General features: G+C 39.5%; 2 protein-coding genes across 2 annotated transcripts; both read right to left on the minus strand.

The window, feature by feature from the left end:
- Positions 1–803: 803 nt before the first annotated feature.
- Positions 804–21,276, minus strand: LOC131988807 (NACHT, LRR and PYD domains-containing protein 12-like). Its single transcript, XM_059354068.1, has 13 exons — positions 21,205–21,276; positions 17,149–17,583; positions 13,356–13,641; positions 9,759–11,499; positions 9,513–9,677; positions 8,186–8,305; positions 6,671–6,844; positions 6,320–6,493; positions 4,927–5,100; positions 4,658–4,831; positions 4,322–4,495; positions 3,450–3,496; positions 804–2,901 (listed from the first exon to the last, which is right to left on the minus strand). The coding sequence occupies exons 3-13, from the start codon at positions 13,627–13,629 to the stop codon at positions 2,312–2,314; spliced, it is 3,807 nt and encodes a 1,268-aa protein (XP_059210051.1). The 5' UTR covers positions 13,630–13,641; positions 17,149–17,583; positions 21,205–21,276; the 3' UTR covers positions 804–2,311.
- Positions 21,277–25,701: 4,425 nt separating this feature from the next.
- LOC131987762 (uncharacterized) lies at positions 25,702–29,627 on the minus strand. The gene is made up of 2 exons (XM_059352624.1): positions 29,605–29,627; positions 25,702–28,833 (listed from the first exon to the last, which is right to left on the minus strand). Exon 2 carries the CDS (start codon positions 28,717–28,719, stop codon positions 25,702–25,704), a length of 3,018 nt encoding a protein of 1,005 aa, XP_059208607.1. The 5' UTR covers positions 28,720–28,833; positions 29,605–29,627.
- Positions 29,628–55,420: the final 25,793 nt, after the last annotated feature.

The following is a 55,420-nucleotide window of genomic DNA, read 5'->3' on the forward strand; positions in this document are numbered from 1 at the left end:
GTCCCAAAATGTATTGTAGTTTAAGTAGTAATTTAAAAAAAGAGAGAGAGCAGGTTGTTTAAAAGTTGGGATGCTGTGAATATTTGCAAACAAAACAAAAGCTTATTAATGTGCACATAAACCTGTATCTTTGTGCAGTTTTCAATAGAATACACATTGAAAATGATTGGCAAATGATTGCTTTTGGTTTTATTTATGTTTAAGCCTACGCCCAACTTTTTTGAACGACCAGCATGCTACTGCCAAATGTAACTCACTCCTCCCCAGCACTGTATTTACAGAGTGCTACAAATGATCTCATCTAGTTATCCACAATAAAATAAATAAGCATATTGCCCTAAACTTTTACCATTCCTTGATGTGTACATTGCGTCCACTTCAGCTTTTCACTGTCTAATTGGGCTTCCCATATGCATTGATCATAAAGATACACATGCATATGTTTCAATCTCCATGATGTAGTATTATGTAAATTGTATCTAGCTTTCTTATCATTAAAAATACAAATATTGCCACTAAATTAACTGTAAGTCCTCACCTTTTACCCAAAGTGGTTGATTTTTATTAGACTATGTTTATACTCAGTGTCTTTTTTATGATTTCTAAGCCAATTTATCATTTTTATCTCAATGGACATTAGGAATTTGGATTTAAATGTAAGACCATACAGATTTCACTGAAAAGTCATGGAATACTTAATTCTGGCAAATTTCATGGATCTTTCAGAGAAAATGCTGCTATGTTGAATCAGGATGTGATCCACTGCTTTAGATGATTACACAACACCAATGTACTCAGGCAAAGCAATACTTTTATTATTTAACAGCAAAATCAAATCACAAACAAAGAGGAAACCTTCTTTAGGCCCAACAACTAAAACACAAGACAGGAAGAGAACAATAGAAGAGGGCAGCGGGTGGCGCCAAATCATAAAACAAACACAATCAAAACCTCTTTCTACTTCAGTGTTACCCACTCACTAACTATCAAAGACAACAATAAAAGAAAATATTGTGGCTGGCTACTCTAAACTTGCATAACAAAACAGAAATACAGCAAAGCAGCCACCCAGAAACTAGTGAGAACTAACAAAGTAAATAAACTAAGTGTGATGTGAATGTGTCAAAGAAACTAAACCTATAGCCCTGTTCCCCAAAATAACACAAATATAGAGCGTCATTTCTAGTTTAAATCATAAATCAAATCAAAAATCAATCAAAAACAGAGTTATTTTTACATAGACGAGGAGAGAAACACAAACAAGACACTAAGTCCAAGGACCGTAACACCCCTCTTTTAATTTCTTTGCAGAATGAGAACTATATTTTGCAATTTAATTTATATCTCACCTATGAAAGAGGAGGCCTGAAACTCCCAAACCTCCTGTGGTGTTATTGGGCAGCCTAACTCTCTACTGCCTCCTGCTGGTTCTCACTAGAGACACCAAAGATCTGGCTGAGCATTGAAAGAAGTAATACATCTCATCTTTCACTCCATTCGTATCTGTACTCAGCTAAATTACATGAACTAAAGAAATCATTTTGTTAAAAATACAATAAAAGTATGATATGAGGCACATAAACATAGAGGTGAAACACCAGTTTTATCCCAGTTTACTCTGATCTGGGTTACAGCGATTTCACACCTGGTAAGAGAGATATGGGCTTCAAAATCTGGGCTGAGGCCTTTATTCTGGGCCTTGTTAAAGCACTCAATGTATAGTCCTGTTTAAACAAAAAAAATTGAGATGATGTCTTGCTGTGAATGTTCTGCACTGTACCTTACTTTTCTTTTGTCTTTGTCTTATTGTTATACTCAAATTATATAAAAATGTAAACACATGTTTAGGTGTTAATTTAGGCGGTGACTTTTCTTTTTGGCTGGGCAACAAACGGGTAACAAACTGTTTAAAAAAAAAAAAAAAAAGTCTCCCTAACAGCCACATACCTTCATCATACATTAGCTAACAAATTCGCTAACAAATAATCAGCTCTTCTGACTGTTCAACAGCAAATTTCCGCTCCCTGAAGAACAAACTGAACTACCTTTTACACAATTTGTTTCCTCTGTGTACTTTACTGCACAGATAAAAGTTTAGAGGATTTATACCAGAGGAACATGCACACATTTCAGGATTAGTAGACTAGCCAATAGGAACACTCGATCTGAAATGGCTGAGGAATTTTTTGCCCCAAAAACTGTCAACGCTCCATTAAAGGACACTTTGGATCGGGAATTTTAAATCTTATTTTCCTCATTTTAGGAGATGAACTCAGTGAAGAGTCATGTTGCTATGATGTTCCCTCATCTATCAAACACAGAGTGATGGAGTTATCATGATTTGATGGGGCTGTTGAGAGGGAAATTCAAAGCCAAACCCAGGAAAGAGTGGTTCTGTAAATCTGTGGAAGAAGGTGTAGACGTGAAATAGTGTGTTTGAGCAGACTGCGTAGAAGGAAAGAGTGCCAGCAGGCCAGTCCAGATACATTGCTAGTCTGGTTCTTGTTGCATGGAAGACGTCAAGATTTCTATCAATGGCTGTTCTTATTGAAGTTAAGGAGAAAGACTTATTTGATGTGGTATTGTGCCAAAATTCAAGATTTCCATCACAGGTCAGCGTCCAGGACTTGTCATTCCTTCCAAACAGGCAGTATTCAGCACTTCCTCTCCTGCTGATTCCTCGGTAAGCCACTGCTATGCAACAGCGTCCCTTATGCTCAACCTCCCAGTAACAGCGACCAGTCAAACCATTTCTGCACAGCAGCTGTCTGGGGTGCTGAAATCTGTCTTGATGATACTCATAAGGTTGTCCCTCATTCACAAATGCCACCTGTGTGTTATTCTTAGACAGTCTGAGCTGTCTGTGTGCTGTGTTCGGGTCCAGTGTGAGTTCACAGGCATCTAATAAAAAAGACAACGACTCAATAAATCATTACAACATAAACAATATGTATACAACATATATACAACATATTACCATTTTATCCACAGTATACATACAGTATGTCTTTGTTGTACAGGCTAATGTAAAATCCTCAGGCACCAAGCGGTCACTTCCAAAGGACTCTGACCCCAAATAGGATTTTTCAGTCTTTTATTCTTTAGGTGTGCCATGATTGAATGTGTGCCTGGAGTTGCCTTGGGCTGCCCCAGGACTAGCTTGAAAACATTGCTGGGAAGTAAGTTGTCTGGTATTCCAGATGTCCCTGTTGCCCTGCGACCCGGCCCGGGATAAACAAATAAAATGGATGGATGGAGACAAAGAACCCTAATGGGCTTACACAAGGTCTCTTTGCTAAAAATTACACTGTTTACAACAAGTTAAATCATGACTTTTTATAAAACAAATTGTGTCATTCCATATGCAGAACATGTTACGTAAGTATAATCAAATCAAAACAAAAAAGGGAGAAAGCAGCTTTGTTCTCAGTAATAAAAGAAATACTTACACTTCTGCAGACCGGTTTTTAACCTCTGCACTCCGCCATGGTCCACTCTGCAAGAGTAAACAACAAGAAAAGTTTGTTTTTACACCACTGATGGACTCTGGGTTCTTATTTGTTCTTGTGATTTCTTAAATATTCTATTCTATATTCTGTGTTATTGTGTTGGCCACCATAAGGGCCAAATGTTTCCTAACTGTTAGTGTAAGGAATTTCTGTGGAAAATGTACATAAAACATTAGAAACAGTTAATGCATGATTTTTAGCAAGTAACACCTTAGTTTTCATGGGAAAGGAAAACTCATTAGTCAAGTCAGCTCAGTATATCCTGATTGGATGGTCTGGTTGTTATGATAAAATGAGAACAGAAATTTGAACTCTCCCCGGAGTTCTCTCATATCAAAGTTGTAACAAAACAGGATATCAGAGGACATGAGTCAGAGTTACACAGCAATGACGCAGGAACATACAAGGTAAAAAGAGTGACACAAAGTGATTTCTCTTTAGAGTTGTTTTGATCATTGGATTTGTCTGTCACCTTTGACATTTGTATCTATTTTGATACTTTCATTAAAATCCCACACAAGGCTGTAATTCGAATTTACATTGAGGTCAAGTGTTTTTCTTCAAAGATTTTCTACAACATTAGCATGGATATTTTCATAGTCACTTCTATCATATTCTGTTTATTATAAGACTGTACGTCAAAAGTGACAGTTTGGCCAATAATTTTACTTTGTGCCTGTTTTTCCGTAAATTTTGTCAAGTAGTTTCTGATCTAACGTTTAAAGATCAAGATCAAGTTTTTATCAATATAATTTTCCTTTAATTTCTCATCAAGAAATGAGTGTAAGCGCTCAGCCCTCTATGAGCCATACTTTAGAGTTTCCAGTCTCCATTGTGGATTCTCAAGCCCAGCAGAGAGGAATGCCACTCCTGAGTCTCCTGGATGGTTGTAGCTCAGGTCCAGCTCTTTCAGATGGGAGGGATTGGAGCTCAGAGCTGAGGCCAGGGAAGCACAGCCTTCCTCTGTGACCTGACAGCCTGACAGCCTGTATGAACATCAATGATCGTTAATTTATTGTTGTTTTGACAGTGAAGTTTTATGAGGCAGTGAGAATAATCATGACTGTAGTTGTGAGGTCACACACAGGTTAAGAATCTAGTCATCTGAGAGAAATTGTATGTGTGAATGCCTTAAAATATGTTCTAACCTGAGGGTTTCCAGTCTACATTGAGGACTCTTAAGTCCGTCAGAAACAAACTTCACTCCTGAATCCAGCAGGTCGTTGCTATTCAGGTCCAGCTCTTTCAAACGAGCAGTCTGGGAGCTGAGAGCTGGGGCCAGAGCTTCACAGCTTCTCTCTGACAGCCCACACTCTCCCAGCCTGGATAAAGATTAATAATGACAAAGACAAAGGTTTGCAAACACAAACTCATGCATGGCCAATAAATCTACAGTTAGACATTTCACTCTGCTGACCTGAGAGCTTCCAGGTTACAGTGTGGACTCTCCAGTCCAGTCGAAAGAAAGTTCACTCCAGAATCCTTAAGGTTGTTTTTACTCATGTCCAGCACTCTCAAGCTGGAGGTCTGGGAGCTGAGAACTGGGGCCAGAGTTTCACAGCTTTTTCCTGACAGGTAACAGGCACTTAGCCTGAGGAAGAACAGAGAATTTAAAAGAAAACATAAAGATAAAGCTGTCTGTTATCCATGAACTCACACTGCACTCACTTGGTGCATGAAGGTTTGACATCCAAAACACACCCTATCCTCCCCACTCTGTCTCCTGTCTTCAATATCCCTGTTGTTATTACAAATGGTCCTCATAAACACCACCTGTCTATTCCCAATGGAAATCTCAGGACAAAAAAATAGCAATAAAACCTAGTTCTAAAATTAAAATAAATTGAGAATCTACAACAAATTCTTCTGATGGCTCCAGGGAAGAGTTATTTAACCCTTGTTTTTTTAAATGGTTTAAATGGACATGGTTTGGGGTTGATCCATTCGAAGATGAGAAGTCTGTGCAATCAATTTTAAATTAGATCAACTGGCAGAATTCCTTTTTTGGTTGGCTGATTGCCCAATGACCAATAAAACAAGTAGAGGGAGGGCTGAGAGCTGAGGCCCCCCTCCTCCTTGGGCCCATTGGCTGTGATTCAATCAATCAGTTACGGCACAGCGAGAAAATAAAAATGTAGAAGAAACGCATGGAAGTCGTGGAGAAATTACGAGAAAAACAAACGACAAGCCATTCAGTGAGACGCTGTCAAATGCAATAAACTAACTGATATGATTAGTGCTGCAGCAGCTTGACCTTACGTTATTTTTCCAAAAAGTATTTATTCTAAATAAACAAAGTAAAGCAAACAAGGGTTGCACACACAATCTATAGAGTATAGAGCCACTACACAGTCTAATCTAAGATTAATTACAGAGTAAGGGTGTGAGAGAAGAAGAGTGTGTGTGTGTCTGTCTGTCTGTCTGTCTGTCTGTGTCTTTGTCTGTGTCCGTGTTAAGACGGCCGAGCGGCACCTGTCTTCAGAGGAATAGTCGTAAAACCATAAAGATGGTGTTGGGGGAAGAATGGCCTCCGACTGCCTTGAAAGACAAGGAGGATGTATAGGCCTTGAATTCTTCAACAAGTAATCATCCATCTGTAGGTTGATGGTTGAGGTTGATGATGCAATTACACATGTCAGGATACTGCAGGTCTGCACTGTTGTCTGTTTTGTGTGTTTCACGACTCATTTTGCTCACATTTTTTGCCAAAATGGCAGCGTAAACAAAACTAGTCTTATGACTTACGTAGGATCCCAGGATCTGGTATTTGAGGCTAAGTATTTATTAAAATAGTACAGAAACAAGCTCACCTGAGTGTTTCCAGTTTACAGTGTGGATTCTTCAGTCCAGAAATGAATACCAGCACTCCTGAATCCCCCAAATGGTTCATACTCAGGTCCAGCTGTCTCAGACTAGAGGACTGGGAGCTAAGGAAAAAGGCCACAGCATCACAGCTTCTCCACGTCAGCCGACAGTCAACCAACCTAAAAGAAATTAAGTAATAAAGAAAAACATCAACTTTAAAATCTCTATTAAACCAAAGACTGTGGCATAATGTGTCTGTGTCAGCAGAGAAAAACAGTTTCAACTTGTGCTAAGATCCTTTTTAAAAGGACAGGCTTCAAGGTGATTTGTGTGTGGTTGATCATAAAGCTGCTGACCTGAGAGTTTTAAGTCTACAGTGTGGACTCTGCAATCCCACAGAGAGATGCTCCACTCCTTCATCACCCAAGTGGTTGAAAGTCAGGTCCAGCTCTCTGAGACTCGACGATGGGTAACTGAGAACTGAAGACAGATCTGTACCACACATGGATGCCAGATCACATCCACACAGCCTAAAGAAGCATACATTACGAAGATGAACAAATATATACTACCTTAAATCTTTATTATTAAGAGGTTTAACAAGTGCATATTGTGAGAAAATGGAAGAGAGAAGGTGAAATAGCATCACTTGCCCTTTCTATCATTATCGTCACAGGGGTCCTATTAAAGGAAAATTATTGGGAGCCAGAATGATGCTTTGTATGTAGCAAGCTAACTTGGTTATTATGTTTTAAGACAGTATTAAGCTCCCAAAATGTTGAGTTAAACTTCATGAACTGAAAGCACACTGTGAAAGGGTTAAAGTTTTAAGATAAAAACACACTCAATCACATGATAGTGCTTATTAAATTACATCATGCTGTATTGAAGATAATTTAAAACCAGTAATTGAGATCATAATCTCATTTGAGAGTGTTTAATGAGTTAATAAATTAAGTGAGAATAAAGCTGCCTTTTTGTCTTGGCTTACCGCAAGCTAGGGTGCAACACAGGTGTACGTCTTCAAATGAAGCATAGCCCTTACAGTGTTAGCTTGTCAACACACATAAACAGCTAAGCTAACATTAGCATTGGATTTATCACTTTAGCAGAAGTTTGTGAACTATCTGCCCATAAAGCCCCGACTGCTAACATTTTGCCATGCACTATGTGTTGCCCCCTACTGGCCATCAGAGAGAATACAGGGTTAAGGCACTGTCAATTTGAGTTCATTCTTCAGGTCCAGGGGGTTGCTGCCTGTGTAAAAAGAATAAATATTTGGAAAGCTGATGGAGGCTCACACTGGTTTCCTAAGGGTATGTTTCGCCAAAATCTGTACAACTGAGGTGGCAAGTTCAAAGTTAGCACAAAGACACAATGACCACATTTATGAGAAATATGCCACGTTAATAGAAACCTGAATGTTAATGTGTATGTGAATTGCAATTATTTTTTTCAGGATTGCAGCCATATTTTAATGGCAATTGATCGATTTGTTTTTGACAGTTGAATCTGAATATAAAAGTAAAAACAAAAACAACACCGTGTGGCACTAGAGGAAACATTATTTCATCCAGAAACCATGAATGTCTGTTCCAAACAAGACATTTCAGTCATTTATATACAGACCAAACTGGTGGACTGACCCCTAACAACTGACCTTTCTAACCCTAGAGCCACACTATCAAGACTGAAAATGAGACATTATGTAACAATATGAGTGGTAGCATGCAACATAAAAAAACTCATAATGTCATTATGCATATAAGAAGGGATTATATTGCTTCAGCAGTTACAATGGTAGCCCATAGTTATACAAGCAATCAGGATGTGATGTGAAGTGAAAAAATCCTAGAACAAAGAAAGCAGACCTGAGAGTCTCCAGTTTACATTGTGGATCCTTCAAGCCAACTGTGAGCTCATGGAGTCCATTCCCCAGCTTATCGGTGTCCAGCTCTCTCATATTACTGGTCAGTTTACGGCTTTTTAACCTAACCCAAAAAGCAATGAAAAAGGACATTAAAATACAACATTTACAGTTTTACATATGTATAGTATGTGTTGTGCACCCACAGGCATAGACTGGAGGCTTATATGTCAGGCTGGGGAACTGTATTTCTGGGACATTAATGAGCAGCACAGGGGCTCCACCATGGACTATTCTGGCTCCACTCCTGTTCACACTGTACAGAGGGGACTTCAAATACAACTCTGAGTCCTGCCACATCCAGAAATACTCGGACGACACTTCTTTTGTGGCGTGTATCAGGAATGGACCGGAATCTGAATATTGGAATCTGATAAAAGCATTCAGTGACTGGAGTCACAAGAACTATCTCCTACTGAACACCACAAAGACTAAGGAAATTATCATAGATTTCTGCAGGTTCAAGCCCCCCCTTCAGTCAGTGAATACTAGGGATGGGTACCGAATTCGGTACTTTTATAGGTACCGACCGAATTCCGTCAGTACTACCGAGTACCGATTCATTAACTTTAAACTGATCATTGATTTCAACCTGTTTTCATTTGACGTCTTTGATTAACAAGCGTGCTGACGATCGCACTATTTTTTATTTTTTTATTTACCTCCTCCTCTAGTCCTGTCTGCTCACTGCGGCCACTAGCTGCTGCCCTCTTCCACCCCGGTGCAGAGACGAACAGCCCGGCTCTAGGCCTGCTAGCCGCCAGCTGCTATCTCTCCAATGTCTCTACCCGGGCTTGGCCTTCGTCAGCCTCGAGATTGGACCTTCCTTACTCCGTTTGCTCTCTCCATTCTTCTGTAGACCAGTCATTAACAGCTAGCAGCTAGCTGCTGCATCTCTGGTCCTCCGCTAATACTCCGCTCTTCAACTCAGGAATATTACCTGCCACTTTACTGCAAACTGCCTCGATGAAATTAAATCCCTCGGACTCAATGTCTATTCCAAACAAGACATTTCAGGCATTTATATACAGACCAAACTGGTGGACTGACCTCTAACAACTGACCTTTCTAACCCTAGAGCCACACTATCAAGACTGAAAATTAGACATTATGTAACAATTTGAGTGGTAGCATGCAACATAAAAAACTCATAATGTCATTATGCATATAAGAAGGGATTATATTGCTTCAGCAATTGCAATGGTAGCCCATGGTTATAGAAATCAAGGTGTAATGTGAAGTGAAAAAATCTTAGAACAAAGAAAGCAGACCTGCGAGTCTCCAGTTTAGATTGTGGATACTTCAAGCCAACTGTAAATCCACGCCCCAGCTCATTGTTGGAACTCAGGTCCAGCTCTCTCACATTACAGGTCAGGGAGCAAAGACCTGAGGCCAAAGCTTTGTAGCTTATCTCAGACAGCTTACAGCCTCTCAACCTAACCCAAAAGGAATGAAAAAGGACATTAAAATATAACATTTACAGTTTTGAATATGTAAAGTATAAGTTGTGCACCCACAGGCATAGACTGGAGGCTTGAAGCACTGGCATCATCCTCAGAAGACCTTCCTCTGAAGCAGAGTATTTCTTTAGGTCAAACACATCCAACCCGCTCTGTGAGGACAATAACATGAAGACCAGAGCTGACCACTGAGCATGAGACAGATTGTTAGTGGACAGACTTCCTGAACTCAGGTACTGTTGGATCTCCTCCGCTACAGAATGATCATTCAGCTCATTCAGACAGTGAAACAGGTTGATGTTTTTCTCTATATTCGGATTTTCCCTGATCTTCTTCTTGATGTACTGGGCTGTGTCTTGACTGCTCTGTAAGCTACCTCCTGTTTGCGTCAATAAGACTTGAAGAAGTGCTTGATTGGTCTGCAGTGAGAGGCCAACGAGGAAGCGGAGGAATGAGTCCAGGTGTCCATTCCGACTCTGTAAAGCCTTATCCACTGCATTCTGGAAGAGGTGTTTGACTTCAGATTGCTCTGACTGTTGGGAAGCTGATTCTTCTTCTGACAGTAGGTCGACACCAGAGTTGATGAATGACACAATGACATGAACAGCAGCCAGAAACTCCTGGAGGCTTGAATGGACAAAACAGAAACGTTTGTCCTGGTTCAGCCCATGGTCTTCCTTAAGGATCTGCGTGAACACGCCTGAGGACACAGAGGCAGCTCTGATATCAACGCCACACTCTATTAGATCTGCTTCATAGAAGATGAGGTTGCCTTTCTGCAGCTGCTCAAAAGCCAGTTTTCCCAGAGAAATAATTATCTTGCTGGTCTCGGTGTTCCAGAGTGAATTTGTTTCTTCATTCATCAGTTTGAACTGATCTAATAGAAAATAGATATAAAGCTCAGTAAAGGTATTGGGTGGCTCTCCTCTGTCATTGGTTTTCAACACATCCTCCAGAATTGCTGCAGTGATCCAACAGAGGAATGGAATTTGGCACATGACATGGAGGCTTCGTGATGTCTTGATGTGGGTGATGATTCTGCTGGCCAGCGCCTTATTCCTGAATCTCTTCCTGAAGTACTCGTCCTTCTTTGGATCAGTGAATCCTTCCACCTTTGTCACCATACGAATGTACTCTGGAGGGATTTGACCGGCTGCCTCAGGTGTTGTGGTTATCCAGATGGAGGAAGAAGGGAACAGTTTTCCCATGATGAGGTTTGTCAGCAGCACGTCCACTGAAGCTGAGGCTGTAATATCAGTCAGGATCTCGTTGTTGTGAAAGTCCAAAGGAAGTTGACACTCATTCAGACCATCAAGGACGAACACAATCTGGAGTTTATCAAAACAGCTTATTCCCTTGGTATCAGCAAAGAAGTGATGTAGAAGTTGCACCCAGCTGTATTTTTTCTCCTTGAGCAAATTCAATTCTCGGAAAGTGAACGGAAATATGAAGTCTGCATCGATGTCGATTTTCTCTTCAGCCCAATCCAGGGTAAACTTCCGCGTCAAGACAGTCTTCCCTATCCCTGCTACTCCTTTTGTCAATAATGTTCTAACTGATCCATCTTGACCCACTGAGGTTTGAAAGAAGTTGATAAGCTGTTCAGAATTAACTGTGTTGCTGGATGCTTTTGCATTTTGTCCAAATGTCTTTTCAGACCTTTCCTCTGTGATGAGGAGCTCAGTGTAGATCTCATTCATCAACATCTGCTTTCCAGATTTTGTGTTTTGCTCAAACAAATGCTTAAACTTTTTCTGCAGGTTGGATTTCAGTTTACGCTGGGAATCAGTGAGAGCCTCTGAAGTGATAGACAAGAGAGACATTAATTAGAAGCCATAGTAAGTTGAGATATACAAACTTTTTCAAAATACATGAACACATTTTCTAGTGGTGTCAACAATAATCGATTGGGCGATGCATCGCAATGCGGGGCATGCACGATTCAGCATCGATGCGACAAAGTGCCATAATCGATTATGTTTATTTCCTGGCCTCCAGTGGAAAGTTGTGGGGGCCAGGGTGGGAATTTGCCCCACACTCTGGCCTTGATGCCCTGTGAAAAAATGTTAAATTTACGGCCAAGGTGGCCTTTGCGCCCCTGTCAAAGTTCCAGTAAACACAACGCTAACCCGACCCACTCCCTGTCCTTCGAGACGTGTGCGCATCAACACATGGCTCATTTGAATATTCAAATGAGCCATGTGTTGATGCGCAGCACAGGTAAGCTAGCGGGACAAGTTGTTTTGATATATTGTGACTGAAGTATGTGGTAGTATTTGACAGAACTTAACATTCACGTTTTTATAGAAAGTACTATTGATAGGTAATTACCATTGTATTTGCCTATTTAAAGTCGACTCGTTAACTTTACATTTTTGCGTCATGAAAACTAGCCACAGCTAGCTAGTTGGGATATCGCTAATGTCTTCCCTACCTCAGGGACCAGGGCTCGACATTTAGCTGATGTAAATTTCACCTCAGCAGGTTCCTTTTTTATGGCAGGGAGGAGGCATTTCTCTTTCCTTACTCTTAGATGAACTCAGGCAGGATCATGAATTTTGCCATCTTTTTAAAATATATGCATTTGCCGTCTTTTCAAAACAGGTTGATTTGTCATTTTCCAAAACGGTCCTTTCTAATATATCTAATATATTGTGCATTAATGTTTCTTGGTGAATGAGAATGTTAAGGTATTAATCTGAAAGGTAAAACCAGCGTAATTTAACCAAACGGCCTTTATGCCCTGTCATGTGGCCTTTGTGCCCTTAAAATAAGTGTGGGGGAAATTGCTCTGTCGCTAGTTTGGAGTTTAACACTGTTTTAAACTCTAACTCCCAACTACAACTCCAGTTTAAAACTGTGTTCAACTCCAAACTAGTGACAGAGCAGAGTGGATGATACACACATAGCAGCCAATAAAATCTATTGTTATTAGGCCTATCTGCTTGTATTGCCTCATGACTGACGAAAAATGTCCCTTGTTGTGTGCAGTATAATTGTGATGCATCGCAATGCATCGTAGAATCGAATTGAATCGAATCGTTACCTCGTGAATCGTAATCGAATCGAATTGTGAGGGCAGTGCCAATGCACACCCCTAACATTTTCTATCTCCATGTTACTTGTACCACCTACTTATGTTGGCTGAAGTATCATCCTGACTAACGATTATAAGACTCATTTGTAATGTCTTATGACTTTCCTGCAACAAATGTAATCCTTTAACCCATTGAAGCCTGGAAAGAGGATACGTCATTTTGTAGTATTTGTATAAGCTTTCAAATACTTTTGGAATTTCATTTCTACCTGCTACAGAGGCTAAAAATCTATTATTTAGTAGAAGCGTTGACATTTCTGTTGAATTTCCAGAAAAACGTAAAGGTTTTAGGGGCTTATTTTAAAATCGGCCAGAGGTTTTACAGGCGTTTTAGGCGTCAATGGGTTAACCCTGAATCAAGATATTTCTTTGGCCACTTTGGAAAGTAGAAACTGCAAACAAAACTATGGCATATGACACTATATTGACATTTGATGCTTATAAAGATCTTTAACAAGTGCTTATTTACACATCCAGCAGTTAAGGAACAACATTAGCTTTCACTTGTATTCTCTGTTCTACCATGTAATGTACCTATTGAGTTTCCCTCTACTTACGTTTGGATGTTGAGTTGATGTTTAATAAATGCTGCGCCAAGTCATTCCTTTTGATCAACTTCAAAACCTTAATGGTCACCTCCACTGCATTTTTGTCATAGGTCTCTATGATCTCATCCACGGTGTCCATCCTGTCTGCTTTCCCCAACTGGCTCTTGGGGATCGCTGGAAAGCCTTCCAAGACATCAGCCTGCTGCAGGAACCATTTGAACTTCTTGAACTCTTCATCTGAAAAATTCTCCAATGTTTCAAGTAGATTTGTGGATGTCGCCATGGTTTCTTCTTGCTGAAATAGCAATAAAGTTTTTAACAATTAATGATAAGGCTTGATTTATTAACATTAACTGATAGACTGAAATAGGTAATGTAGAATTAAATGGTTTGGGAACACTAACTTACCTTTATTATTGTAATCAACATTAAATATACAATTTGTCATCCCAATTTAATGTTGTAAATCCATAAAGTTAATTTCTATTTTATCCTTCCTGATTGCCAGAGGAGGTGTATATGCACTGAATGACTTCTTCTGGCGATTGCGCAGGTCGAGTAGTTAAACCCAACCAAGTCACCTGTGACCCCCTGATAAACCCTAAGTACCTAGCTAGCCCACTGTAGTTAAAGCTAGAGTGTAGCCTTGTGACTGCATGCTTCGATGTGCAGCTGTGCCAGTATTCCTCAGATTCTTCCCCCCTGAGCTGTGGGGTGCCCCAGGGTTCCATCTTGGGCCCCCTCCTCTTTTCTATTTACATGTTGCCATTGGGATTTATTCATTGCTATGCGGACGATGTACAAATATATTTACCGCTAAAAATGAATAACCCATCCTCTGTGCAGGTCTTATTAGACTGCCTGAAAGACACCCAGTCATGGATGGCAGCAAACTTTCTGTCAATAAATAAAAACAAAACTGAGATAATCTTATTTGGCCAACAAAATATTTTAGATGGCTATGACAGCGCCATTGGTAGCCTTAAATCTCTGTGTCTGACTTCAAGTTTACCAAACAGATAAGCTCCACTGTTAAAACTAACTTCTTCCAGCTACGGCTACAGTCAAAAGTTAAGACTTATCTCCCCACAACTGATTTTGAGCGAGTCATCCACACATTCATCACATCACGCCTAGACTATTGTAATTCTTTGTTTGTTGGTCTTGACCAGTCAGCAGTGCGCCACTTACAGGTTGTTCAAAATGCAGCCGCCCGCCTGCTGACTGGGAAGAAACGGCGTGACCACATTACCCCCATCCTTGTATCTTTGCATTGGCTACCTGTAAATTTTAGGATCCAGTTTAAGGTTTTTATTAATTGTTTTAAGTGCTTAAATGGTCTGGCACCGTCTTATTTATCAGAGCTTTTAAAACCCCACAGTACTTCCAGAGCACTTAGGTAGTCTAACCAGCTGCTTCTGGTCGTACCGCGGTCCAGACTCTGTACTCGTGGGGACAGAGCCTTCTCTGTGGCGGCCCCAAAGCTGTGGAACAGCCTACCTCTCCAGGTCAGAGCTGCACAGTCTGTTCAGCACTTTAAAACATTATTAAAAACCTATTTATTCTCCTTGGCGTTCAGTCCCAACTAGGCAAGAATCCTTGGCTTTCTTTTTTACTTTTTTACCCTTTTATTTGTCTTTTTATATCTAACACTGTTTTGGATTTAGTTTTTATTACTATTTTATTTTATTGTTTTTACTGTTTTTAGTGTTCTATTGTTTTCATTGTTTTTATTGTTTTTATTTATACCTATTTGTGTATGATTTATTCTATTTTAATAACTGTACAGCACTTTGGTCAACTGAGGTTGTTTTTAAATGTGCTCTATAAATAAACTTTGACTTGACTTGACTTGACTTGACTTCGATCGGAGCTGCGAGGTGCTCGCCCTCCAAGGCTCATGTTGGTTGGCTGGTTCAATGTCATCGTGTGCCATCCTTTGGATAACCATAGGATCCAAGAAACGAAGGTGCACTGTTCTGTGCCTGTCATTCTGGAGCTCCTGCACTCTCTCCTGGATGGCGGCTGACTCACCTCTACCACGAGGGTGAACATGGCTGCCATTTCGACAAAACATGTAAGAGTCGATAACAGCATGGTGGGGTGCCACAGGCTGGCGTCACTCTTTCTGAAGGGGGCTCTGAGACTATGCCCCCCACAGGTATGGGACCTGCCCTTGGTTCTGGGTGCTCTATGCTTGCCTCCCCTTGAGCCACTGGTACAGGCAGGCTCTAATGGCTCTGGGGTCACCTTAAGGCCGAATACTGCATTCCTTCTTTAAGGTTCTGTCAAGCTCGCATCTTAATTTAGCTATCCAGCTGGCGCAGTTTGACCCACCTGAGCAGGAAGGGGATAATACATTTGGGCGGTTATGTCCTTTGCGGGCTCTGAGGGCGTATCTGGGTGGTACCGCAAGTATACGCTTTTTGTGTGGTCCGAAGTAGGGTCATGCACTTTAGAAACAGCGCCTGTCTCACTGGATCATAGATGTAATCACCCACGCATATGAGGTGCCACTCTGTAAGGAGCATCTCCACATCGAGGACGACTCTGAGGGAGCACATTCACCAGGTTTTACCACATAAATATTGCCACACCTCAACCACAAGGCATGGTCCTCGTACCAAGTTCCACAGCATTCCACTCAATGAGGTATGTACTTGGGAATCCTCGTGACTCTTTTGGTATAGGTCATCCAATGCTTATGCACTGCCTCTGGCGGTCAGGAAGGACGAAATAGAACAAATGTTAAGAATTTAACTATGGTTCTATGAATCCCTGAAGACCGCCAGTGCATTTAGTCACTCAGAATCCCCCGTGGCTTCAAGAAGACTCTTCAGGTACAGATCCTCTGATGACAATGGAGGATATAACTTATCCAGGGTCATCCTCGTTGGTATAACTACTCGACCTGCGCAAGCGTGAAACGAAGTTAATCGTTGCTTATGCTATGGCGGTCATCCAGGATTCATAGAACCGTAGTTGTATACGTAACCTTCTATTTATTATTGTGCCACTTTATCATTGTATTAACAAAAGAATGTTAAAAACCAGAGCACATAACTCTTTGTATTGGTGGAAGACTAAAAAAACTAGCTGGTAATTTCCCATAATACAATTCAAAATTGTATTTCATTATACCACAGAGACACAGAAGACTACAAATATTTGAGTAACTATTACTTGTCATGCTATGGATAACACTTTGAAACAAGAGCTTGTAATTTCTGAAGAAATTGCGCTGGGAATGCTGGATGTCAAATAGCTGACAGTACACTGCCATTCTGGCAGGAATGTGTCAGAAGAAGTCGTAATAGTAATAGTTTGAAAAGTGGGTCATTAACATGAATGTAAAGATTAGTTGAATATTACAATAATGTATAGAAAATGTGGAATATTTTTATGATCATTGTAGAGCTGACGCAAGTCATTGTTGAGTCATGGTTGAGTAAACCAAGATAGCAGTATGTGGAGACAGAGGTCCCAAAAACAGCTGAAGAGCAATGTACCAATCAGAAACAGAGAGATGCTAATGTGAATGTCAGCGGTTGTCTAGAAGTGGTGAGTCATGGTTGAGGAGAACTTGTGATAAAACACAATGAAATATGTCGAAGAAGACAGTAGTCAAGAAATGTGGCAGAAAAGAAAAATCAGAATAACATGTCTCCAGCATTCCCACCAATTATGTATATGGTTGGTTAATTGATGATTTATATGTTAGTTATCAGTTGACCTACCCAATAAAGAGAAACAAATTATATTTCTAGAAATAATTACCCTTAGTCATAATACCACCACCTACCTACCACCTGGAGGCTTGAATGGTTTCTCCGAAGAGTTTGTATCTTCCTCCTTTATGGTGGATGGCTGCTGAAGTCATCTTGGAATGAAAGCAGAGTGGATTAAACGTCAAATACAACCAACATAAAACAACTGAAGTATTCAAATTTAAATCAGTGTCTGATATTAATGATCAATCTAATAAATTCCAAGCTCATCAGAGTAATTTTAAGTCTACACAATGACTGGAACCACATTAACTACTGTATTTAAACCTGATTTAAGTATGATTCAAGAAATAAACCCACAGTAGGTGTTAATTAGTTAATCAATATACTATTAACTTTAAAATGTTGTGTACAGTACGTTGTCATGAAGATAATCTGCCTCTTTGACATTGGACTCTCGCAGTACCTCTGGCTCCAAGCACCAGCAGTAACACCATGAGCGCTCTCTGCTGCAGTCACACAGAGATTTATTTCAATAGGGTTTATTTAATCTAAACATCAGGTAAATTATCTAAAATGTTAAGCTAGTAAACATCAACACTTTATGGGGAAATTACTCCTTCGCAATTTTCTTTTATTGGTAACCTCACAGTAACAAAAATGACGGCGTAATGTGTTAATTATTGAGCTTTAGCAACAAAGTTCAAATCTGTAAAATACAGACAATCTTCAGCAGCAATTAAGACACACAGCACATGGTCCGTCAATTCAAGTTCACAAAAAAATACTCATACAAGAATTACAAATCTATAAAAGCTATAAAAAAGTGATTTAATCCTCAGTGATCCAGTGAGGAGTTTCTCATTTCTAAACGATTGTATAACTGCCAGTGATGTAAAAAGTATTCAGTTTCCTTACTTCAGTGAAAATACTAATACCACACTGTGGAATTACTCCACTACAAGCAAAAGTCCTGCATTCAAAACATACTGAAGTAAAACTACAAAGTATCAGCATCAAAATGTCGAGGGTGTCTGCTGGGGGACGGGTTGGTGGGTCGCATCATTAACACAGTCTTGGTATTAAGGATTTAAATTATTAAAATCTTGTGTTTATGATTCATTCATTACTCATCACTCTGGGGAACTATTCAATGCCACTGATATTGTTGTATAAACAATGGGGGGAAACCAATGTAATTTTACACATTGTTCATGACAAGCAGATAAAAACTTATGTATCTGAAAAAAGACACATACATTTATTGGAATAAAACAAACTATTTATTGAATATAAATGCAGGGGTAATTATCTACCCTCCCTGTGTGTGTGTGTGTGTGTGTGTGTGTGTGTTTGTATTTGTTTTTGTTTCTTTACCTTAACAGTTTTGACTACCCTCTCATTTTCTCTTTTCCTAGCTCTCATTATTTTTGTGAAACAAGCGATTCCTTTCAATAAATAGCCTTCGAAATCCAATGATGAGATGACTTACTGTACACATATGATGTATGTACATACAATGTAATGTTGTCGCAGAGGGATTGCCTAAAACTGGCTGTTGGATAGCTATATTTCTTTTCTTTTCTTGATTAGCTGGTGTGTGGCAAGCTCCTTCTGAACTCTACAGGAAACCCACTTGATTCCTTCCTGTTCCTCAACTAAAACATAGCAGCACAACTTGGTGGGCGTTGTCCTAGTAATCTCCCTGCATGAGAAATATGACGGTGGCAGCGGATCACAGCTGGATCAGCTCAGTCAGGCTTTAAAACAGCTGTTAAAACCCAGATACAGACATGCCCTAATAATAGCTTCAATAATTAATTAATTAATTATCCTTAACTGCTTAACCAGTTAAGGATAACTCAGGTCGTGGGGGACTGGAGCCGATCCCAGCTGACATTGGGTGAGAGGCGGGGTCACCCTGGACAGGTCTCCAGACTGTCACAGGGGTGAAACATAGAGACAGACAATCACGCTCTCATTCACTCCTACAGGTAGGCCTGGGACGATAACAAATTTTGCTGGACGATATATTGTCCCACAAATTATTGCCGATAAACGATATTATTGTCAACATGATAATATATCATAATAATGCACACCCTTTCAAATACAATACACTTTTATTTCTCAGTGTTTTTTACCATTGTAATTGTAATTTTAAGAACGTTTAAATATCCTAAATAAATAAAACAAACATTTTTATTTTTTTTTAAAGGGCAGCATTTATTTTGCGATGTAGCAAACTCCACTTTCTGTGAGCGCACAGCGTTTATATTTACTTTGTCGACCAGTGTTGACTGTCGGAACGAAGGCTCTGCATCTCCAGGTGCAGTTTTTTTCCCCAGCTGGGAAAACTGGGTCGGGTGGTTCTGCTTTAGATGGGCATGCAAGTTTGTTGTGGTGGCTTTTTTTGTTGCCACCACTTTTGAACAAATTCGGCATCAGGCTCGTCCGTGTGTTGATGGGCTCACCTTTTTCATTCGGTTTAAAACCGACATATTCCACCACCGGGGCTGTGGCATTTGGCTTTGCAATCATCTTTTTTCCTCGCGTTGCTCCGCACGAGGCTCACCTGCTGCACTCTGTGTGTAGCCAATGCTAGCGGCCCAGCCTTCCCCACAGACACAAAGAGACTGGATGACTGACAGGAGGGTTCACTCCGCTCATTCTGCTATGGAACAAAAGCGCCCAGGTGCTGAGATCGAGCACAGAGTGAACCCTCTTGTCATCCAGCCTGCTTGGAGGCAACAGACGAGGAAAACAAACACGCATGCGCATGGCGATATATCGAGGCCGGCAAAATTATTGAGTTCATTTAATTTATCGTGCGATTAATTGATTTATTGATTATCCCAGGCCTACCTACAGGCAATTTTAGAGTCACCTAATAAACCTAAGCTGCATGTTTTTGGACTGTGGGAGGAAGCCGGAGTACCCGGAGAGGATAAAGCTATAAGTCTCCCTTCTAACAAGTTCTGAAGATTTATTTACACCATCAATTCTAACAGTTTAAAGGTTTAGTACACCCCAACACTAAACAATTGGAAGGGTGATTACACCAAAATACAATATATTGATTAAAGGTTTGTTACACCTATGTTTTCTTTAAATTTAATCATACCCAAATATGTATTTTTGTATACATCTATATAATTTACACATGTAGTTTGATCCAACTATTTCAGTTCTCTATTTCATAATATTCATCATAGCACAAAACTTGCACTGCATTGATCAAAATTGCCAAAACATATAACAGGGAGTGTCTGGTCTTAGGTGTCCAGTCCTCACTGTTGTTGTGGGAATTTGAAATAAAGTCTGTGCAATACTGAAATGGTTTAACATATTTTATTTAATAAATTATCTAATGAATGAATGAAAAAACATGTTCAATAGTTGTAATGCTTCCACGGAAATTGGGGGCGCTGTCGCAAAATACAAGAGGTCTAGAAATGCAGGTACAGATCTACAGGTAGGCTACAGATCTGAAATATTAACATAAGTTACATAAAAGCATATTTTCCCAAAACAATAGTTGTATTATTACCAGCTGGGATGGATGTTTGTGTGGATGGATTGGGGTTTTTTTTACCCTACACCTTTCCATGGTAACATGCACTTTGTAGACGGTCCCTGCGCACTGAAGCCACAGCCGACAGGGCATAGGAGCGTTGCATTTCAAAAGCCTTCTCAGAGTATGCATACTTATAAAAACATATATCATCCACTGTGCTCAATAACTGTAGAATCTCACCATGTCTCAAACCAAGCTTAAAGTACAATTTAACTGAGCCGTATAAACGAGCCATAAACTATTCTTTCCTCTCGTTTAGTTTCGTTTCGCTAACATGAAATGACGTAATAGGCCTACTGAGCCTTTTTTTAAATTTATTTTTTTAGTGTGGGAGCAATACGCTTCCGTAGTAACCTATTACATGTGTGAGCCAAAATAACACAAAGTTAAGAACAATTGGCGACTAGACTGTCTGCTAGACCATGCACAGGGCAAATAAAACCATAACATCTACAATGCGGTGTGCCACCTTTAAAAAGTCTCTTTAAAGTTTACAAAAACATGATGCTAGGCTTCAAAAAGTTGTAATTGCTCATATTGATCAAGTACTAACCTGTTAAATACAGATAATGTTCAGCAGTAGTTATGGGTCGGACTGTGCCGAGGCTTCGGAGCTTGTGTCGAGAAAATAATCCAGGAAGTCTTTAATTAGGGCGTAACCTTTTGTATTCCTTTTTTATTTATATATTTTTTAACTTTATTGAAATAAACATGAAAGAACATACAACTCTCGCAGACAATACATAACATATAATAAGATAGAAAATAAATGTTGTCAACAGTTAATGAAGGGGCAATGTATGAGATATAGCAATATAAAAATATATATTCACTTCCAAAACATTTGGCACAGATGAAAAAGAGACAAATGACAAGAAAAGAGATTCTTCCTCGAAAATATGTCCTGCTATTTCACGAGCATTCTTCTTTTTAAGTGCTGAAAGAAAAAAGTTGATCAAGGATCATTTACAAGGACCAAGGAAACAAGGAAAGGAGGGTTTACTCCACTTGCTACAATGAATGTGATATTTACCCATGATTATATTAATCATGTTTGTGGGATTATTAAAATAATTCATTAATGATGAATTAAGTAATTAATTTAATGTTGGGGGGAAATATCTGATTATTCATGTAAAAATGTGATGAATGTCAAAAGTAGGAAAGTCATTCATTTTAGGTGATAACCTTTTATTTATTTTTTTTAGATCTGCCCAAAATGTATTGGACACAGGGCACGAGAAAAACATCTGTCAAACTACTTCACCTCGGATTCAACACTAATTGAAACAAAAGAGGAGTCTGAGCTGGATATTTTGTGTGAATTAAACTAAAAAAAATAGACTTGACCCTTAAAAACGCGGGGGTCTTTCAGTGGGGATGGATACATTCATTAGAATGGAGTCCTATTTAATAGTGTTATGCCCTTTTTTTTTTAAACTCCCTCTTTTGGGGGAGTTTTTCCTTTTCCATCTTGAGGGATTAATGCTAGAAGGTGTTATATTCTTGTAAAGAAGTCAAACTTGTGATTCAGGGCCGCCCAGTGGCCATGTTGTGTTAGTGTACTTCTGCCCACATGGGCTTGTTAAAATGACTGATTTATTTATTTATTAGTCATTAACAGCAGCCCAGACTCTGAGACAAAGACTGAAAATTAAAACAAAGATGTGGTAATCCCATGACTCTCATTTGACTGATGTTACTGTTCATTATACTTGCAGGGTAGAAAGCGACTTTAAATAAACCTAAAAGTGAGCGAAAGCTTCTCAGCAAAAACCAAGAAAGAGGCCTTGGCCGTTAGAGTAGAGGGAGGACATTAATCAGTGGAATCCACTCGTTTTTATTACAACACACCTGTCATAATTGGTTTACTGTTTTACTAAAATTTGGGTTTATTTTAATTTTAATTGCTAAAGGTACTACATACGTTTAGACATAATTTTTTTAGCAAGCGTGCATGCATACATGTGCAAAAATGACCCCTAAGACAAGATTTGTACCCTGTTGGTGGACAGCTTTCATGGGAATCTGAACAAAGGCACTTTTTTAAAAACTTTTTCTCATGTTGGGGTCATTCTAGCAAAATTCATTGAATTTCAAGTTGAAAAATGTTCATTAAGAGGGTTTCCTCTGCTGTTAAATATAGTGAGTAAGACAGCACCAGGGTTAAGAAGACACTGGAAAGACAAAAGGTCGACCTGCAGGGGACATAGGGGGATTACACAACTCTAATAACTGAATAAACCATGACTTGATACATAGTTGGTTCTTCTTCATATAGAAACCACTCATATCTTTTTATGTTGAGATGTGTTTTTCTGAGACGAACAGTATTGGTACAATAACAGTCACATGTTTGACTTGAAGGTATTTTACAAAGAAACTTTAACTGTGTGAGAGAGGAGACTTTTTTATTTTTGGGATTTATTTACTTTTGTTGCAACTAAAAAAAAACTTCTTTGTTCAAAAGCTTGATGTGTTTTCTGATTTGTTAATGCTTTTTTTTTATATGTAATGATTAACAGTGCATTGAATACTTTATACTTTCAGAAACCACATAAATCCTAACAGGCTGGCAAATTAAAGATTTCGGAGGAAAAAAGTGTTTAGAGTCGTGGTACTTAATCTGGTACATAAACATTTCCATTCCTCAGTTTTCTGTCCTCCTTTTCAACACAGTCCTGTTATGGTAGGTTTGAAAAAAGGGTGTCATGAAAGAATTTGAAATGGTACAGTAAAAGATGTGGAGGGCTTGTTTCATAATTTTCTTGATTAAAAATGTCCCACGTTATAAAATGTAGGATTTCCATGTCTTTTTTAATTATAAAGTAGCTTAGGTGCCATATAAGTATTATTTTTTAACCCAGGGTGTCACCTTTAAATGCAATTTCTCATTTCATACATTTCAGAAATGTTTTGTTTTAAATATGAATGACTACAATTTTGGGTGACGTCTTGCAAAAATTAATGAAATATGTATACATCCTTCTTTCTGACAAATATGTTACAATGTACCTGTATGTTTTCACACTGCACTGCTTTCTGAAACTTGGATGCAAACATGCTGGAATATTCCCCATCAGAGGGAGCTGTTGATTTATCATATGACTTCAATTTCACACAAGTGAAACTTTTGTTTTTTAAAAAGCAGGTCATCACCATAAGCAGTTCTCAGAAACTGCGGTAATTTAGCCAAATCATGAATGACTTAAACTTGGCATTATTATGTAAACAAATTGTTCTTTAATCCCAGAATACTTCAAGAAACAAACCAAAGCCTTGTATTATTTCATCGTTTATTATTCCAGTCATTTTACAGATCATTTTCTACATTAGGCCAGACTTTCTGCTAAGGTTGAGGTGACGATACAGCAGTGACACCTTCAGAAGCTCGCTGATGATGATGAAGAAGAAGATGATGTTTCACAACAAACACGGGGACGATGACGGATGTTTTGCTGGCTGGCAGGACAGAGACGTGGAGGTGGTGGGACGGAGCGTCCCACATTCAGACAAAAAGATCACCTCATAAAATAATAGAGAGCAAACAAAAATAAGAGAAGAAGTTAGAATTGCCACAGGGTCTATTGAGATTTTGCCAATAGGATTTTTGCATTGGGTTTCGGATCATTGCAGATAATAAGCTAGATAATCTTCACATATGAACACCACTTTTATGATGTTGGAAGCCTAAATGTAGCTGACAAGGTGATGCCAATGACTTCATCCCCTAATTTGCATATTTGATCATGTTGTTGTAATTGATTCTTGTTTTTCTTTTTATGTAACAATTCCAACCCTCCTCTTTTATCCGGGCTTGGGACCGGCAAAAGTGACTCAAAAGAGACACTCTGGCAGAGTTACTAACTAACTAACTAACTAAACTAAAACCAAGCATTAAAAAAGAAACCTAATAAAACTTGCAAACTCCCTCTAAAAACTAACTAACTAACTAAACTAAAACCAAGCATTAAAAAAGAAACCTAAAAAAAACTAGCAAACTCCCTCTAAAAACTAACTAACTAACTAACTAACTAACTAAAACTAAAACCAAGCATTTAAAAAAAACTGATAAAAACTAGCAAACTCACTCTAAAAACTAACTAACTAACTAACTAACTAACTAACTGAATTTCAAAATTCAAAAAGCTAATCCTAACTATTGCTGTGAAGACAGAGATCTAACACTGTGCCTCTGTGTTTTTTATGGTGTTACCTAAAAAAAATGTGGGAGGAAACCGAAGGACTCGGAGTAAACCCTATGTCTTGACGTTTCTCACAGCGACAATTTGACATCAGAGACACTGTATTTGATTTAGATGTGGCTTACCAATAGAACAGTTGCTATTTTCTGTCAAAATGCCCACTGTGAGAAAGGTCTTTAATGGCACTCATCTGTGATGTTGAACCCATTGAAGTGTTTCTATCAAGATGAATGCAGGAAGCTTTAAGGTGTTGAAAGAAGCAGGAACGGGAACAGGGACGCTGATGTTATCTTACCTAAAACTGCACATACACAGTTTTAACACTGCACCTCTGTGGGTTTTTTTTTTTTGTTGTGACACAAAATTCTGGAGGAAACTGGAGCAACCCAGAGAAAACCTCATGTAAACCGTACCCATCGTGCAATGACAGTGTTAAACACTGTGCTGCCTTTTTTTAAAATGCTGTAAATCGAAAACCAGGAAGAAACCGAAGCACTCGGAGTAAACCCTATGTCATGACGTTTCTCACAGCGGACATTTTGACACAAGTTTGACTGTGTTTGATTTAGATGTGGCTTACCAACACACCTAAATGGACCAGCTGCTATTATATGTAAAATGCCCACTGTGAGAAAGGTCTTTAATGGCACTCATCTTGATGGAAAGAATTTTTATAGGTATCGTAACAATGGTTAAATCACTACCCTCTACCTCATCTGACCTAAATCAGGTGAGATAGAAGGTGTGATGTTGAACCTATTAAATTGTTTCCATCAAGATGAATGCATGATGCTTTAAGGTGTAAAAAGAAGCAAAGCCATGGAAAAGGGGACAGGGATGTTCATCTAGGCAATGCAGCTGCAAGACTTGAACCACCTGAAAGGCTTTGCTACATTTTTTCCAACTGCTGAAAAAAAACGAGCAACTCTGGACTTCGGGGCTGGACTTTGTAGGGAAATCAGCCGGATTTTCAGACTGCTTAAAACAACCTCATCAAAAGATGTGTCGTCCAATGCAGTGGCAGCCTTCAATATTTCCTCTCGAGAGCCAAACTCATTTTCAAGGTCCTTCATTACAGCCTTGCTGAATTGTTTCAGGTCCTCTGGGGTTGTCCTGACAGAACATCTTGGCATGTCCTCTTCCTCCTCTACCTTTTCTGACAGACGTTTGACCACCGTCTGGATTTCTGTCATGGCCACTGAGGTTCTGCTTTTCCAAGGAGCTTTCATAAGAATCCTTGTGAGCAGAGCAGTGATGAAGCACCTTGATTCAGATGAGGTATTGGTTGACAACAGTACCTCATCTGACTTTCCTGAGTGGGTCATCTTACTGGCACAAGATGCTGCAGGAGAGCGGTGTGAGGCTGGTGAACACTTCTCTTTGCATGAAGTCAAAACCTGACTATCAACATGGCTCCTGACATGCTGAGAGCGATGACTTTCACTGCGGCTGGACGTAGATTTTTGGCTGCGAGGTGATTTACAATTTTCTTGCGGCCCTCTCTGTTGTGCCGACCCTGAGCTTCTCTGTGAGGAAGACTTAATGCTATTTGTCCGACTTGAACCCAAGGGTGTTGTAGTCTGACTGCAGATGGATTCAGGGTCTGGACCTTGGAGGGAATTCAGCCGGATTTCCAGACTGCTTAAAACAGCCTCATCAAAAGATCTATCGTCCGATGCAGTTGCAGCTTTCAATATTTCCCCTTGAGAGCCAAACTCATTTTCAAGGTCCTTCATCACAGCCCTGTTGAATTCTTCCAAGTCCTCTTGTGTTAACTTGACATAACATGGCAGGTTCTCCAACTGTTCTGACAGACGTTTGACAACGGTCTTGATATCTGCCATCGCCACAGAGGTTCTGTTTTTCCAAGGGGCTTTCATAAGAATCCTATCGAGCAGAGCAGTGATGCAGTTCCTTGCCGTCGATGAGGTATTCTTTGACTTCATTTTGCGTAAAATCAAAACCCGACTATCAACATGGCGCCTGAAACGCTGAGAGCGAGCACCAAACCAACCAAGTTTTTGGCTGTGAGGAGATTTAGGATTAACTCGCGTGTCCTTTGTCTGTTTTGCCAACCCTAAGCTTCTCTGTGAGGAAAGCTCAGGTCTTTTTGCCTCACTTGAACCCAAGGGTGTTGTAGTCTGACCGCAGATGGCTTCAGGGGATGCCTCTTCCTTACTCTGGTTTTCTTCTGGGGTTGGGGTCATCATTCTTGTCACTAAGTCATTGATGTCATTGACTGCACCAGATACTTGGTCGCTGTGACATGCTTCTTCTGATAACTTCACCAACCAGAGAAGCACCTGCTGCAAGTACTTTCCCACTGTGTCTTCTGTGATGGCGTAAAGAATATCAGGAGAATAGTTGTAACCACTGTAATCCACTTTCCTTCTGACCACAGAGATGACAGAGTCAGAGAGACATCTTCCTGTTTGAACACTGGGAATCCGATATCTCAGGCCAATCATCATTTGCTCGTACATTTTGTCAGTCAGTTCCTTTGAGAACTTCCTGACCTCGCTACTGGCAATTCCCACAGTTTTGCGGTCACCTGCTGATGAATTCTCTTGCTGGATTAGATTGTTGAACAAGCAGTCAACATCACCTTTGATGGTCTCAAAATCCATTTCAGAAGACTGCTGCTTTGTCACAGTACGTAATGGCCTCTTGTAGGTCTCAGGGTCTGATTGGCACCTGGGAGACTGTGGGACTCCTGGCAAAGATTCATCACAAGTCTGATCAATGCCTGCATCTTGTGTAGATCGAGGCCGGGGGGAACCTGGATACGATTGCAATGTGACAAGGGAGTACTGATCTTCTTCAGTGAATGTGGCCCTGAGCTCTGTCTTCATCTTTTCAAATTGCTGTTGAGCAAACTTCAAAAAGCTAGAGCTTTTAACTTTTTGGCTGATCTCAACTTCTGAAGACTGAAAAAAGTCTTTTACCTTATTAATGATCAACCCCATATTGAAATGAGGCTTCATTGAGGTACTTTTCTCACTGCCGCAGGGGGAGGATCCATCGTCTGTGTAGTAAAGGTCCTTATTTATGGTCCTGACAATGTCTGATGCTGCAAAATGAGCATCCAGAGAGGCACTGACATTTTCCTCCTCTTGCTCCATCTCTGGTGTCTTACCAGACCATCTGAGGAGGATGTCGGTCACCGCCTGAGTCGCAGAGGGAACAGAGATCCTAGATTTTACGCTCTGAGCTGAATCACACCTCTCTGCCTCTGCTATTACAAGCATAGGTATGGGAGATTCAGAGCTTCTTTCTAGGAAATACTCAGACACCTTTTCCCTTCTAAATAGTCCCAGGCACTGGCTGCTCACCTTTCCTAAAAGTCTTTTCAGACATTTGACAGCATGAATCACCATGTCATGAAGAGACGCTGTGTTGGAGAAGGAGCCAGAGACAAAAATGGCAGGCTTTGATGGCCAAACAGAGGTGTTGCTGACCACAGATAGAGCAGAGTTTACCTTGGCAGCAACTTCACTCTCCACCATCTCTGTCAGCTCTTCAGCACTCTCACATTGCTCTTGTGTTACCTGAAGAGCAGAGGCAAAGCTGTCAGAGAGGGAGTCTCCCAGTAGAGGTTGGACATTCTCCAAATATGTTAGGATATCATTTGGAGAAGTGTTGTCCTGAAACATTGATAAAATCATTTTCAGGATGGCTGCAGAGACTGACTGTACAATTTCAGCCATCATGTCACTCAGTATAGCTTGTGTGTCTGAGTCCAGTGTCTCTGCAGCTAACAAACTCCACTGTGTTTCGGAGATTCGCTCAAAATATCTGTTCACTATAGGCAGAACAGACTCCGGTGTGACAACTATAGTGTGCGTCATCTCGGATGGGTCCATGGCAATTAATAATAATAATAATAATAATAATATTAAATACTTACCTTTGAGGTCGAAACTGTCTAAAATGTGAACTTGTCTGGTGATCTTCTGTGTTTGTGTGGTCTGAGGTCCCTGTGGAAAGTGCCTGAAATGAAGTCTTTCCTTGACACTTATAATATCAATTGCTTACCTCACACACACGTCATAGATCATAGATCAAAGCAATGATCTTTGATCAGCTTTTAAAATGACGTCACACATTACGTCACAGCATCAGACATTCCATAGAACGTTCGGGCAAACCAATTACATCACACACATACGTCACATCACTCATTGCGTCACAGATTCAGGGATTCCAGCAAACTCGCGCATGCGCACACGCATAAATCTAAATTATATTAAAATATTATATTTAAATAATTATTATAAAAAATCTCGTGATAATTATAATTTTGTCTAATATAATATTATAACAATTATCATTGTTTTAATAATAATAAATGTGTTTTAAATAACAAAAATTATTGACTATTGACACTAAAAATCACGCATGCAGACAGAGACACATTTTGCCACCATCTATCAGCCAAAATGCGACATGAAAGTTACATATTAAAACATAAAAGCAAACCATTTCCTCTCGCTGTCACAGACGTTGCTCGACAGGTGTCAGATCATCACCTTTTTTTTCTTAATGAATGAGCGAAATAATCAAGTAATCATTCACAATCTATCATCAAACTGTCAAGTTTTAGCAGTAAATAACGAAATAAATTGTCAAACAGAATCAAAATAGTTAATCATAAGATGACTCATTATCTGTATATCAAAATATAGGCTATTAATTGTGAATTTATGTATTTTTGACATTTAAATTAAAACGAGGCGTTTGAGACAAACCTGTAGATGAGTGGAAGCCGGTTTACTGGAAGCGTTTTCTGAATGGACAGCTGTTTAAATCACACAAATGTTCCGCTGCATGTGTGATTTGAACTTATTTACCGCATGTTGACTGATCAATCAAGGCTCCCGGTGTGTCTGAGCTTCACTCTGCAGCTCTCTGTCTTCAGGAGCTGAGTGGACAGCGGCTGTCTCAACTGACAGCAGAAATGCACCGAAATTACTCATTTACTTCATAGTTTAATTTCGGCTTCATGGGAAGAAATCAACCATGTTTATATTAATTGATTTTAAGTTCTCCGCTTACTGTTGTGAGCCGGCAGAGTGGCAGCGCTGATCAATGAAAGTAATATACAGCGGGATATTTGTGTGATTTAATCAAAGGAAATAAACAAAAAAAATCACTCAACCCGACAATAATAGACTTGACCCGTCTTTCAGTGGAGATTGATATATTGATTAGAATGGAATCCTATTTGATTGTGTTGTGCCTTTTTTCTTTTAACTCCCTATTAAAGCGTTTGGGTTTTTCTTTTCTTTTCCATATTGAGGGATTAATGCTAGAAGGTGTTATATTTTTTAAAGAAGTCAAACTTGTGATTCAGTTGCCGCCCAGTGGCCATGTTGTGTTAGTGCACTTCTGCCCACATGGGCTTGTTAAAACGATTGATTCATCCAGTCATTAACATGTTATCATAGCAACACAGACATACAATTAACAATTGAAACAAAGAAGATGCTGTAATCTCAGGATTGTCATTTGACTGATGTTACTGTTCATTTACTGTTACTGTTTATACTTGCAGGCTAGAAAGCTGTACCCATTATTCCACTTTAAATAAACCTAAAACTGAGCGAAAGCTTCTCTGCAAAAACTGAGAAAGAGGCCTTGGCCGTTAGAGTAGAGGAAGGAAATGTAATGCTTAAGTACACACTGGAAAGAAAAGAATTTGATCTGGTCCAGTAAAAGATGTGCTTTTGTTTTGTTTGATCATTTTCTTGATTAAAAAGGTCCCACATTATAAAATGTAAGATTCCCATCTCTTGTTTTAATCATAAAGTAGCTTAGGTGCCATATAAATATATGTATGAATGAATTATGTACCTGTAAGTTTTCACACTAAACTGCTTTCTGAAAATTGGATGCAAGCATGCTGAAATATTCCCCATCAGAGGGAGCTGTTGATTCATCATATGACTTTAATTTCACACAAGTGAAACTGCTTTTTAAATTAAAACAGGTCATCACCATAAACAGTTGTTTTGAGACTGAAATATTCTCCAGAAACTGTGGTAATTTAGTCAAATCACGAATAACTTAATAAAACTAGGCATTATTATGTAAACAAATGGATCATTAACCCCAGAATACTCCAAGAAACAAACCAAAACCTTGTATTATTTCATTGTTTATTATTCCAGTTTCATTTTCCCGTTTACTTGCACAATAGAGTTAAGAGTCGATGCAGTGATCCACAGACAGTTAATAATAATGAATTAAGTTTATTTTACCAGTTTATGTGTGTTTGTTTTCAACACACACACACAATGACTGATTTATTTATTTATTAGTCATTAACAGCAGCCCAGACTCTGAGACAAAGACTGAAAATTAAAACAAAGATGTGGTAATCCCATGACTCTCATTTGACTGATGTTACTGTTCATTATACTTGCAGGGTAGAAAGCGACTTTAAATAAACCTAAAAGTGAGCGAAAGGTTCTCAGCAAAAACCAAGGAAGAGGCCTTGGCCGTTAGAGTAGAGGGAGGACATTAATCAGTGGAATCCACTCGTTTTTATTACAACACACCTGTCATAATTGGTTTACTGTTTTACTAAAATTTGGGTTTATTTTAATTTTAATTGCTAAAGGTACTACATACGTTTAGACATAATTTTTTTAGCAAGCGTGCATGCATACATGTGCAAAAATGACCCCTAAGACAAGATTTGTACCCTGTTGGTGGACAGCTTTCATGGGAATCTGAACAAAGGCACTTTTTTAAAAACTTTTTCTCATGTTGGGGTCATTCTAGCAAAATTCATTGAATTTCAAGTTGAAAAATGATCATTAAGAGGGTTTCCTCTGCTGTTAAATATAGTGAGTAAGACAGCACCAGGGTTAAGAAGACACTGGAAAGACAAAAGGTCGACCTGCAGGGGACTTAGGGGGATTACACAACTCTAATAACTGACTAAACCATGACTTGATACATAGTTGGTTCCTCTTCATATAGAAACCACTCATATCTTTTTATGTTGAGATGTGTTTTTCTGAGATGAACAGTATTGGTACAATAACAGTCACATGTTTGACTTGAAGGTATTTTACAAAGAAACTTTAACTGTGTGAGAGAGGAGACTTTTTTATTTATGGGATTTATTTACTTTTGTTGCAACTAAAAAAAAACTTCTTTGTTCAAAAGCTTGATGTGTTTTCTGATTTGTTAATGCTTTTTTTTTAATGTAATGATTAACAGTGCATTGAATACTTTATACTTTCAGAAACCACATAAATCCTAACAGGCTGGCAAATTAAAGATTTCGGAGGAAAAAAGTGTTTAGAGTCGTGGTACTTAATCTGGTACATAAACATTTCCATTCCTCAGTTTTCTGTCCTCCTTTTCAACACAGTCCTGTTATGGTAGGTTTGAAAAAAGGGTGTCATGAAAGAATTTGAAATGGTACAGTAAAAGATGTGGAGGGCTTGTTTCATAATTTTCTTGATTAAAAATGTCCCACGTTATAAAATGTAGGATTTCCATGTCTTTTTTAATTATAAAGTAGCTTAGGTGCCATATAAGTATTATTTTTTAACCCAGGGTGTCACCTTTAAATGCAATTTCTCATTTCAGACATTTCAGAAATGTTTTGTTTTAAATATGAATGACTACAATTTTGGGTGACGTCTTGCAAAAATTAATGAAATATGTATACATCCTTCTTTCTGACAAATATGTTACAATGTACCTGTATGTTTTCACACTGCACTGCTTTCTGAAACTTGGATGCAAACATGCTGGAATATTCCCCATCAGAGGGAGCTGTTGATTTATCATATGACTTCAATTTCACACAAGTGAAACTTTTGTTTTTTAAAAAGCAGGTCATCACCATAAGCAGTTCTCAGAAACTGCGGTAATTTAGCCAAATCATGAATGACTTAAACTTGCCATTATTATGTAAACAAATTGATCGTTAATCCCAGAATACTTCAAGAAACAAACCAAAGCCTTGTATTATTTCATCGTTTATTATTCCAGTCATTTTACAGATCATTTTCTACATTAGGCCAGACTTTCTGCTAAGGTTGAGGTGACGATACAGCAGTGACACCTTCAGAAGCTCGCTGATGATGATGAAGAAGAAGATGATGTTTCACAACAAACACGGGGACGATGACGGATGTTTTGCTGGCTGGCAGGACAGAGACGTGGAGGTGGTGGAGGGACGGAGCGTCCCACATTCAGACAAAAAGATCACCTCATAAAATAATAGAGAGCAAACAAAAATAAGAGAAGAAGTTAGAATTGCCACAGGGTCTATTGAGATTTTGCCAATAGGATTTTTGCATTGGGTTTCGGATCATTGCAGATAATAAGCTAGATAATCTTCACATATGAACACCACTTTTATGATGTTGGAAGCCTAAATGTAGCTGACAAGGTGATGCCAATGACTTCATCCCCTAATTTGCATATTTGATCATGTTGTTGTAATTGATTCTTGTTTTTCTTTTTATGTAACAATTCCAACCCTCCTCTTTTATCCGGGCTTGGGACCGGCAAAAGTGACTCAAAAGAGACACTCTGGCAGAGTTACTAACTAACTAATTAACTAACTAACTAACTAACTAACTAACTAACTAACTAAACTTAAACCAAGCATTAAAAAAGAAACCTAAAAAAAACTAGCAAACTCCCTCTAAAAACTAACTAACTACCTAACTAACTAACTAAAACTAAAACCAAGCATTTAAAAAAAACTGATAAAAACTAGCAAACTCACTCTAAAAACTAACTAACTAACTAACTAACTAACTGAATTTCAAAATTCAAAAAGCTAATCCTAACTATTGCTGTGAAGACAGAGATCGAACACTGTGCCTCTGTGTTTTTTATGGTGTTACCTAAAAAAAATGTGGGAGGAAACCGAAGGACTCGGAGTAAACCCTATGTCTTGACGTTTCTCACAGCGACAATTTGACATCAGAGACACTGTATTTGATTTAGATGTGGCTTACCAATAGAACAGCTGCTATTTTCTGTCAAAATGCCCACTGTGAGAAAGGTCTTTAATGGCACTCATCTGTGATGTTGAACCCATTGAAGTGTTTCTATCAAGATGAATGCAGGAAGCTTTAAGGTGTTGAAAGAAGCAGGAACGGGAACAGGGACGCTGATGTCATCTTACCTAAAACTGCACATACACAGTTTTAACACTGCACCTCTGTGGGTTTTTTTTTTTTGTTGTGACACAAAATTCTGGAGGAAACTGGAGCAACCCAGAGAAAACCTCATGTAAACCGTACCCATCGTGCAATGACAGTGTTAAACACTGTGCTGCCTTTTTTTAAAATGCTGTAAATCAAAAACCGGGAAGAAACCGAAGCACTCGGAGTAAACCCTATGTCATGACGTTTCTCACAGCGGACATTTTGACACAAGTTTGACTGTGTTTGATTTAGATGTGGCTTACCAACACACCTAAATGGACCAGCTGCTATTATATGTAAAATGCCCACTGTGAGAAAGGTCTTTAATGGCACTCATCTTGATGGAAAGAATTTTTATAGGTATCGTAACAATGGTTAAATCACTACCCTCTACCTCATCTGACCTAAATCAGGTGAGATAGAAGGTGTGATGTTGAACCTATTAAATTGTTTCCATCAAGATGAATGCATGATTGCTTTAAAAGAAGCAAATGGAAAAAGGGACAGGGATGTTCATCTAGGCAATGCAGCTGCAAGACTTGAACCACCTGAAAGGCTTTGCTACATTTTTTCCAACTGCTGAAAAAAAACGAGCAACTCTGGACTTCGGGGCTGGACTTTGGAGGGAAATCAGCCGGATTTTCAGACTGCTTAAAACAACCTCATCAAAAGATGTGTCGTCCAATGCAGTGGCAGCCTTCAATATTTCCTCTTGAGAGCCAAACTCATTTTCAAGGTCCTTCATTACAGCCTTGCTGAATTGTTTCAGGTCCTCTGGGGTTGTCCTGACAGAACATCTTGGCATGTCCTCTTCCTCCTCTACCTTTTCTGACAGACGTTTGACCACCGTCTGGATTTCTGTCATGGCCACTGAGGTTCTGCTTTTCCAAGGAGCTTTCATAAGAATCCTTGTGAGCAGAGCAGTGATGAAGCACCTTGATTCAGATGAGGTATTGGTTGACAACAGTACCTCATCTGACTTTCCTGAGTGGGTCATCTTACTGGCACAAGATGCTGCAGGAGAGCGGTGTGAGGCTGGTGAACACTTCTCTTTGCATGAAGTCAAAACCTGACTATCAACATGGCTCCTGACATGCTGAGAGCGATGACTTTCACTGCGGCTGGACGTAGATTTTTGGCTGCGAGGTGATTTACAATTTTCTTGCGGCCCTCTCTGTTGTGCCGACCCTGAGCTTCTCTGTGAGGAAGACTTAATGCTATTTGTCCGACTTGAACCCAAGGGTGTTGTAGTCTGACTGTAGATGGATTCAGGGTCTGGACCTTGGAGGGAATTCAGCCGGATTTCCAGACTGCTTAAAACAGCCTCATCAAAAGATCTATCGTCCGATGCAGTTGCAGCTTTCAATATTTCCCCTTGAGAGCCAAACTCATTTTCAAGGTCCTTCATCACAGCCCTGTTGAATTCTTCCAAGTCCTCTTGTGTTAACTTGACATAACATGGCAGGTTCTCCAACTGTTCTGACAGACGTTTGACAACGGTCTTGATATCTGCCATCGCCACAGAGGTTCTGCTTTTCCAAGGGGCTTTCATAAGAATCCTATCGAGCAGAGCAGTGATGCAGTTCCTTGCCGTCGATGAGGTATTCTTTGACTTCATTTTGCGTAAAATCAAAACCCGACTATCAACATGGCGCCTGAAACGCTGAGAGCGAGCACCAAACCAACCAAGTTTTTGGCTGTGAGGAGATTTAGGATTAACTCGCGTGTCCTTTGTCTGTTTTGCCAACCCTAAGCTTCTCTGTGAGGAAAGCTCAGGTCTTTTTGCCTCACTTGAACCCAAGGGTGTTGTAGTCTGACCGCAGATGGCTTCAGGGGACGCCTCCTCCTTACTCTTGTTTTCTTCTGGGGTTGGGGTCATCATTCTTGTCACTAAGTCATTGATGTCATTGACTGCACCAGATACTTGGTCGCTGTGACATGCTTCTTCTGATAACTTCACCAACCAGAGAAGCACCTGCTGCAAGTACTTTCCCACTGTGTCTTCTGTGATGGCGTAAAGAATATCAGGAGAATAGTTGTAACCACTGTAATCCACTTTCCTTCTGACCACAGAGATGACAGAGTCAGAGAGACATCTTCCTGTTTGAACACTGGGAATCCGATATCTCAGGCCAATCATCATTTGCTCGTACATTTTATCAGTCAGTTCCTTTGAGAACTTCCTGACCTCGCTACTGGCAATTCCCACAGTTCTGCGGTCACCTGCTGATGAATTCTCTTGCTGGATTAGATTGTTGAACAAGCAGTCAACATCACCTTTGATGGTCTCAAAATCCATTTCAGAAGACTGCTGCTTTGTCACAGTACGTAATGGCCTCTTGTAGGTCTCAGGGTCTGATTGGCACCTGGGAGACTGTGGGACTCCTGGCAAAGATTCATCACAAGTCTGATCAATGCCTGCATCTTGTGTAGATCGAGGCCGGGGGGAACCTGGATACGATTGCAATGTGACAAGGGAGTACTGATCTTCTTCAGTGAATGTGGCCCTGAGCTCTGTCTTCATCTTTTCAAATTGCTGTTGAGCAAACTTCAAAAAGCTAGAGCTTTTAACTTTTTGGCTGATCTCAACTTCTGAAGACTGAAAAAAGTCTTTTACCTTATTAATGATCAACCCCATATTGAAATGAGGCTTCATTGAGGTACTTTTCTCACTGCCGCAGGGAGAGGGTCCATCGTCTGTGTAGTAAAGGTCCTTATTTATGGTCCTGACAATGTCTGATGCTGCAAAATGAGCATCCAGAGAGGCACTGACATTTTCCTCCTCTTGCTCCATCTCTGGTGTCTTACCAGACCATCTGAGGAGGATGTCGGTCACCGCCTGAGTCGCAGAGGGAACAGAGATCCTAGATTTTACGCTCTGAGCTGAATCACACCTCTCTGCCTCTGCTATTACAAGCATAGGTATGGGAGATTCAGAGCTTCTTTCTAGGAAATACTCAGACACCTTTTCCCTTCTAAATAGTCCCAGGCACTGGCTGCTCACCTTTCCTAAAAGTCTTTTCAGACATTTGACAGCATGAATCACCATGTCATGAAGAGACGCTGTGTTGGAGAAGGAGCCAGAGACAAAAATGGCAGGCTTTGATGGCCAAACAGAGGTGTTGCTGACCACAGATAGAGCAGAGTTTACCTTGGCAGCAACTTCACTCTCCACCATCTCTGTCAGCTCTTCAGCACTCTCACATTGCTCTTGTGTTACCTGAAGAGCAGAGGCAAAGCTGTCAGAGAGGGAGTCTCCCAGTAGAGGTTGGACATTCTCCAAATATGTTAGGATATCATTTGGAGAAGTGTTGTCCTGAAACATTGACAAAATCATTTTCAGGACGTCTGCAGAGACTGACTGAACAATTTCAGCCATCATGTCACTCAGTATAGCTTGTGTATCTGAGTCCAGTGTCTCTGCAGCTAACAAACTCCACTGTGTTTCGGAGATTCGCTCAAAATATCTGTTCACTATAGGCAGAACAGACTCCGGTGTGACAACTATAGTGTGCGTCATCTCGGATGGGTCCATGGCAATTAATAATAATAATAATAATAATAATATTAAATACTTACCTTTGAGGTCGAAACTGTCTAAAATGTGAACTTGTCTGGTGATCTTCTGTGTTTGTGTGGTCTGAGGTCCTTGTGGAAAGTGCCTGAAATGAAGTCTTTCCTTGACACTTATAATATCAATTGCTTACCTCACACACACGTCATAGATCATAGATCAAAGCAATGATCTTTGATCAGCTTTTAAAATGACGTCACACATTACGTCACAGCATCAGACATTCCATAGAACGTTCGGGCAAACCAATTACATCACACACATACGTCACATCACTCATTACGTCACAGATTCAGGGATTCCAGCAAACTCGCGCATGCGCACACGCATAAATCTAAATTATATTAAAATATTATATTTAAATAATTATTATAAAAAATCTCGTGATAATTATAATTTTGTCTAATATAATATTATAACAATTATCATTGTTTTAATAATAATAAATGTGTTTTAAATAACAAAAATTATTGACTATTGACACTAAAAATCACGCATGCAGACAGAGACACATTTTGCCACCATCTATCAGCCAAAATGCGACATGAAAGTTACATATTAAAACATAAAAGCAAACCATTTCCTCTCGCTGTCACAGACGTTGCTCGACAGGTGTCAGATCATCACCTTTTTTTTTTTTTAATGAATGAGCGAAATAATCAAGTAATCATTCACAATCTATCATCGAACTGTCAAGTTTTAGCAGTAAATAACGAAATAAATTGTCAAACAGAATCAAAATAGTTAATCATAAGATGACTCATTATCTGTATATCAAGATATATTAATTGTGAATTTATGTATTTTTGACATTTAAATTAAAACGAGGCGTTTGAGACAAACCTGTAGATGAGTGGAAGCGGGTTTACTGGAAGCGTTTTCTGAATGGACAGCTGTTTAAATCACACAAATGTTCCGCTGCATGTGTGATTTGAACTTATTTACCGCATGTTGACTGATCAATCAAGGCTCCCGGTGTGTCTGAGCTTCACTCTGCAGCTCTCTGTCTTCAGGAGCTGAGTGGACAGCGGCTGTCTCAACTGACAGCAGAAATGCACCGAAATTACTCATTTACTTCATAGTTTAATTTCGGCTTCATGGGAAGAAATCAACCATGTTTATATCAATTAATTTTAAGTTCTCCGCTTACTGTTGTGAGCCGGCAGAGTGGCAGCGCTGATCAATGAAAGTAATATACAGCGGGATATTTGTGTGATTTAATCAAAGGAAATAAACAAAAAAAATCACTCAACCCGACAATAATAGACTTGACCCGTCTTTCAGTGGAGATTGATATATTGATTAGAATGGAATCCTATTTGATTGTGTTGTGCCTTTTTTCTTTTAACTCCCTATTAAAGCGTTTGGGTTTTTCTTTTCTTTTCCATATTGAGGGATTAATGCTAGAAGGTGTTATATTTTTTAAAGAAGTCAAACTTGTGATTCAGTTGCCGCCCAGTGGCCATGTTGCGTTAGTGTACTTCTGCCCACATGGGCTTGTTAAAACGATTGATTCATCCAGTCATTAACATGTTATCATAGCAACACAGACATACAATTAACAATTGAAACAAAGAAGATGCTGTAATCTCAGGATTCTCATTTGACTGATGTTACTGTTCATTTACTGTTACTGTTTATACTTGCAGGCTAGAAAGCTGTACCCATTATTCCACTTTAAATAAACCTAAAACTGAGCGAAAGCTTCTCTGCAAAAACTGAGAAAGAGGCCTTGGCCGTTAGAGTAGAGGAAGGAAATGTAATGCTTAAGTACACACTGGAAAGAAAAGAATTTGATCTGGTCCATTAAAAGATGTGCTTTTGTTTTGTTTGATCATTTTCTTGATTAAAAAGGTCCCACATTATAAAATGTAAGATTCCCATCTCTTGTTTTAATCATAAAGTAGCTTAGGTGCCATATAAATATATGTATGAATGAATTATGTACCTGTAAGTTTTCACACTAAACTGCTTTCTGAAAATTGGATGCAAGCATGCTGAAATATTCCCCATCAGAGGGAGCTGTTGATTCATCATATGACTTTAATTTCACACAAGTGAAACTGCTTCTTAAATTAAAACAGGTCATCACCATAAACAGTTGTTTTGAGACTGAAATATTCTCCAGAAACTGTGGTAATTTAGTCAAATCACGAATAACTTAATAAAACTAGGCATTATTATGTAAACAAATGGATCATTAACCCCAGAATACTCCAAGAAACAAACCAAAACCTTGTATTATTTCATCGTTTATTATTCCAGTTTCATTTTCCCGTTTACTTGCACAATAGAGTTAAGAGTCGATGCAGTGATCCACAGACAGTTAATAATAATGAATTAAGTTTATTTTACCAGTTTATGTGTGTTGGTTTTCAACACACACACACAATGACTGATTTATTTATTTATTAGTCATTAACAGCAGCCCAGACTCTGAGACAAAGACTGAAAATTAAAACAAAGATGTGGTAATCCCATGACTCTCATTTGACTGATGTTACTGTTCATTATACTTGCAGGGTAGAAAGCGACTTTAAATAAACCTAAAAGTGAGCGAAAGCTTCTCAGCAAAAACCAAGAAAGAGGCCTTGGCCGTTAGAGTAGAGGAAGGACATTAATCAGTGGAATCCACTCGTTTTTATTACAACACACCTGTCATAATTGGTTTACTGTTTTACTAAAATTTGGGTTTATTTTAATTTTAATTGCTAAAGGTACTACATACGTTTAGACATAATTTTTTTAGCAAGCGTGCATGCATACATGTGCAAAAATGACCCCTAAGACAAGATTTGTACCCTGTTGGTGGACAGCTTTCATGGGAATCTGAACAAAGGCACTTTTTTAAAAACTTTTTCTCATGTTGGGGTCATTCTAGCAAAATTCATTGAATTTCAAGTTGAAAAATGATCATTAAGAGGGTTTCCTCTGCTGTTAAATATAGTGAGTAAGACAGCACCAGGGTTAAGAAGACACTGGAAAGACAAAGGTCGACCTGCAGGGGACTTAGGGGGATTACACAACTCTAATAACTGAATAAACCATGAGTTGATACATAGTTGGTTCTTCTTCATATAGAAACCACTCATATCTTTTTATGTTGAGATGTGTTTTTCTGAGACGAACAGTATTGGTACAATAACAGTCACATGTTTGACTTGAAGGTACATTTTACAAAGAAACTTTAACTGTGTGAGAGAGGAGACTTTTTTTATTTATGGGATTTATTTACTTTTGTTGCAACTAAAAAAAAACTTCTTTGTTCAAAAGCTTGATGTGTTTTCTGATTTGTTAATGCTTTTTTTTTTTACTGTAATGATTAACAGTGCATTGAATACTTTATACTTTCAGAAACCACATAAATCCTAACAGGCTGGCAAATTAAAGATTTCGGAGGAAAAAAGTGTTTAGAGTCGTGGTACTTAATCTGGTACATAAACATTTCCATTCCTCAGTTTTCTGTCCTCCTTTTCAACACAGTCCTGTTATGGTAGGTTTGAAAAAAGGGTGTCATGAAAGAATTTGAAATGGTACAGTAAAAGATGTGGAGGGCTTGTTTCATAATTTTCTTGATTAAAAATGTCCCACGTTATAAAATGTAGGATTTCCATGTCTTTTTTAATTATAAAGTAGCTTAGGTGCCATATAAGTATTATTTTTTAACCCAGGGTGTCACCTTTAAATGCAATTTCTCCTTTTTCATTTCAGACATTTCAGAAATGTCTTGTAAAATTAATTATAAAATTTGTTACAATGTACCTGTATGTTTTCACACTGCACTGCTTTCTGAAACTTGGATGCAAACATGCTGGAATATTCCCCATCAGAGGGAGCTGTTGATTTATCATATGACTTCAATTTCACACAAGTGAAACTTTTGTTTTTTAAAAAGCAGGTCATCAAACAGTTCTCAGAAACTGCGGTAATTTAGCCAAATCATGAATGACTTAAACTTGCCATTATTATGTAAACAAATTGATCTTTAATCCCAGAATACTTCAAGAAACAAACCAAAGCCTTGTATTATTTCATCGTTTATTATTCCAGTCATTTTACAGATCATTTTCTACATTAGGCCAGACTTTCTGCTAAGGTTGAGGTGACGATACAGCAGTGACACCTTCAGAAGCTCGCTGATGATGATGAAGAAGAAGATGATGTTTCACAACAAACACGGGGACGATGACGGATGTTTTGCTGGCTGGCAGGACAGAGACGTGGAGGTGGTGGAGGGACGGAGCGTCCCACATTCAGACAAAAAGATCACCTCATAAAATAATAGAGAGCAAACAAAAATAAGAGAAGAAGTTAGAATTGCCACAGGGTCTATTGAGATTTTGCCAATAGGATTTTTGCATTGGGTTTCGGATCATTGCAGATAATAAGCTAGATAATCTTCACATATGAACACCACTTTTATGATGTTGGAAGCCTAAATGTAGCTGACAAGGTGATGCCAATGACTTCATCCCCTAATTTGCATATTTGATCATGTTGTTGTAATTGATTCTTGTTTTTCTTTTTATGTAACAATTCCAACCCTCCTCTTTTATCCGGGCTTGGGACCGGCAAAAGTGACTCAAAAGAGACACTCTGGCAGAGTTACTAACTAACTAACTAACTAACTAACTAACTAAACTAAAACCAAGCATTAAAAAAGAAACCTAATAAAACTTGCAAACTCCCTCTAAAAACTAACTAACTAACTAAACTAAAACCAAGCATTAAAAAAGAAACCTAAAAAAAACTAGCAAACTCCCTCTAAAAACTAACTAACTAACTAACTAACTAACTAAAACTAAAACCAAGCATTTAAAAAAAAAACTGATAAAAACTAGCAAACTCACTCTAAAAACTAACTAACTAACTAACTAACTAACTGAATTTCAAAATTCAAAAAGCTAATCCTAACTATTGCTGTGAAGACAGAGATCGAACACTGTGCCTCTGTGTTTTTTATGGTGTTACCTAAAAAAAATGTGGGAGGAAACCGAAGGACTCGGAGTAAACCCTATGTCTTGACGTTTCTCACAGCGACAATTTGACATCAGAGACACTGTATTTGATTTAGATGTGGCTTACCAATAGAACAGCTGCTATTTTCTGTCAAAATGCCCACTGTGAGAAAGGTCTTTAATGGCACTCATCTGTGATGTTGAACCCATTGAAGTGTTTCTATCAAGATGAATGCAGGAAGCTTTAAGGTGTTGAAAGAAGCAGGAACGGGAACAGGGAGGCTGATGTTATCTTACCTAAAACTGCACATACACAGTTTTAACACTGCACCTCTGTGGGTTTTTTTTTTTGTTGTGACACAAAATTCTGGAGGAAACTGGAGCAACCCAGAGAAAACCTCATGTAAACCGTACCCATCGTGCAATGACAGTGTTAAACACTGTGCTGCCTTTTTTAAAAATGCTGTAAATCGAAAACCGGGAAGAAACCGAAGCACTCGGAGTAAACCCTATGTCATGACGTTTCTCACAGCGGACATTTTGACACAAGTTTGACTGTGTTTGATTTAGATGTGGCTTACCAACACACCTAAATGGACCAGCTGCTATTATATGTAAAATGCCCACTGTGAGAAAGGTCTTTAATAGCACTCATCTTGATGGAAAATTTTTTTATAGGTATCGTAACAATGGTTAAATCACTACCCTCTACCTCATCTGACCTAAATCAGGTGAGATAGAAGGTGTGATGTTGAACCTATTAAATTGTTTCCATCAAGATGAATGCATGATGCTTTAAGGTGTAAAAAGAAGCAAAGCCATGGAAAAAGGGACAGGGATGTTCATCTAGGCAATGCAGCTGCAAGACTTGAACCACCTGAAAGGCTTTGCTACATTTTTTCCAACTGCTGAAAAAAAACGAGCAACTCTGGACTTCGGGGCTGGACTTTGTAGGGAAATCAGCCGGATTTTCAGACTGCTTAAAACAACCTCATCAAAAGATGTGTCGTCCAATGCAGTGGCAGCCTTCAATATTTCCTCTCGAGAGCCAAACTCATTTTCAAGGTCCTTCATTACAGCCTTGCTGAATTGTTTCAGGTCCTCTGGGGTTGTCCTGACAGAACATCTTGGCATGTCCTCTTCCTCCTCTACCTTTTCTGACAGACGTTTGACCACCGTCTGGATTTCTGTCATGGCCACTGAGGTTCTGCTTTTCCAAGGAGCTTTCATAAGAATCCTTGTGAGCAGAGCAGTGATGAAGCACCTTGATTCAGATGAGGTATTGGTTGACAACAGTACCTCATCTGACTTTCCTGAGTGGGTCATCTTACTGGCACAAGATGCTGCAGGAGAGCGGTGTGAGGCTGGTGAACACTTCTCTTTGCATGAAGTCAAAACCTGACTATCAACATGGCTCCTGACATGCTGAGAGCGATGACTTTCACTGCGGCTGGACGTAGATTTTTGGCTGCGAGGTGATTTACAATTTTCTTGCGGCCCTCTCTGTTGTGCCGACCCTGAGCTTCTCTGTGAGGAAGACTTAATGCTATTTGTCCGACTTGAACCCAAGGGTGTTGTAGTCTGACTGCAGATGGATTCAGGGTCTGGACCTTGGAGGGAATTCAGCCGGATTTCCAGACTGCTTAAAACCGCCTCATCAAAAGATCTATCGTCCGATGCAGTTGCAGCTTTCAATATTTCCCCTTGAGAGCCAAACTCATTTTCAAGGTCCTTCATCACAGCCCTGTTGAATTCTTCCAAGTCCTCTTGTGTTAACTTGACATAACATGGCAGGTTCTCCAACTGTTCTGACAGACGTTTGACAACGGTCTTGATATCTGCCATCGCCACAGAGGTTCTGCTTTTCCAAGGGGCTTTCATAAGAATCCTATCGAGCAGAGCAGTGATGCAGTTCCTTGCCGTTGATGAGGTATTCTTTGACTTCATTTTGCGTAAAATCAAAACCCGACTATCAACATGGCGCCTGAAACGCTGAGAGCGAGCACCAAACCAACCAAGTTTTTGGCTGTGAGGAGATTTAGGATTAACTCGCGTGTCCTTTGTCTGTTTTGCCAACCCTAAGCTTCTCTGTGAGGAAAGCTCAGGTCTTTTTGCCTCACTTGAACCCAAGGGTGTAGTAGTCTGACCGCAGATGGCTTCAGGGGACGCCTCTTCCTTACTCTGGTTTTCTTCTGGGGTTGGGGTCATCATTCTTGTCACTAAGTCATTGATGTCATTGACTGCACCAGATACTTGGTCGCTGTGACATGCTTCTTCTGATAACTTCACCAACCAGAGAAGCACCTGCTGCAAGTACTTTCCCACTGTGTCTTCTGTGATGGCGTAAAGAATATCAGGAGAATAGTTGTAACCACTGTAATCCACTTTCCTTCTGACCACAGAGATGACAGAGTCAGAGAGACATCTTCCTGTTTGAACACTGGGAATCCGATATCTCAGGCCAATCATCATTTGCTCGTACATTTTATCAGTCAGTTCCTTTGAGAACTTCCTGACCTCGTTACTGGCAATTCCCACAGTTCTGCGGTCACCTGCTGATGAATTCTCTTGCAGGATTAGATTGTTGAACAAGCAGTCAACATCACCTTTGATGGTCTCAAAATCCATTTCAGAAGACTGCTGCTTTGTCACAGTACGTAATGGCCTCTTGTAGGTCTCAGGGTCTGATTGGCACCTGGGAGACTGTGGGACTCCTGGCAAAGATTCATCACAAGTCTGATCAATGCCTGCATCTTGTGTAGATCGAGGCCGGGGGGAACCTGGATACGATTGCAATGTGACAAGGGAGTACTGATCTTCTTCAGTGAATGTGGCCCTGAGCTCTGTCTTCATCTTTTCAAATTGCTGTTGAGCAAACTTCAAAAAGCTAGAGCTTTTAACGTTTTGGCTGATCTCAACTTCTGAAGACTGAAAAAAGTCTTTTACCTTATTAATGATCAACCCCATATTGAAATGAGGCTTCATTGAGGTACTTTTCTCACTGCCGCAGGGAGAGGGTCCATCGTCTGTGTAGTAAAGGTCCTTATTTATGGTCCTGACAATGTCTGCTGCTGCAAAATGAGCATCCAGAGAGGCACTGACATTTTCCTCCTCTTGCTCCATCTCTGGTGTCTTACCAGACCATCTGAGGAGGATGTCGGTCACCGCCTGAGTCGCAGAGGGAACAGAGATCCTAGATTTTACGCTCTGAGCTGAATCACACCTCTCTGCCTCTGCTATTACAAGCATAGGTATGGGAGATTCAGAGCTTCTTTCTAGGAAATACTCAGACACCTTTTCCCTTCTAAATAGTCCCAGGCACTGGCTGCTCACCTTTCCTAAAAGTCTTTTCAGACATTTGACAGCATGAATCACCATGTCATGAAGAGACGCTGTGTTGGAGAAGGAGCCAGAGACAAAAATGGCAGGCTTTGATGGCCAAACAGAGGTGTTGCTGACCACAGATAGAGCAGAGTTTACCTTGGAAGCAACTTCACTCTCCACCATCTCTGTCAGCTCTTCAGCACTCTCACATTGCTCTTGTGTTACCTGAAGAGCAGAGGCAAAGCTGTCAGAGAGGGAGTCTCCCAGTAGAGGTTGGACATTCTCCAAATATGTTAGGATATCATTTGGAGAAGTGTTGTCCTGAAACATTGATAAAATCATTTTCAGGATGGCTGCAGAGACTGACTGTACAATTTCAGCCATCATGTCACTCAGTATAGCTTGTGTGTCTGAGTCCAGTGTCTCTGCAGCTAACAAACTCCACTGTGTTTCGGAGATTCGCTCAAAATATCTGTTCACTATAGGCAGAACAGACTCCGGTGTGACAACTATAGTGTGCGTCATCTCGGATGGGTCCATGGCAATTAATAATAATAATAATAATAATAATAATAATAATATTAAATACTTACCTTTGAGGTCGAAACTGTCTAAAATGTGAACTTGTCTGGTGATCTTCTGTGTTTGTGTGGTCTGAGGTCCCTGTGGAAAGTGCCTGAAATGAAGTCTTTCCTTGACACTTATAATATCAATTGCTTACCTCACACACACGTCATAGATCATAGATCAAAGCAATGATCTTTGATCAGCTTTTAAAATGACGTCACACATTACGTCACAGCATCAGACATTCCATAGAACGTTCGGGCAAACCAATTACATCACACACATACGTCACATCACTCATTACGTCACAGATTCAGGGATTCCAGCAAACTCGCGCATGCGCACACGCATAAATCTAAATTATATTAAAATATTATATTTAAATAATTATTATAAAAAATCTCGTGATAATTATAATTTTGTCTAATATAATATTATAACAATTATCATTGTTTTAATAATAATAAATGTGTTTTAAATAACAAAAATTATTGACTATTGACACTAAAAATCACGCATGCAGACAGAGACACATTTTGCCACCATCTATCAGCCAAAATGCGACATGAAAGTTACATATTAAAACATAAAAGCAAACCATTTCCTCTCGCTGTCACAGACGTTGCTCGACAGGTGTCAGATCATCACCTTTTTTTTTTTTTTTAATGAATGAGCGAAATAATCAAGTAATCATTCACAATCTATCATCAAACTGTCAAGTTTTAGCAGTAAATAACGAAATAAATTGTCAAACAGAATCAAAATAGTTAATCATAAGATGACTCATTATCTGTATATCAAAATATATTAATTGTGAATTTATGTATTTTTGACATTTAAATTAAAACGAGGCGTTTGAGACAAACCTGTAGATGAGTGGAAGCCGATTTACTGGAAGCGTTTTCTGAATGGACAGCTGTTTAAATCACACAAATGTTCCGCTGCATGTGTGATTTGAACTTATTTACCGCATGTTGACTGATCAATCAAGGCTCCCGGTGTGTCTGAGCTTCACTCTGCAGCTCTCTGTCTTCAGGAGCTGAGTGGACAGCGGCTGTCTCAACTGACAGCAGAAATGCACCGAAATTACTCATTTACTTCATAGTTTAATTTCGGCTTCATGGGAAGAAATCAACCATGTTTATATCAATTGATTTTAAGTTCTCCGCTTACTGTTGTGAGCCGGCAGAGTGGCAGCGCTGATCAATGAAAGTAATATACAGCGGGATATTTGTGTGATTTAATCAAAGGAAATAAACAAAAAAAATCACTCAACCCGACAATAATAGACTTGACCCGTCTTTCAGTGGAGATTGATATATTGATTAGAATGGAATCCTATTTGATTGTGTTGTGCCTTTTTTCTTTTAACTCCCTATTAAAGCGTTTGGGTTTTTCTTTTCTTTTCCATATTGAGGGATTAATGCTAGAAGGTGTTATATTTTTTAAAGAAGTCAAACTTGTGATTCAGTTGCCGCCCAGTGGCCATGTTGTGTTAGTGTACTTCTGCCCACATGGGCTTGTTAAAACGATTGATTCATCCAGTCATTAACATGTTATCATAGCAACACAGACATACAATTAACAATTGAAACAAAGAAGATGCTGTAATCTCAGGATTCTCATTTGACTGATGTTACTGTTCATTTACTGTTACTGTTTATACTTGCAGGCTAGAAAGCTGTACCCATTATTCCACTTTAAATAAACCTAAAACTGAGCGAAAGCTTCTCTGCAAAAACTGAGAAAGAGGCCTTGGCCGTTAGAGTAGAGGAAGGAAATGTAATGCTTAAGTACACACTGGAAAGAAAAGAATTTGATCTGGTCCAGTAAAAGATGTGCTTTTGTTTTGTTTGATCATTTTCTTGATTAAAAAGGTCCCACATTATAAAATGTAAGATTCCCATCTCTTGTTTTAATCATAAAGTAGCTTAGGTGCCATATAAATATATGTATGAATGAATTATGTACCTGTAAGTTTTCACACTGAACTGCTTTCTGAAAATTGGATGCAAGCATGCTGAAATATTCCCCATCAGAGGGAGCTGTTGATTCATCACATGACTTTAATTTCACACAAGTGAAACTGCTTTTTAAATTAAAACAGGTCATCACCATAAACAGTTGTTTTGAGACTGAAATATTCTCCAGAAACTGTGGTAATTTAGTCAAATCACGAATAACTTAATAAAACTAGGCATTATTATGTAAACAAATGGATCATTAACCCCAGAATACTCCAAGAAACAAACCAAAACCTTGTATTATTTCATCGTTTATTATTCCAGTTTCATTTTCCCGTTTACTTGCACAATAGAGTTAAGAGTCAATGCAGTGATCCACAGACAGTTAATAATAATGAATTAAGTTTATTTTACCAGTTTATGTGTGTTTGTTTTCAACACACACACACAATGACTGATTTATTTATTTATTAGTCATTAACAGCAGCCCAGACTCTGAGACAAAGACTGAAAATTAAAACAAAGATGTGGTAATCCCATGACTCTCATTTGACTGATGTTACTGTTCATTATACTTGCAGGGTAGAAAGCGACTTTAAATAAACCTAAAAGTGAGCGAAAGCTTCTCAGCAAAAACCAAGAAAGAGGCCTTGGCCGTTAGAGTAGAGGGAGGACATTAATCAGTGGAATCCACTCGTTTTTATTACAACACACCTGTCATAATTGGTTTACTGTTTTACTAAAATTTGGGTTTATTTTAATTTTAATTGCTAAAGGTACTACATACGTTTAGACATAATTTTTTTAGCAAGCGTGCATGCATACATGTGCAAAAATGACCCCTAAGACAAGATTTGTACCCTGTTGGTGGACAGCTTTCATGGGAATCTGAACAAAGGCACTTTTTTAAAAACTTTTTCTCATGTTGGGGTCATTCTAGCAAAATTCATTGAATTTCAAGTTGAAAAATGATCATTAAGAGGGTTTCCTCTGCTGTTAAATATAGTGAGTAAGACAGCACCAGGGTTAAGAAGACACTGGAAAGACAAAAGGTCGACCTGCAGGGGACTTAGGGGGATTACACAACTCTAATAACTGACTAAACCATGACTTGATACATAGTTGGTTCCTCTTCATATAGAAACCACTCATATCTTTTTATGTTGAGATGTGTTTTTCTGAGACGAACAGTATTGGTACAATAACAGTCACATGTTTGACTTGAAGGTATTTTACAAAGAAACTTTAACTGTGTGAGAGAGGAGACTTTTTTTATTTATGGGATTTATTTACTTTTGTTGCAACTAAAAAAAAACTTCTTTGTTCAAAAGCTTGATGTGTTTTCTGATTTGTTAATGCTTTTTTTTTAATGTAATGATTAACAGTGCATTGAATAATTTATACTTTCAGAAACCACATAAATCCTAACAGGTTGGCAAATTAAAGATTTCGGAGGAAAAAAGTGTTTAGAGTCGTGGTACTTAATCTGGTACATAAACATTTCCATTCCTCAGTTTTCTGTCCTCCTTTTCAACACAGTCCTGTTATGGTAGGTTTGAAAAAAGGGTGTCATGAAAGAATTTGAAATGGTACAGTAAAAGATGTGGAGGGCTTGTTTCATAATTTTCTTGATTAAAAATGTCCCACGTTATAAAATGTAGGATTTCCATGTCTTTTTTAATTATAAAGTAGCTTAGGTGCCATATAAGTATTATTTTTTAACCCAGGGTGTCACCTTTAAATGCAATTTCTCATTTCAGACATTTCAGAAATGTTTTGTTTTAAATATGAATGACTACAATTTTGGGTGACGTCTTGCAAAAATTAATGAAATATGTATACATCCTTCTTTCTGACAAATATGTTACAATGTACCTGTATGTTTTCACACTGCACTGCTTTCTGAAACTTGGATGCAAACATGCTGGAATATTCCCCATCAGAGGGAGCTGTTGATTTATCATATGACTTCAATTTCACACAAGTGAAACTTTTGTTTTTTAAAAAGCAGGTCATCACCATAAGCAGTTCTCAGAAACTGCGGTAATTTAGCCAAATCATGAATGACTTAAACTTGGCATTATTATGTAAACAAATTGATCATTAACCCCAGAATACTTCAAGAAACAAACCAAAGCTTTGTATTATTTCATCGTTTATTATTCCAGTCATTTTACAGATCATTTTCTACATTAGGCCAGACTTTCTGCTAAGGTTGAGGTGACGATACAGCAGTGACACCTTCAGAAGCTCGCTGATGATGATGATGAAGAAGATGATGTTTCACAACAAACACGGGGACGATGACGGATGTTTTGCTGGCTGGCAGGACAGAGACGTGGAGGTGGTGGAGGGACGGAGCGTCCCACATTCAGACAAAAAGATCACCTCATAAAATAATAGAGAGCAAACAAAAATAAGAGAAGAAGTTAGAATTGCCACAGGGTCTATTGAGATTTTGCCAATAGGATTTTTGCATTGGGTTTCGGATCATTGCAGATAATAAGCTAGATAATCTTCACATATGAACACCACTTTTATGATGTTGGAAGCCTAAATGTAGCTGACAAGGTGATGCCAATGACTTCATCCCCTAATTTGCATATTTGATCATGTTGTTGTAATTGATTCTTGTTTTTCTTTTTATGTAACAATTCCAACCCTCCTCTTTTATCCGGGCTTGGGACCGGCAAAAGTGACTCAAAAGAGACACTCTGGCAGAGTTACTAACTAACTAACTAACTAACTAACTAAACTAAAACCAAGCATTAAAAAAGAAACCTAATAAAACTTGCAAACTCCCTCTAAAAACTAACTAACTAACTAAACTAAAACCAAGCATTAAAAAAGAAACCTAAAAAAAACTAGCAAACTCCCTCTAAAAACTAACTAACTAACTAACTAACTAACTAACTAACTAAAACTAAAACCAAGCATTTAAAAAAAACTGATAAAAACTAGCAAACTCACTCTAAAAACTAACTAACTAACTAACTAACTGAATTTCAAAATTCAAAAAGCTAATCCTAACTATTAGCCTGGCTAACACCAGACCAAATCTCATTGGAGATTAGGTCTGGACACCTACAATGTATTTCTCCGTAGAGGAGGTGTGGTTTACGATCCTCCGGAGCCGTTTATTGGACGCTTAGAATGTCTATCAAAGCGTCTGTAGGTAGCTCTTAGCCAATCAGATCAGTTATACCAGATGACGTAGTAGAGCAACAGAGATGGATGTTTGTTGTGTGTGTGTCTGTGAGAGAGTGTTGCTGCTGCTTTGCTTCTCCAGTTCTCGCTTTCTGCAAGATTATTTATTTTCACGCTTTATTCCCCCTCATGTCATTCAGCCACACACATCCACTGATTTTATGGGCAATAAACAAGCTGCTGCGGGTCTCTGGGGGCTCCGCTGTCCCCCGATTCGGAGCGAGATCACTGGCGGTGACCGGCGGTCTCACCGGCTCGGCGCAACGAGCCGCAGAAACCGCCCGTGCGGCGCTAATAGCCCCGCTACCGGTGATCTCGTTACGAGCCGGGGGACAGCGGAGCCCCCAGAGACCTTTCGCCTTTCAACTTTCGCTCTAAACTATTTAAAACACCATCTACAGCTAAAGAGAGTTTCGCGTCCGCAGCAGCCATGTTGGATCCGGAAAGCTTCCAAGTGCCGAGTAGTACGCGTCATCGTCTCACCGTCCCTCCCCGCTCTGTGATTGGATCCCTAAAACAGGGCTACGATAATCGCCTCGTTTCCAGACTGGCTGGAGGTTCGAAATCAAATTCGAGCGCGCAAGGCAGTCTGGGTATACCCAGGCTACCTAACTATTGCTGTGAAGACAGATCTAACACTGTGCCTCTGTGTTTTTTATGGTGTTACCTAAAAAAAATGTGGGAGGAAACCGAAGGACTCGGAGTAAACCCTATGTCTTGACGTTTCTCACAGCGACAATTTGACATCAGAGACACTGTATTTGATTTAGATGTGGCTTACCAATAGAACAGCTGCTATTTTCTGTCAAAATGCCCACTGTGAGAAAGGTCTTTAATGGCACTCATCTGTGATGTTGAACCCATTGAAGTGTTTCTATCAAGATGAATGCAGGAAGCTTTAAGGTGTTGAAAGAAGCAGGAACGGGAACAGGGAGGCTGATGTTATCTTACCTAAAACTGCACATACACAGTTTTAACACTGCACCTCTGTGGGTTTTTTTTTTTTGTTGTGACACAAAATTCTGGAGGAAACTGGAGCAACCCAGAGAAAACCTCATGTAAACCGTACCCATCGTGCAATGACAGTGTTAAACACTGTGCTGCCTTTTTTTAAAATGCTGTAAATCGAAAACCAGGAAGAAACCGAAGCACTCGGAGTAAACCCTATGTCATGACGTTTCTCACAGCGGACATTTTGACACAAGTTTGACTGTGTTTGATTTAGATGTGGCTTACCAACACACCTAAATGGACCAGCTGCTATTATATGTAAAATGCCCACTGTGAGAAAGGTCTTTAATGGCACTCATCTTCATGGAAAGAATTTTTATAGGTATCGTAACAATGGTTAAATCACTACCCTCTACCTCATCTGACCTAAATCAGGTGAGATAGAAGGTGTGATGTTGAACCTATTAAATTGTTTCCATCAAGATGAATGCATGATGCTTTAAGGTGTAAAAAGAAGCAAATGGAAAAAGGGACAGGGATGTTCATCTAGGCAATGCAGCTGCAAGACTTGAACCACCTGAAAGGCTTTGCTACATTTTTTCCAACTGCTGAAAAAAAACGAGCAACTCTGGACTTCGGGGCTGGACTTTGGAGGGAAATCAGCCGGATTTTCAGACTGCTTAAAACAACCTCATCAAAAGATGTGTCGTCCAATGCAGTGGCAGCCTTCAATATTTCCTCTTGAGAGCCAAACTCATTTTCAAGGTCCTTCATTACAGCCTTGCTGAATTGTTTCAGGTCCTCTGGGGTTGTCCTGACAGAACATCTTGGCATGTCCTCTTCCTCCTCTACCTTTTCTGACAGACGTTTGACCACCGTCTGGATTTCTGTCATGGCCACTGAGGTTCTGCTTTTCCAAGGAGCTTTCATAAGAATCCTTGTGAGCAGAGCAGTGATGAAGCACCTTGATTCAGATGAGGTATTGGTTGACAACAGTACCTCATCTGACTTTCCTGAGTGGGTCATCTTACTGGCACAAGATGCTGCAGGAGAGCGGTGTGAGGCTGGTGAACACTTCTCTTTGCATGAAGTCAAAACCTGACTATCAACATGGCTCCTGACATGCTGAGAGCGATGACTTTCACTGCGGCTGGACGTAGATTTTTGGCTGCGAGGTGATTTACAATTTTCTTGCGGCCCTCTCTGTTGTGCCGACCCTGAGCTTCTCTGTGAGGAAGACTTAATGCTATTTGTCCGACTTGAACCCAAGGGTGTTGTAGTCTGACTGTAGATGGATTCAGGGTCTGGACCTTGGAGGGAATTCAGCCGGATTTCCAGACTGCTTAAAACAGCCTCATCAAAAGATCTATCGTCCGGTGCAGTTGCAGCTTTCAATATTTCCCCTTGAGAGCCAAACTCATTTTCAAGGTCCTTCATCACAGCCCTGTTGAATTCTTCCAAGTCCTCTTGTGTTAACTTGACATAACATGGCAGGTTCTCCAACTGTTCTGACAGACGTTTGACAACGGTCTTGATATCTGCCATCGCCACAGAGGTTCTGCTTTTCCAAGGGGCTTTCATAAGAATCCTATCGAGCAGAGCAGTGATGCAGTTCCTTGCCGTCGATGAGGTATTCTTTGACTTCATTTTGCGTAAAATCAAAACCCGACTATCAACATGGCGCCTGAAACGCTGAGAGCGAGCACCAAACCAACCAAGTTTTTGGCTGTGAGGAGATTTAGGATTAACTCGCGTGTCCTTTGTCTGTTTTGCCAACCCTAAGCTTCTCTGTGAGGAAAGCTCAGGTCTTTTTGCCTCACTTGAACCCAAGGGTGTTGTAGTCTGACCGCAGATGGCTTCAGGGGACGCCTCCTCCTTACTCTTGTTTTCTTCTGGGGTTGGGGTCATCATTCTTGTCACTAAGTCATTGATGTCATTGACTGCACCAGATACTTGGTCGCTGTGACATGCTTCTTCTGATAACTTCACCAACCAGAGAAGCACCTGCTGCAAGTACTTTCCCACTGTGTCTTCTGTGATGGCGTAAAGAATATCAGGAGAATAGTTGTAACCACTGTAATCCACTTTCCTTCTGACCACAGAGATGACAGAGTCAGAGAGACATCTTCCTGTTTGAACACTGGGAATCCGATATCTCAGGCCAATCATCATTTGCTCGTACATTTTATCAGTCAGTTCCTTTGAGAACTTCCTGACCTCGCTACTGGCAATTCCCACAGTTTTGCGGTCACCTGCTGATGAATTCTCTTGCTGGATTAGATTGTTGAACAAGCAGTCAACATCACCTTTGATGGTCTCAAAATCCATTTCAGAAGACTGCTGCTTTGTCACAGTACGTAATGGCCTCTTGTAGGTCTCAGGGTCTGATTGGCACCTGGGAGACTGTGGGACTCCTGGCAAAGATTCATCACAAGTCTGATCAATGCCTGCATCTTGTGTAGATCGAGGCCGGGGGGAACCTGGATACGATTGCAATGTGAGAAGGGAGTACTGATCTTCTTCAGTGAATGTGGCCCTGAGCTCTGTCTTCATCTTTTCAAATTGCTGTTGAGCAAACTTCAAAAAGCTAGAGCTTTTAACTTTTTGGCTGATCTCAACTTCTGAAGACTGAAAAAAGTCTTTTACCTTATTAATGATCAACCCCATATTGAAATGAGGCTTCATTGAGGTACTTTTCTCACTGCCGCAGGGAGAGGGTCCATCGTCTGTGTAGTAAAGGTCCTTATTTATGGTCCTGACAATGTCTGATGCTGCAAAATGAGCATCCAGAGAGGCACTGACATTTTCCTCCTCTTGCTCCATCTCTGGTGTCT

Source organism: Centropristis striata, chromosome 16 (genome assembly GCF_030273125.1).
Source record: "Centropristis striata isolate RG_2023a ecotype Rhode Island chromosome 16, C.striata_1.0, whole genome shotgun sequence".
Classification (NCBI taxonomy): Eukaryota; Metazoa; Chordata; class Actinopteri; order Perciformes; family Serranidae; genus Centropristis; species Centropristis striata.

Bases quoted from the DNA above. Each gene is read 5' to 3' on its own strand.
- LOC131988807 (XM_059354068.1), bottom strand. From the start codon at position 13,629: ATGGCGACATCCACAAATCTACTTGAAACATTGGAGAATTTTTCAGAT. The intron at 4,832-4,926 runs GTCAGCAGAGTG...ATCTTTATCCAG, and splicing joins TGTAACCTGGAAGCTCTCAG to GCTGGGAGAGTGTGGGCTGT. The intron at 2,902-3,449 runs GTAAGTATTTCT...CTTTTTTATTAG, and splicing joins AAAAACCGGTCTGCAGAAGT to ATGCCTGTGAACTCACACTG.
- LOC131987762 (XM_059352624.1), bottom strand. From the start codon at position 28,719: ATGGACCCATCCGAGATGACGCACACTATAGTTGTCACACCGGAGTCT.